This window comes from Scyliorhinus torazame, chromosome 14 (genome assembly GCF_047496885.1).
Source record: "Scyliorhinus torazame isolate Kashiwa2021f chromosome 14, sScyTor2.1, whole genome shotgun sequence".
Lineage (NCBI taxonomy): Eukaryota > Metazoa > Chordata > Chondrichthyes > Carcharhiniformes > Scyliorhinidae > Scyliorhinus > Scyliorhinus torazame.
The window spans coordinates 221,734,966-221,789,932 of NC_092720.1; the positions used below are offsets into that span (position 1 = coordinate 221,734,966).

At 49.2% G+C, this 54,967-nt stretch overlaps 1 protein-coding gene across 1 annotated transcript; it reads right to left on the reverse strand.

Moving 5' to 3' along the window:
* Positions 1-5,053: 5,053 nt before the first annotated feature.
* Positions 5,054-34,582, reverse strand: LOC140390551 (zinc-binding protein A33-like). The gene is made up of 6 exons (XM_072475727.1): positions 34,120-34,582; positions 12,377-12,472; positions 9,302-9,535; positions 7,705-7,727; positions 7,496-7,611; positions 5,054-5,679 (listed from the first exon to the last, which is right to left on the reverse strand). Exons 1-6 carry the CDS (start codon positions 34,492-34,494, stop codon positions 5,102-5,104), a joined length of 1,422 nt encoding a protein of 473 aa, XP_072331828.1. The 5' UTR covers positions 34,495-34,582; the 3' UTR covers positions 5,054-5,101.
* Between the last annotated feature and the right edge of the window lie 20,385 nt (positions 34,583-54,967).

The window sequence follows — 54,967 nt, forward strand, 5'->3', positions numbered from 1 at the left end:
GGCCTCCCCCTCCCCCACCCAGTGACCCAGTGTGTGGGGCCTTCCCCTCCCCACCCAGTGACCCAGTGTGTGGGGCCTCCCTCCCCCCCACCCAGTGACACAGTGTGTGGGGCCTCCCTCCCCCCCACCCAGTGACACAGTGTGTGGGGCCTTCCACTCTCCCACCCAGTGACCCAGTGTGTGGCCTCCCTCCCCCCCACCCAGTGACACAGTGTGTGGGGCCTTCCCTCCCCCACCCAGTGAGCCAGTGTGTGGGGCCTCCCTCCCCCCCACCCAGTGACACAGTGTGTGGGGCCTTCCCTCCCCCACCCAGTGAGCCAGTGTGTGGGGCCTCCCCCTCCCAGTGACCCAGTGTGTGGGGCCTCCCTCCCCCCCACCCAGTGACACAGTGTGTGGGGCCTTCCCTCCCCCACCCAGTGAGCCAGTGTGTGGGGCCTCCACCTCCCCCACCCTGTGACCCAGTGTGTGGGGCCTTCCCTCCCCCACCCAGTGGCCCAGTGTGTGGGGCGTCCCCCTCTCCCACACAGTGATCCAGTGTGTGGGACATTCCCCTCCCCCACCCAGTGACCCAGTGTGTGGGGCCTCCCTCTCCCCCACCCAGTGACCCAGTGTGTGGGACCTTCCTCTCCCCCACCCAGTGACCCAGTGTGTGGGGCCTTCCCCTCCCCCACCCAGTGACCCAGTGTGTGTGGCCTTCCCCTCCCCATCCAGTGACCCAGCATGTGGGGCCTTCCCCTCCCCCACCCGGTGACACAGTGTGTGGGGCCTTCCCCTCCCCCACCCAGTGTGTGGGGCCTTCCCCTCCCTCACCCAGTGACCCAGTGTGTGGGGCCTTCCCCCCCCCACCCAGTGACCCAGTATGTGGGGCATCCCCCTCCCCCACCCAGTGACCCAGTATGTGGGGCCTCCCCCTCCCCCACTCAGTGACCCAGTGTGTGGGGCCTTCTCCTCCCCCACCCAGTGACCCAGTGTGTGGGGCCTTCCCCTCCCCCACCCTGTGACCCAGTGTGTGGGGCCTCCCCCTCCCAGTGACCCAGTGTGTGGGGCCTTCCCTCCCCCACCAAGTAACCCAGTGTGTGGGGCCTTCTCCTCCCCCACCCAGTGACACAGTGTGTGGGGCCTCCCCCTCCCAGTGACCCAGTGTGTGGGGCCTTCCCTCCCCCACCAAGTGACCCAGTGTGTGGGGCCTTCCCTCCCCACCCAGTGGCCCAGTGTGTGGGGCGTCCCCCTCTCCCACACAGTGATCCAGTGTGTGGGACATTCCCCTCCCCCACCCAGTGACCCAGTGTGTGGGGCCTCCCTCTCCCCCACCCAGTGACCCAGTGTGTGGGACCTTCCCCTCCCCCACCCAGTGACCCAGTGTGTGTGGCCTTCCCCTCCCCATCCAGTGACCCAGCATGTGGGGCCTTCCCCTCCCCCACCCGGTGACACAGTGTGTGGGGCCTTCCCCTCCCCCACCCAGTGACCCAGTGTGTGGGGCCTTCCCCTCCCCACCCAGTGACCCAGTGTGTGGGGCCTTCCCCTCCCCCACCCAGTGACCCAGTGTGTGGGGCCTTCCCCTCCCCACCCAGTGACCCAGTGTGTGGGGCCTCCCCCTCCCCCACCCAGTGACCCAGTGTGTGGGGCCTTCCCCTCCCCACCCAGTGACCCAGAGTGTGGGGCCTCCCTCCCCCCCACCCAGTGACACAGTGTGTGGGGCCTCCCTCCCCCCCACCCAGTGACACAGTGTGTGGGGCCTTCCACTCTCCCACCCAGTGACCCAGTGTGTGGCCTCCCTCCCCCCCACCCAGTGACACAGTGTGTGGGGCCTTCCCTCCCCCACCCAGTGAGCCAGTGTGTGGGGCCTCCCTCCCCCCACCCAGTGACACAGTGTGTGGGGCCTTCCCTCCCCCACCCAGTGAGCCAGTGTGTGGGGCCTCCCCCTCCCAGTGACCCAGTGTGTGGGGCCTCCCTCCCCCCCACCCAGTGACACAGTGTGTGGGGCCTTCCCTCCCCCACCCAGTGAGCCAGTGTGTGGGGCCTCCACCTCCCCCACCCTGTGACCCAGTGTGTGGGGCCTTCCCTCCCCCACCCAGTGGCCCAGTGTGTGGGGCGTCCCCCTCTCCCACACAGTGATCCAGTGTGTGGGACATTCCCCTCCCCCACCCAGTGACCCAGTGTGTGGGGCCTCCCTCTCCCCCACCCAGTGACCCAGTGTGTGGGACCTTCCTCTCCCCCACCCAGTGACCCAGTGTGTGGGGCCTTCCCCTCCCCCACCCAGTGACCCAGTGTGTGTGGCCTTCCCCTCCCCATCCAGTGACCCAGCATGTGGGGCCTTCCCCTCCCCCACCCGGTGACACAGTGTGTGGGGCCTTCCCCTCCCCCACCCAGTGTGTGGGGCCTTCCCCTCCCTCACCCAGTGACCCAGTGTGTGGGGCCTTCCCCCCCCCCACCCAGTGACCCAGTATGTGGGGCATCCCCCTCCCCCACCCAGTGACCCAGTATGTGGGGCCTCCCCCTCCCCCACTCAGTGACCCAGTGTGTGGGGCCTTCTCCTCCCCCACCCAGTGACCCAGTGTGTGGGGCCTTCCCCTCCCCCACCCTGTGACCCAGTGTGTGGGGCCTCCCCCTCCCAGTGACCCAGTGTGTGGGGCCTTCCCTCCCCCACCAAGTGACCCAGTGTGTGGGGCCTTCTCCTCCCCCACCCAGTGACACAGTGTGTGGGGCCTCCCCCTCCCAGTGACCCAGTGTGTGGGGCCTTCCCTCCCCCACCAAGTGACCCAGTGTGTGGGGCCTTCCCTCCCCACCCAGTGGCCCAGTGTGTGGGGCGTCCCCCTCTCCCACACAGTGATCCAGTGTGTGGGACATTCCCCTCCCCCACCCAGTGACCCAGTGTGTGGGGCCTCCCTCTCCCCCACCCAGTGACCCAGTGTGTGGGACCTTCCCCTCCCCCACCCAGTGACCCAGTGTGTGGGGCCTTCCCCTCCCCCACCCGGTGACACAGTGTGTGGGGCCTTCCCCTCCCCCACCCAGTGACCCAGTGTGTGTGGCCTTCCCCTCCCCATCCAGTGACCCAGCATGTGGGGCCTTCCCCTCCCCCACCCGGTGACACAGTGTGTGGGGCCTTCCCCTCCCCCACCCAGTGTGTGGGGCCTTCCCCTCCCTCACCCAGTGACCCAGTGTGTGGGGCCTTCCCCCCCCCCCACCCAGTGACCCAGTATGTGGGGCATCCCCCTCCCCCACCCAGTGACCCAGTATGTGGGGCCTCCCCCTCCCCCACTCAGTGACCCAGTGTGTGGGGCCTTCTCCTCCCCCACCCAGTGACCCAGTGTGTGGGGCCTTCCCCTCCCCCACCCTGTGACCCAGTGTGTGGGGCCTCCCCCTCCCAGTGACCCAGTGTGTGGGGCCTTCCCTCCCCCACCAAGTGACCCAGTGTGTGGGGCCTTCTCCTCCCCCACCCAGTGACACAGTGTGTGGGGCCTCCCCCTCCCAGTGACCCAGTGTGTGGGGCCTTCCCTCCCCCACCAAGTGACCCAGTGTGTGGGGCCTTCCCTCCCCACCCAGTGGCCCAGTGTGTGGGGCGTCCCCCTCTCCCACACAGTGATCCAGTGTGTGGGACATTCCCCTCCCCCACCCAGTGACCCAGTGTGTGGGGCCTCCCTCTCCCCCACCCAGTGACCCAGTGTGTGGGACCTTCCCCTCCCCCACCCAGTGACCCAGTGTGTGGGGCCTTCCCCTCCCCCACCCGGTGACACAGTGTGTGGGGCCTTCCCCTCCCCCACCCAGTGACCCAGTGTGTGGGGCCTTCCCCTCCCTCACCCAGTGACCCAGTGTGTGGGGCCTTCCCCCCCCCACCCAGTGACCCAGTATGTGGGGCATCCCCCTCCCCCACCCAGTGACCCAGTATGTGGGGCCTCCCCCTCCCCCACTCAGTGACCCAGTGTGTGGGGCCTTCTCCTCCCCCACCCAGTGACCCAGTGTGTGGGGCCTTCCCCTCCCCACCCAGTGACCCAGTATGTGGGGCCTCCCCCTCCCAGTGACCCAGTATGTGGGGCCTCCCCCTCCCCCACTCAGTGACCCAGTGTGTGGGGCCTTCTCCTCCCCCACCCAGTGACCCAGTGTGTGGGGCCTTCCCCTCCCCCACCCTGTGACCCAGTGTGTGGGGCCTCCCCCTCCCAGTGACCCAGTGTGTGGGGCCTTCCCTCCCCCACCAAGTGACCCAGTGTGTGGGGCCTTCTCCTCCCCCACCCAGTGACACAGTGTGTGGGGCCTCCCCCTCCCAGTGACCCAGTGTGTGGGGCCTTCCCTCCCCCACCAAGTGACCCAGTGTGTGGGGCCTTCCCTCCCCACCCAGTGGCCCAGTGTGTGGGGCGTCCCCCTCTCCCACACAGTGATCCAGTGTGTGGGACATTCCCCTCCCCCACCCAGTGACCCAGTGTGTGGGGCCTCCCTCTCCCCCACCCAGTGACCCAGTGTGTGGGACCTTCCCCTCCCCCACCCAGTGACCCAGTGTGTGGGGCCTTCCCCCCCCCCCACCCAGTGACCCAGTATGTGGGGCATCCCCCTCCCCCACCCAGTGACCCAGTATGTGGGGCCTCCCCCTCCCCCACTCAGTGACCCAGTGTGTGGGGCCTTCTCCTCCCCCACCCAGTGACCCAGTGTGTGGGGCCTTCCCCTCCCCACCCAGTGACCCAGTATGTGGGGCCTCCCCCTCCCAGTGATCCAGTGTGTGGGACCTTCCCCTCCCCCACCCAGAGACCCAGTGTGTGGGGCCTCCCCCACCCAGTGACCCAGTGTGTGGGACCTTCCCCTCCCCCACCCAGTGACCCAGTATGTGGGGCCTCCCCCTCCCAGTGATCCAGTGTGTGGGACCTTCCCCTCCCCCACCCAGAGGCCCAGTGTGTGGGGCCTTCCCCTCCCCCACCCAGTGACCCAGTGTGTGGGGCCTCCCCCTCCCACCCAGTGACCCAGTGTGTGGCGTCTTCCCTCCCCCACCCAGTGACCCAGTGTGTGGGACCTTCCCCTCCCCCACCCAGAGGCCCAGTGTGTGGGGCCTTCCCCTCCCCCACCCAGTGACCCAGTGTGTGGGGCCTCCCCCTCCCCCACCTACAGGAAACAGTCTTTATTTGGATGAAGGGATAGAACCCTCATCCTCCTGGATTGTTACTGTCCGCGGACAGATTTTCAGGGGTTCTGGGTTTTTACCACCATCAGTGTTACATGGACTGAAATAAGGATAGAGTTTCTCAGTGAATGTCCCAGTGAAAGTGTAGATATGGGACTTGTTATCTGAGTTATAAAAGGAAACCTTCCCTCCCTCATAATCCAGACAGACTCGAATCTTTCTCGGCTTCACTCTCAGATCTAAGAGTTTTGATGGATTCTCACAAGCCCAGTATTTATTCTCCTGTCTCAGAGACAATGTCCAGAATCCGTTATCTGGATCCAGGGTGAATTCCCCCTTCCTGTTTACGGATTCCTTGGCCACACCCAAATCCCACTTTGTCTTGTTTCCCACCTCCACCTCCCAGGAATGTTTTCCTGATGTGAATCCCTCTGATCCCAGGACAATGACACAGGGAACAAATCTCTCCGGATTGTCGGGAAGCTGCTCCCGTTTCCCGGTGTCTCTCACGGTGCTCAGGTCCTCAGACAGGAGAAGGGCAGGATGGGCTGTATTCGGGTCGAAGGTGACTGGAGCTGGGGACAGATGGACACGGATAAAATGTTCGTCCCTCTCACTGTAACTTTCACAGCCGGTTAGTGATTGGCAAAATCAGCCAGGAACCAGAATTAGGAATTCATCCCCCGGGGAAGAGTTTAAACAGAGCACAGGGGGAACCGGAAGTCACGGGAAACGGGGGAAGGTTTTACCCGGAGACCACACCCTGCAGTGAGGCTGAGGAAACCCCGTGACAGAGAGAGTGAGAGTGACAGACAGAAAAGGAGAGATGGAGAGAGTGGGGTAAAGCGAAAGAAAATGTGAGGGACAGCAAGGTAAGAGAGAGCGAGCGGGAGCAAAGGAGAGAGAGAGGGAAACAAGACACAGCGGGAGAGTGAGGTACAGAGGGAGAGCGAGAGAGAGTGAGGGCAAGGGGGAAAGCTAGGAGAGCGAGGGTAGAGAGTGAGGGACCGAACGAGAGAAAGATCGAGGGAGAGTGAGGAAGAGCAAAAATGAGGAAGAGAGCGAAAGGAGAGCATGAGGGAGAGAGTGGGATCGAGGGAGAGAGCAAGAGTGAGAGAAAGGGTGAGGAAGAGAGCGAGATAAAGGGAGCAAACACATGGGAGACTGAGGGAGAGTGCAAAAGAGAGGGAAAGAACGAGGGAGAGAGTGAGATCGAGGGTGAGAGTGAGATCAAGGAAAAGAGCAAGAGCGAGGAAGAAAGCAAGAGGGAGAGAGCGAGAGTGAGGACAGAGCATGAAGGAGCGAAGGAGAGGGAGAGCCACAAGGGAGGGAGTGCTAGGGGAGAGGGATTGAGAGTGACGGGGAACGAGAGCGAGTTGGAGGAATGGTGATCAAGGGAGAGCGAGAATGAGGGGAGAGTGAGGGGGAATGTGCCAAACTGAGGGAACGAGCGAGGGCGAAGGAGAGCCAAGGGGTGGGAGTGCAAGGGGGGAGGGAGTGTGAGAAGGGGGAGAGCGAGAATGAAGGAGAATGAGAACGAGGGAGAGCTAGCAGCAGGGAAAGCAAGGTGCCTGGAGAACGAGGGAGCGGGAGAACAAAGGGGAGGGAGAGTGAGAGGGTGGAAGAATGAGGGGTCGGAAGAACGGGGTGAGGGGCAGGCAGGGTGTGTGAGAGCGAGAGGTAGGGAGAGTGAGCAGGAAGGCGGGTGCGGAGGGGGGAGGGAGAGAAAAGGGAGGAGAGCGCGGGGGGAGTGATAGCGAGGGGGACAGAGAGAGTGAGGAGGAAGGGGGAAACCATTACAGACTCAAAATGGAAATCTCGACCTGAAAGCCTCGATTGAAGAAAGCTGTGCTAGAAACAGCCATCTGTAACAAAGTCTCTTTCGTTTTACTTTCAGCATTATTTTTACACCCATCTTCCCCCCCCCCTCTGTGTTTGTCTGTCTTGTGTGAGTGAGTGTGTCAGTGAGTGTGTGTGTGTGAGAGTGTGTGTGAGAGTAGGGGGGATGGGTTAGGAATTAGTCAACCTTTTGTATTTGCTGCATATTTAACTATAGTTAGTGTCAATAATAAAATTAATTGTTTTTAAATTTACAAACCTGGACTGCAATTATTGGGTGGTGAAGGGCCAAAGACTTTGGGTGTTTTTCTCTGAATTATTTATTAATTTGTGTTGTTATTCCGGGTCAAGTGGGGCTGAATTGACGGCGCACTCGCCCAGGGGGTCGTAACAATAGCTGATCTGACAATTCTGTATTTTAACAGAAAACTGGCTGAAGTAAAATCTAATCTGTTACAAATACAATTCTATATTTAATATAAAGAGACCGGTCCCTTCTACTAATAACCGAGAGAGCTGTTTAATAGCTGGGGTCAGGAAGCTCACACCCACCTGTATTAATCACCGTCAGCATCTTTTTCCACACTCTGTACTGCAGTGAGCCAATGTACTTCCCCACATTTATTAACGGGTAAACCTTCTGTGGCTCTGGGAGAGTTCGCTTCAGTCTGAAACAGGAGATAAAGGTCAGTGTTGGATCATTCCAGGCTGGGCGAGAAATAGGTTAGAAATTAAAATCAAATCAAGGGGGTGAATTTTACCTTTTCTGTAAATCCGGAAATTTCTGTGGAACAAGAACAATTATTACCGTTTGTGTTTGGAGAACATTTTATCACAAAAAGTAAAGTAACAGACTGGATTCCACAGGAAAGTACATTTTAAATATCGAAAGTTATTGGCCGCCTCTTGCTGTCCTCACTGGACTGTGAGTTACTCCACAATATTACAAATGACTCGATCTTACTGCACAACACAACTCAGAGTTACAATCCAATTATAAAATCCTCATCAATGTCCAATTACTGGAATTAATTTATTAACGCTCACTTGGTGGAACAGAACATATTGCTGAAAATAAAGACACGTTCCTGATGGAAAATGACCAGATGAATGGGAATTCCATTGTCATGAAGTACAGGTTATTAAACAGACAGGGTCAATTATATACATGTTGTAAACGTTGAGCAGTCCACAGAGAGAAAAATGTCCGGTTTGTGGACAATTCCGGTTTGTGGACAATTCCGGTTTGGGGTCAATTCCGGTTTGGGGACAATTCCGGTTTGTGGATAATTCCAGTTTGGGGACAATTCCGGGTTTGGGACAGCCGGGTTTGGGGGGCTGTACCTGTCCAATAGAAATCACCTAGAAACTGGGGTAAATCTGTAATGTTAGTTTAACATTCAGTCTTGGGACTCATCAAACTTGTGTTTGAATCTTTGTCTGCAGTGATACTACAGACAGAGTGTCAGACCACTCTGTGTAAGCTGAAGCAGACAGAATGAATTCGAATGTCAGCTCCACTTGCAGTGAGTCACACTGAGCTCAATGAGCAACCAGCTGAGTGGGAACTCCATTGTCAGAGGCAGCGGCTTTCCGCTGAGGTCTTAAACCCAGCTCTCTTCTGTCTGCTCAGGTGAAGGTAAAAGATCCCAAGACTATATTCCAAGAAGAGCACAGGAGTTCTCTCAGTGTCCTGGTCAACATTTATCCCTCACCCAACACTGTTCAAATAGATTCATCAGCATCTCAATACACAGCAGAGAATTCACTGAAGTAAATACTCAGGGGTTCACTGAACTTCCTGGGAAATTCTGAAAATCAAATTGATCTTAATTTAAATGTTTTCAGTGTGGAGACTCTCCCCTCTCACTCTCTGAACATTGAACTATTTAACTGCTGGGAGGAAACTTGACCTATCTTGTGTATCTGACCCTGGAGAGCTCTCTCCTGGACAGAATCATTCCAGTTCTAGCCGGGGAGGAGCCAAGCATTGGAAACATGGTCCTGCCTGGCTGGATCCTGGACTGTAGTTCCCAGTCTCAGACCAACAACTGGAAATGTCCACTCGGGGGAGAATGGTCTGACCATTCGGAGGGTTTCTTTCACTGGAAGAAGCTGATTTTCTTCATTGTTTAATTTGATGACACTATCCCTCTATAATATTACAGTAAACAAGCTCCAGATTTAGTCATTTCCGTGTTAAAGAGCCGTCAGTGATCCTGGGTGTGAGACAGAGGAAACCAAATGTGACAGGTGATTGGGTTGTTTTGGTCGGTGAGTTTTATATTCTAAATTTTGATGACACAACCTGCTCATTCTTCAAGACGGTGAAGGAGAGAAAAATAAATAAACAGTTACCGTTAAAAACTTGATGTTGTCCTGTTCCCTCAGCTCTTGTTCAATCTCCTGAACAGTGACTGAAAACGATGAGATTTCCTCCGTTATCTTCTCAATCCACTCCTTCATCTCCTGACTCTTTTTCTCTTTCTCCAGTTTCAGATCTTCCAACTCAATCCTCTCTTCCTCACGGAGAAACTGGTGAAGTTTTTCAAATTGGGCTTTAATCTGTTTCTCTGTCTTTACACTTTGGTCCTTTGGGAAATATCAGTGAGATTGAAAATTAATGAGGATTTTTAAAAGATTGTTCAGCCTGAACAGTTCTGTTCAGATCAGAATATTCCAGAAAAAAACATTCCCAATCTAGTTAGTTCCCAAACTGGATAATTTATTAAGGTGAAGACATGACTTTGATACAGAAAACTATTCCCTCATGCAGTGAAATCTAGTTAATTGATTAGATATAATAGATAATCGATTCGCAGATGATAATTTATTCAGGAGAGGGAGCTCTAACTGAGGATCGAGTTACTGATTTCTCTATTTGGTTTACTGGTGATTATCTTGGATTTGAAACCCCAGGTTTTAGACTCTCTGTCCAGTAGAAACATTCTCTGTATCTACACTATCAAACCCTGAAATAATTATAAAGAACTCAGCTGACCTCACAGCTTCTCTATTCCACAGTCAGTTTAAGCTTTCCTGATAGGTTTAACCTCTTAGTTAAGACCAGAAGAAATAGGAACAGGGGAATAGGCCATTCGGCCCCTCGAGTCTGCTCCGCCATTCAATAGGATCGTGGCTGATCCGACATTCTTCATGTCCACTTTCCTGCCCTTTCCCGGTATCCCTGATCAGCAATCTATCTGCCTCAGCCTTAAATATGCACAAGGACTCTGCCCCCACAGCTCTCTGTGGTAAGGCGTTCCAAAGACCCACAACCCTCAGAGAAGGAATTCCTCCTCATCTCAGTCTGAAATTGGCTCCCCTTTATTCTGAAACTGTGCTCTCTGGTCCTAGACTCTCCCATGAGGGAAACATCCTCTCAGCATTCACCCTGTCAGCCCCTTAACAATCCAATATGTTTCAATGAGATCATCTCTCATTCTTCTTAATTCCAATGAGTAGAGTCCCAATTTGTTTCACCTTTTCTCATTAGACAATCCCTCCATACCGGGCAATCATCCTGGTGAACCTTCACTGAACCGCCTCTTGTTAGTGGGAGAGGATCTCAAATAAATCACTCAACGCCCAGGGCTCCTCCTGGTCCTCGCATCAAACTGTTTATTTCGCCGGCGGGGAGATGACGTCTGTTAAAGTCCCAGACCACCTCTCCGCCGAACAAAGGAAAACATCCATTCTTATACATTTTCAAAACAGCTACACAGCTCATTTCGGCTGGACCTTGTCCAATAATATTGGTTATAGATTACATACATTAGCTATATATACAATTAAATTTGACATTATGTAAAGTGGGTTGGCCCCTTACCAGCCCCTGACTTCATGAAGAAGCCACTCATACTAACTGTTAAAGTTAACTTCCCTGTCTGCATCTGGACACCTTGGGCTGGCGAGGATACATAATGCTCTTTGTCCTGTGGAGCTATTATCACTCGCTGGTGAAGTACTCCCATTTTTCCCATGTCTGTTTCAATCATTCTTGTCTCCCTGACTAACTCTGCTGTCTGGAATTGAATGATGTTACTTATACCAGTTTGCAACTGAACCCAGGCGAATGGTTGTTCTGGAATGTGGGTAGTTCAGCTAAAAGCCATTTTGTGTCTTTAGTATTGTTAGCTCAGCGAACCGCCATTTTGTGTCCTTTCTGATATTGGTAATTTTTAGTTTACAAAATCACATGCATTGTTTAGACACTATCTATTCCTACAAATTGCCTCTTATACACGCATCTGAGCCAATGGGTACCTTTTGTCTAAAAACCTTCTTTCTAAATCTGACTTCAACAGCCTCCATTGAAATAATATATTTCCTTAAATAAGGGACCAAAACTGCTCCCAGTGCTCCAGATGTGGTCTCACCAATACCTTATACAGTTGCAGCAAGACTTCCCGACTCTTATCCTCCAACCCCCTTGGAATGCGGGCCAACATTCCATTCCCCTTCCTGATTACCTGCTGTACCTGTCTGCGAGCTTTCTGTGTTTCGTATACAAGATCCCCAAGTCCCTCTGTGTCACAGCTTTCTGCAGCTTTTCTCCATTTAAATAATACTCTGCTCTTTTGTTCTCCTTTCCAAAATGAACAACTTCACATTTTCCCACATGACACCCCGTGTGCCAACTATTTTCCCACATACTTAACCGATCAAAATCTCTTTGCAAATGGCCTGTGTCCCTCTCGCCATTTGCCTTTCCATCTATTTTGTTTTTTTTTGCAAATTTGGCTACAAGACATTCACTTCCTCCCTCGGTGTCATTAATACATATTGTAAATAATTGCGGTCCCAGAACTGATCCATGTGGAGCCCCACTGGTTACAAACTGAAAAAGAATCCCTCATCCCATTCGCTGTTTCCTTCCTTCACCCCCAATCCACCCTCCCCATTTCTCTCCTTCACTGACAATCCCCTCCTCCTCCCATTTCCCTCATTCCCCTCCCCCTTGTCCACCCTCCAAGGATCTGTGAAACATCACCTCAGGGTGATGGGCCTGTGTCGGCACTGACAGCGAGTGGGTCACTATACAAGGCAGCAGAGTGATGATCCCTCGCTGTGAGGTTAGCTCTGGTGCTCCTCAGTTTATGCAAAAGTCTGATTCTGTCTGTCTGCTGACAGGACCCTCACACCCATCCTCTGAACAGGGTCTGCATCGGGGGCTTTTGATCTTGGATCACTGTGCCCGAGGGGGGCAGAGATGGTGGAAGCGGAGGGTAACAGGGGATGGGGGTGCGGGCAGCCTGCTGTAAATATTAACGTGACAGATTTACCACCTTATTCCCAATGCTTTGTGCATTCAGATAAGTTCTGGAACCATCCTTGTGATTTCTTTTACACCTCCTCCACTGTCTCTTTATAATTCTTATCATCGAGACCAGAATTCTGCCAGAATACAGAACAAAATAAGATCAGAAATACCTGAATGTGAATGAATGTTTTCTCATAATCACGTTTTACAGTGTTACATTCCTCCTCCTTGTCCTGGACTGGCTTCAGTGAGGTTCGCAGTTCCTCCTGAACAAAAACATAATTTGTACATCTTTCTGAAATAGGAACCCCAAATTAAATCTCATTCTGTTATTCACAGTGTGAGGTAGATGTTCAGTTCACAGTCTGTGTAAAACTGCTGTTCAGGATACTGGCTTAGACATTGTGAAACAAACTTTGAAAAGTTTCTCAATCCTAACTGTGGCTCATTATTCCTCTGAAATCTGTGACCCACAAATCATGGAAAAGCTGGTCTGACTCCATGAAAATTGTGGGAGACGAGGAGATCCCTACCCTGGAATGGAGCTGCCCAGGTTTGGAGTGCCGAGTGAGGGCTCACTACTGCAGCCACGTAAAATGGCTGCGTTCCGATTAATCTGGCCAAAACCCAGTTTGAAATGGCTAACCCGAAAGACTGCTGGGAAAAGCAGCTAAGAAGACACAAGCAGGCAGCTGCAGACAGTATTGCATATTCGGCTCTGGGAAGTTAGCCCAGATCGATACTCAGGGCTATCAACAGCCCATCAACCCAGGTATTTGCAGTTACATTCAGGACTGTTTGCAGCCCATCTATCCAGACATCTGCAGTTAAATCGGCTATCCCCGGGAACAATTGCAACATATTAGCAATTGAATTCCGGGCCAGACCTGTCGGCGCCTGCAGTGGCCGAAACAAAGACAGGTGAGCGATCACCCCCCGATCGAGGAATCGCCTCACCATTGGACACATCGACCCCAGGGATTGGGGACAAATCCAATCACTTGGGACTCAGGGTCAAGGGCCGCCCCGAGAGGCGGGAAGCCCCGGGACCCTATAAAGTGAGGGGCCAAGTTCAGATTGCTCTCTATCCCTTCTTCTCCTGCTCGAGACCTTCACAAGAACATCAACCAGAAACTGTAAGTTTGACTCCGGCGATCGCTACCCGATAAAGACTCCCAGCCACCGACCTGTATCAGCCTTTTTGAATCCCGCGGGCCAGATCCGATTGGATAAGCCTTTTGTTTCCCTGACCTGGTGGGCCCTTCCTAAAGTTAAGTATTGGCCAGTAGTGGTAGGTTTCTATATAGATAGTAGGATTATTGTGTAAGCATTACTTGTATATAATAAATGACCGTTGATTTCAATCTTACTAAGTGATGTGCTGACTTATTAATCATAACTCGAGCTTGAACCACGTGGCGGTATCAGAAAGATACCTGGCGACTCGTGAGCAAAGATGACAGAATTAGAGCTAATAAAACTAAGGCTAATAAAAGCAACATAATTGGCGACTCCGCCGGGACCCGACAAAGAAGTGGAAAACCACTCCGGGAGAACCCCAACAATTTGAATAGAATCCAATCGGAAACAAAAACAAAAAAAAACCACAAGTGTTCCAGCGGTTCTGGTTAATAATTCACAATTTGGAAGTGTGTGTATGCATGCGTAACTAACAGGGTTATAAGGTAAAACTGATAGATATTGTTGCGTCAAAACTGTCAGAAGTCTGTATTTTCGGAAATTAGCGCAAGCCGTACCCGCATCTACGACACCACCTTAGCCCCCTGTTCCAAATTTGAACGTAACGAGCAGATAAGAGAGATGGCCATGCAGGCAATGCAACGCCTCATGAACCCCGAGGAATTTGCGGTCGCAGCGACCAGCAGCAGTAGAGTGGGACAGTGTCCCATTTGGGAAGTGGAAATTCGCAAATTTCTGCAGGGCAAAGGATGGCCCGTGTGGAGCGGTTTCTGTAATAATGACGACTCAGGTCCCGGAAGTATAGGGCATACTTGGTGGGAGAACATGAGTGAAATCCATAAGAAAAGCTTAGCGAAAGCGCGCAAGCCGATGGCAATCGTGTCCTGCATGGCACAATTGCGAGGCACAGAGGAGGTCGTCAGGACGCTCCGAAAAGAAATAGAGGGCATACATCGTATGGGTAAAATCGATGTATGCGAGATGGAAAAAGAGAACCTGGAATTGAAAAGGCAGTTAGAAGCCAAGGACGAAGAGGTGGCTGACGCCAAACGGGGTCACCAGTCTTGTCTGGCGCATTTAAGCAGTTTTCAATCCCAGTATGAGAAGGCTTATCAGGACACGCAGCGTGCCATCCTGGTTAAGAAAGAGATAGAGAAGCAGGTGGAGACGCTACAGAAGCAATGTAGTGATCTCAAGGCAGCCTTGAGAGCGCTCCACGCTGCAACCACGGAACAAAGGCAGAGTACCTTAGACCATGCAAAGTGCCGAAAGCAAATTGCAGACCTGCAAGCAATGCTTTCTGTCCAAAAGGGATTCCAAGACACCTTTGGGGAAAGTTTAGACCAGGAAGACGGCCCTGATTGGGAAGAACTGCAAGAGACAGCGCAGAGATATGTTCAGGGAGCATGTGCACAGGGAAAACCCCAAAGGAGGAGAGCACCCCCACCCCCCACACAGCAGGGAATACAGGCTCTCATGAACCCTGTAACAACCCACCGCACCGCCACAGCAGACGAGGCGGAAGTCTTATATTCCACCCCCCTCACAGTGACCCAATTACGGGACGCGTGTGCTAAAATCGCACCGTTCCTTCCCGCTTCAGACCCGCACCATTTCTTTGCCACCGTCAAACACCAGGCGACCATGTACGGCCTGGATGAGAAAGAGCAGGTAAAGTTCACGGTCCTCAGCTTAGACCCATCGGTCGCAGCAGCCTTTCCCGACCCACAGAATGTAGGAGGAGGCACCCTTGCAGAAATGCATACCGCGATCCTGGGTGCGATCGGGTACAACCGGGGCGACCCCGCAGACGGTCTAAATAAGTGCAGACAGAAAAAGTCTGAACACCCCACAGCGTTCGCAGGACGCTTGTGGATTCACTTTGAAGCCGTTTTCGGAAATGTAGACCGTGCCCATTTGTCCGCAGACAATATGGCCAAATGGACCCGCACCCTTATCTCCCATGTCACGGAAGCAGGACAGAATGCCTGTAGTAATTATGACCCCTCGGAGGAGGCTCATAATGAGAAGTGGATGGTCAAAAGATTGTCCCGCGTTTGGGAACAAGCGGCTCACAGTAAACCCGCAGCTAGAACCCCTGAGGAAAACCAAGCCGCCGCAGACGTGCAGGCAGTAAGAACCACTATCCACAACCCCGCCTGGGTAAACGAGGGAAAGAGCAGCCCCCAAGCAAAACCGCAAGAATGCTACAATTACGGACAGTTGTGACATTTTGCCAAAGAATGCAATGGCCCTAAAAAGCCACAGAGAGCCCAACAGACAGGCACTCTCAATAAGAAAAAAGCAGAACCCAATCATAGCGTTAGCGCCCAGTCCGATCAGACAGATTTGACCGGAACGGACTGACGGTGTACAGGCTCCCCCAGCTGGGTCTGCGATACCCTTTGGGATAGGTCAGGACGACCCATAGTCGCAGCAAAGGTTAGGGGACAGCCGATCGAGCTTCTCTGGGACACAGGAGGGTCCCGCACAACCTTAAATTCCTCTACCCTTGGTGAGGACACGTGGCCCACCACAGCCACTATCACCCTCAGCGGTTTCACAGGCCACTCACAACAGGGACATATCACAACCCCTGTACCCATCCAAATCGGCACCATTAATACAAAACACCCCGTAGTGTTAGTCGACCTGCCCCCAACAGCAGAGCACATTTTGGGGATAGACTTCATGAATTCTCACCACCTCTCTTTCGATCCAATCAACCAGTGTGTCTGGAAGATGGCAAAATCTGCTATAGCCCCCGCAACACTCAATAGAGGGGATTATATGAACACAATTAGCGCAGTAGGCGAGTTTTGGTTCAACCCCACCACACTCAGCACGGACCGACAGGTTAGGGCAGTCCTGCAAAAGAACAGGGCATCATTCGCAACCCACAAACACGACTGTGGACGGATGACCGGTTCCGTACAAATAACAGGACCGGACCCAAGACCCCAAAACCAGTACGGATTTCCCCTAGAAGCAGAGGGAGAAATCCTAAAGGTCATAGAAAGCTTATTAGAGCAGGGCGTCCTGAGATCGGTAGCCTCAACTAATAATGCCCCGATTTGGCCAGTAAGGAAACCCGACGGATCATGACGCTTGACCATTGATTATCGGGAACTCAATAAAGTCACCCCCGTAGCAGCCCCCACCGTAGCAACAAGTCCCGAGACCATGCTCAAACAGGGACTCCATGCCCGACATTTCACGGTTTTGGACGTCAGTAATGGGTTCTGGTCCATTCCATTGGCAAAGGCGTGCCAGTACAAATTTGCCTTCACCTTTAAAGCACAGCAGTACACGTGGACATGCCTGCCACAAGGCTTCCACAACTCCCCCTCCATTTCCCACCGACAGCTGGCAAATGGATGAGCGAAATTTTCTCAGCCCGAATGCCTGGTACAGTATGTGGACGACCTACTACTGCAGACAGACACGAAGGAAGAACACATTGAGCTTCTGTGCGAACTCCTGGAATTACTACATTCCATTGGCTGTAAAGTCAACCCCAAAAAGGCCCAGATATTGGAAGAAAAAGTGATATATTTGGGTACAATTATCACACACGGCAAACGCGAGATCGAGCACAAAAGAATTTACTCGATCGCTAAACTGCCCCTTCCCCAACACGTTTCCGCCCTCCGGTCGTTTTTAGGACTGGTTGGCTACTGCCGAAACCACATTGACGGTTTCGCCAGCAAGGCCCCGCCCCTCTCAGACCTCCTAAAGAAAGGAACCCCCTGGGAATGGCTTCCGCAGCATACGGATGCTGTGGAATCACTAAAACAGGCGCTCATAGCCGCCCCCGCACTGCAAGTTCCCGACCCGCTTTCCCCTTACGCCGTAGAGGTAGCGACCACAGACCGCACCCTTTCAGCCGTGCTCCTGCAGGAACGGCACGACCAGCTAAGACCCGTAGCTTATGCCTCCCGAATTTTAGATGCTGTGGAGCAGGGATTCTCAGCCTGTGAGAGACACCTGCTCGCAGTTTTCTGGGCAGTCCAGTACTTCTCATACATTACCGGACTGAACCCCATCACCATTTTGACCGAGCACACCCCCACCCAACTTTTACTAGACTTAAAGACGGTACCGTCAGCCAAATCCGCGCTGCTAGGTGGACCCTTCTCTTACAAGGACGGGACATCACAGTAAAACGGACAAAGACTCACACATACTTAGCGGACAATCTACAATACCCCGGAACCCCCCATGAGTGTGAAATCATCTCGCCCCACCATAATACAGGCCCCTTTGTAGCTAAAACACCCCCCAGAAAACTAGCCACTCCTTCTCAGAACCCCCCTCACCCGGACACGTGTGATCCCATTAGGATTTATGTGGATGGATCATCCACAATCCTGGATGGGCAACGCATAACAGGTTGTGGGATTTATGTGGAGGATTTATGCGCCCACGAGGAAATCGCATTAAAATTACCCGGACACTTAGGCACGCAGGCAGCAGAGCTTGCGGCCATTGCTTACATTGTAGAGCACCCAGATTCCTTCCCCAGCCCAGCAGACATATATTCAGACAGTCTATACGTGTGCAACAGCCTCACTGAATTTCTGCCCCTCTGGGAAACAAGAGGATTTGTGAAAGGGAAGTTTCCAGCCTCATACGAGAGGTACAGAAATACAATAACCACACATGACGGTGTGGTGCTAAAGGACACCCTTTATGTAGTTCCTGAGCAGGATAGGAATCAAATAATCTGTTCATTCCATGATGGTCATGGACACCAGGGAATCGAACCCACCGCAGCCCACCTCAAACAGCTTTGTTGGTGGCATAATCTCAAAGAGGATGTTTCCCATTACATTGAGAATTGCCTCATCTGTGCACAGAACAACCCAGATAGATATGCCAAAAAGGCACATCTCAGCCACACCCGACCCGTTAACGGCCCCTGGACTAACCTCCAGATCGATTTTATAGGTCCATTGCCCCCTTGCAGGAATGGCTATAAATATGTTCTGGTGGTCATAGACACTTTTACAAAGTGGGTGGAAGCATTTCCAGCCCGCACCAACACTGCGAAAACCACCGCCAAAATCCTAACCCACCACATCTTCACAAGATGGGGACTCCCCCGCAGTATTGAATCGGACCAAGGTTCTCACTTTACGGGACGTGTCATGCAGAATGTCCTCACGATATTTGGCATAACCCAAAAATTTCACATTGCGTACCACCCTCAGTCGAGTGGTATAGTGGAGCGCATGAATCGGACCCTAAAAACCACCCTTAGGAAAATGGTCCAGCAGAATAACACCACTTGGGATTCGGTCCTCCCCTTTGCGCTGATGTTTTTACGTAACACTATTTCCACCTCCACAGGTTACACCCCACACACCCTCATGACCGGACGCCCCATGAAAGGGACAGAGTACTTGTTGGGTTTAGATCTGACCAGCCCTGAAGTTACGGCCCTCACCCATGAGAAAGCCGTTGAACAATTACTCGCAAATATAAAAACGGCTCAGGTAGCAGCCGCTGTTAAACTGGGCACTAAAAGAAAACAGAGCAAGGCCCGTTTTGATAAGGCAGTACATGCAACGGAGTATAATATAGGACAAGAAGTGATGTTGTCTGTGTATAACCCCAGCACATTTCTGTCTCCGAAATACTCGGGTCCGTACTCCATTACGGATAAAGTAAGCCCATCGGTATACAAAATCAAATACCAAAATGGTAAGACTGCGTGGTTTCACATAAACCAGCTAAAGGTTTATGGAGCACAGTCAAACCACGCCCACCACGTCATGCTTGACGCAGCAGACCAAACCCCGCCCACAGCCAACGTAACCACACCAACCCCTTCCACGTCCAGTCCAGACATGGACTCGCCCCCCGACTCCACCCACAAACTTTACACTCCGCCCCGGAACGCCCACAGACTGCAGCAACAGAGACAGCGACTGTGACTCGGACGACAGCCACAGCACGCCTCCCTACTATCCTGGCCCCACACCCAGCGACTCCGACTTCGACTGCAGTGATCCCTTCCTCATCACTTTCTTAAACAACCCACACCACCGACCACCGAACCACACGGACGACCCCGACTTTGTTCCCACCCAACTCGACCCAACTCATTGGCACCGCGACAACTCCTGCAGACTCGTCCGCAACGACGAGAGCGACCCCAACTCACACCACGCAGCCCTTTCCGCCCTAATTCACTCCAGAGTTTGGCACCCGGGAGAAGGTGACGACCTCGGGTCTGACTCCCAAGCCACCAACTCCTTTGCGACCCTGTTCGCAACAGAGAACTTAGGTGTCCACATGATGATTCAAAGGAGACACTTGGTGAAAAGTGTTGTCCTTCCTGATGGAGCCTGCAGGATGTTTTCCGTTGTTTGTATGTTTGTTTAATGTTGTTCGTCCGACATGAGAAATTTTCTCACACGCCCATTCTGCCAAAACCTCTGAGGACTTGCCTCAGAGACCCACCGAGACCAGACGCTTGTTCAGCGGAACTAGCTTTTCAGCTGATACTTGTTCGGGTATCAGACGCCCGATCGTAACTGCTCTTCTGATTTGACGGGAGATTCAGAACAGCAACCCCACCATGATGACTACATTTTTGCCCGTTCTTGTCGGTTGCTCAGGCAGTGGAGAAGCGGCGTGAGACCCGCCCTGCCTGGGGACCCCCCCCGTTGGTCAAAAACGCTGGGGTAGGGGACATACGGTATTGGTAGCCGTCCTACCCGGGGACTCCATCCAAATCTTACCCGTCGCGGCCCAAACACACCTCATTAGACCTTTTCCTTTCAAAAACAGGTTTATTTATTTAGGCAACCTTTGGATTGCCGCCAAATGCTATTTACATCCTAGAACATTTGGATGATAAACTTAGCACTGGTCCACCATTGGGAAGTGTGCCGTGTCCTAACATTTGTTTCGAAAAAAAATGGGGGAGAAGTCACATATTGTGACCAATTATAAGGGTTTAATTGGCCCCAAGAAGGATAGACACACTAACACACCGGATATTAAACCAAGGTAGTTACAGACACTATGCTTGTTTTACAGAACTCCAGAAGCTCCAGGACCGGAGAAAAACAGAGAACACAGAGAAAGAAAAGAAAGAGGACAACCATGAGGACTTCTTTCATCGTGCTCAACATCTTTTTGGACATTTGGTTGCGCGGGAACGCGGACCCCATTACTCCAAACCCCCCTGCCGTTAATGTTTCACTGCCCCGCAGTACCGAGGGCCCAGTCACCAGCCACGCTGCATTATCCTGGTGTGCCAAGTTCATAACTTGGTACTCCCTGTCGTACGTTATTGAGGCACTGTTAGCATTGGCCATACTCTGCTGTGCAGTACAGACTATGCGCCTCCGCAAGTGGAAAAGGAGAGCGTACCACGCTCGAACCCCGGTATATCGGATCCGATCCCCTATATTCAGTTATGACCAGACCCCAGACCCCCGCGACCTATGAAACCAGAATAATAAAACACGCACTTGCGTTTTTCCTGTCAATAAAAAGAAATGTATGATCCTGAGCTTGACTGCCAAGCCAGGAAAGAATAAATGGAATATTTTGATTGTTGTTGTATGTTTAGAGAGATAGGATTATGCAATGCTTGATGAGTGTTTTAGGTAAAATTAGAGGTTCCAAGTTTTTATTTTTTTAGATACATGCCCCTGCCTGACATAGCGCCCTCAAGAATTGTTTAGGTAAACGTTTGTGCAAAGCTAGGGTCAGAGTAGTGGCCATGTAGGAAGGGACCCCCCCCCCTCCCCTGGTCAGGGAACGGAAAGGACAAAATTTATGTGATCCTTCACGCTTCGCGTTAGGATCACAAGGAGGGTGTGTAGCCACCTAAAATGGCTGATTCCCTATTAATTTGGCCAAAACCCGATTTAAAATGGCTAACCGAAAAGGCTGATTGGAAAAGCAGCCAACAGGACACAAACGGACAGCTGCAGACAGAATAGAGTATTCAACTCTGGGGAAGTTGGCCCAGATCGATACTCAAGGCCATTAGCAGCACATCAACCCAGACATCTGCAGTTTAATCGGCTATCCCCGGGAACAATTGCAACATATTAGCAATTGAATGCTGGGCCAGACCTGTCGGCGCCTGCAGTGGCTGAAACAAAGACAGCTGAACGACCACCCCCCGATCGAGGAATCGCCCCGTTATTGGATATATCGAACCCAGTGATTGGGAACAAGTCCAATCACTTGGGGCTCAGGGTCAAGGGCCGCCCCGAGAGGCGGGATGCCCCGGGACCCTATAAAGTGAGGGGCCAAGTTCAGATCGCTCTCTCTCCCTTCTTCTCCTGCTCGAGACCTTCGCAAGAACATCAACCAGAAACTGTAAGTTTGACTCCAGCGATCGCTACCCGATAAAGATTCCCAGCCATTGACCTGTATCAGCCTTTTTGAATCCCGTGGGCCAGATCCGATTCGATAAGCCTTTCGTTTCCCTGACCTGGTGGGCCCTTCCTAAAGTTAAGTATTGGCCAGTAGTGGTAGGTTTCTATATAGATAGTAGGATTATTGTGTAAGCATTACTTGTAATACATAATAAATGACCGTTGATTTCAATCTTACTAAGTGGTGTGCTGACTTATTAATCATAACTTGAGCTTGAACCACGTGGCGGTATCAGAAAGATACCTGGCGACTCGTGAGCAAAGGTGACAGAATTAGAGCTAATAAAACTAAGGCTAATAAGAGCAACAGAGCCCCCGAGGGGGGAAGCGGTGATGAGGCGGTTCCTGGATAGGTTGGAGTTTCGAACGTGGAGGAGGGTCGGGTGCAGGGCCTGGAGGCCCCGATTGGGTTGCGTGAGGTGATGGATGGCATGGGGGCGATGCAGACAGGGAAGGCCCTGGGTATTGAATATGATAAAGACTGAGGTGTTCCCGATCAATACCAGAGGGCAGGAAACGAGGTTGGGGAGCTGCCGTTCGGTGGGGACGAGCTTTAGATACCTCAGTATCCAGGTGGTCCGAGCTGGCCTCAGCTGCATATACTGAATTTGGCTCGATTGGTGGAGTGGATGAAGGGGGATTTTAGGAGGTGGGATGTTTTGCCATTGTCGTTGGCAGGACGGGTGCAGACAGTTAAAATGACCCTGCTGCCTAGGTGTGTGCTCGTTTTCCATAAACTTCCCATCTTTGTCCCTAAGTCGTTTTTCAGGAAAGGTAACGGATTGATCTCAGAGTTTGTTTGGGTGGGGAAGGCCCCGCGCGTACGGCGGGATTTTCTGGATCGGGTGAGGGGGAGGGGTGACTGCCGTTTCCCAATTTAATTAATTATTATTGGGCTGCGAACATTGGGATGGTGAGGAAATGGGCTGTGGAGGAGAGGTCGGTTAGGGGACGGGTGGAGACGGCATCGTGTAGGGCGACGTGTTTGAGGGCTTTGTTGTTGGCGCCTCTGACGTTCTCGCCGGCCAGGTATTCCATTAGTCCAGTGGTGGTGTCGGCTCTGAGGGTGTGGGGGCGATGAAGGCAGCACTCGGGGTTGGAGGGCATGTCATTGTGGGCACCTATTTGTGATAACCATAGGTTTGTGCCAGCGAGACTGGATGTGAGGTTCCAGGGTGTGGTGGCAGGCGAGGATGGAATATGTCGGGGACCTGTTTATTTGGGGAAAATTTGCGGGGCTGGAGGAGTTGGAGGAATTGTTTGAGTTGCCTAAGAGTCAAGACTTAGGTTCCTGCAGGTTTGGGATTTTGTGAGGAGAGAGGTGCCGTCTTTCCCGGGGTTGCTGCCTCCGGTGCTGCAAGATAAACCTCTGTCGGGGGCTGAAATAGGGGAGGGGAAGGTTTCGGGTATTTACAAGGAACTGATGGAGTGGGAGGGTGCCTGGGTGGAGGATGGTAAATGCAAGTGAGAGGAGGAGTTGGGAGAGGAGCTGGGGGCTGGGACATGGGCTGAGTTTTGCAGAGGGTGAATGCGACCTCGTTGTCTGCAAAGTTAAGCCTCACCCAGTTTAAAGTGGTGCACAGGGCCCACATGATGGTGGCGAGGATGAGCAGGTTTTCAGAGGGGGTGGAGGATAGGTGTGGGCGGTGGGTGCAAGGGGGGGGCGTGGGCCGCGAACCATGTCCACATATTCTGGGTATGTCCAAGATTGAGGGGGCTCTGACAGGCGTTCTCGAATGTGATGCTGAGGTTCTGGGGGTGAGGGTGGCCCCGAGTCCGGAGGTGGCAATATTTGGGCTGTCAGGAGATCCGGGAGTGCAGGGGGGGCGAAGAGAGGCCGGTGTATTGGCCTTTGCCTCCCTGATAGCCCGGAGATGGATTTTGTTCTGTTGGAGGGACCCGGAGCCACCAAAGGCAGGGGTGTGGGTGAGCGACTCAAGGAAACTATAATTTAATGATCTTAACCTGTCGAACTACGCCAGGTTTGGGGGAAGCTTAGTTGATGAATCAAGTCCTGGCGCAATACGACAAGTTGTAAGATTTGTAATATTTGTAGACTGTGTTAAGTTGTTTGATTCCTTGTATTATTCGACTGTGTAAAGTTGAAGGAATTTATATCATCTCTGCTATTCGGTTATCAGTAGCACTTTGCGAATACTGGAACTCAGCAGAAATTTGCAGTATAAACTCCTCAGGTGCCAAAAAGAATTGTTTTATTTGTAGTCGCTTGATTACAATTTGAAAGTCATTTAAAAGGCAATTCGTAGACAATTCGAAGCTTTCAGAGAATTACAGACATTATCTTTCTTTGCTTAGGCAGACAGCTCGAAAGTAACTTTTTAAAGGTCAAAGTCTGGCAATGAAACATGAAGAGAGAGAGAAAGCTAATCTTCAGCTAAACTCAAACTCAAAGTCAAAAGTGGACTAACATCACTGACACAGACTGTTAGACTGACAACCCCCAAAAGACATAAACTAAAATGGAGACTAGAATCAAAGGCAAAAACTGACTAAACTAACAGAAAGACAAAACTTAAGCACAACACACCTTCAAAGACAATAAAAACACAGACAACACACGAAAAACTAAACACTAAAACAAAACTTACAAAGACAATACTCACAAAGACAACAAAACCCCAACCTAACCTAACCTAAAATGGCCGGGAGAAACTTTTTAGTTATACACTTTCATATCTGTCTTAAGTCGTCTAATTACACCCCAATATAATCCTAATTGGTTTGGGTTAGACTCAAACACATTTGATTTGATGGCAAGCCGTCCATCTTCAATGTGCAACATCAGCTTTTCTGACCCAGCTGTTATCTGCATTGTGAACAATGTTGCTGTGTATCCAGTCCCTGTCCTTGACAATTAGCACAAGACAGTGTCAAATTATCTTGCAACTGTGCTTTTTTTAATGTCACACTGTTTTTTTGAAAATATGCATTTGCTAGAACAATGGACTTCAGTAAAAGTGAATTATGCTGTATAAATGGGTATTAAAAACTGGGGCTCAACATTTATGCTTAAACAACTATCTTTTACCTATACTAGTTGTATTTGAAATACTTGGCTTCTACAGTCGGCCCTTTGATAAATCGAAAAATTGAGATATATCAGGAAAGATTAAAATACATCATTAATGCGATAGGATAGGTAAAAGCGCAAAGAATCATTGCAGTTTTAAACAATAAAATGGAATTAACATTGCAACAGGCATTTCAAAATAATTATTATAATTAATAAATTAATCAAATTTGATCACATTGGTAATTAATAATAACTTCATGTAAAATTATTATACAATAAAAGTTGAACATATGATCTAGTAATAAATGGTAAAATTATTATCAAAATTGATGTCAAGTCTTTGACATCTTCTGGATAATACACAAAAGCTTGTTGAAAGGGTTAATTTTCTTACAGAGACAAAAAGAGGCGTATAGCTTGGAATGATGCCATTCGCATCTTTAAACTTTTTTTTGTCACTCAAATGGACTGGGAGTAAAAGTTGGATTGCTGCCAAATTCCCGTTATCAAATTTCTTTGAACGATATGTTCTTTTGACTTTTAATCAAAGATTGTTGGGTTTTTTTTTAAACCAGCTTCCACATTGTTTGAAGTTTTAATTTCCAGGCTAATTTTAAACATTTATTTTAAAATATCAAATACAATAACTTATTAAATATATAACTGAACCAATCTTGTGCTGTATCTTGATTTTCTGTAGATGAATTTGCCGATTCTGTTAAAGGAAACACAGCTAACAAGATATGTTAATTTCTTTAAATTAAGAAAGCAACGTTCAGAATGACAGTTTTCTTAAGTTGACAGTTCTTGGCAACTTTTTAGCGATACATTGAGGGTTCTTTAGCTGCTTTGATGGCAGCCGTTCTCTTCTGCGTAAGTTCCCTTTTTCGTTTGGAAATTTTCTGTCCCAAGTAAACATCTTTCTGGGCAATTTGTGCTTTGTGAAAGCTAGCTTTGCGACTGTTAGTACTGAGGTGGTTCAAGACCATCCGTAAATCTTTGTCATGATCATCTTTATTGATAGAGGTTATCAGAACATCATCTTCATATTGGATAATGGTGGAAGGCCGAACAGGCAGTTGCCTGAGATGATTCTGTAAAGCCATGTGGTAAACAGTTGGGCTATTATGATACTGTTGTTGATTAACTGTAAAAGCAAACCATGGTTGTAGTTGCTTAGCCAGTGTTGCTGACCAGAAGCCAAACTGGGTGTGTCTTGTTGGTACGTGTTACATGGTTGACCATGAGGTGGAAATGTATTGTAGTGAACATTGTCTACTTCATTATCATCTCTCGAATCCATCCGTTGTTTTTGATAGCATTTTGCCATCCAGTGTCCTACTCTACCACAGGAAAGACATTGTGGTATTTTCTTACGTGATTTTAATGGAGCAAGGGTACAAAGAACAACAAAGAACAAAGAAATGTACAGCACAGGAACAGGCCCTTCGGCCCTCCAAGCCCGTGCCGACCATACTGCCCGACTAAACTACAATCTTCTACACTTCCTGGGTCCGTATCCTTCTATTCCCATCCTATTCATATATTTGTCAAGATGCCCCTTAAATGTCCCTATCGTCCCTGCCTCCACTACCTCCTCCGGTAGTGAGTTCCAGGCACCCACTACCCTCTGCGTAAAAAACTTGCCTCGTACATCTACTCTAAACTTTGCCCCTCTCACCTTAAACCTATGCCCCCTAGTAATTGACCCCTCTACCCTGGGGAAAAGCCTCTGACTATCCACTCTGTCTATGCCCCTCATAATTTTGTATACCTCTATCAGGTCGCCCCTCAACCTCCTTCGTTCCAGTGAGAACAAACCGAGTTTATTCAATCGCTCCTCATAGCTTATGCCCTCCATACCAGGCAACATTCTGGTAAATCTCTTCTGCACCCTCTCTAAAGCCTCCACATCCTTCTGGTAGTGTGGCGACCAGAATTGAACACTATACTCCAAGTGTGGCCTAACTAAGGTTCTATACAGCTGCAACATGACTTGCCAATTCTTATACTCAATGCCCCGGCCAATGAAGGCAAGCATGCCGTATGCCTTCTTGACTACCTTCTCCACCTGTGTAGCCCCTTTCAGTGATCTGTGGACCTGTACTCCTAGATCTCTTTGACTTTCAATACTCTTGAGGGTTCTACCATTCACTGTATATTCCCTACCTGCATTAGCCCTTCCAAAATGCATTACCTCACATTTGTCCAGGTTAAACTCCATCTGCCATCTCTCCGCCCAAGTCTCCAGACAATCTAAATCCTGCTGTATCCTCAGACAGTCCTCATCGCTATCCGCAATTCCACCAACCTTTGTGTCGTCTGCAAACTTACTAATCAGACCAGTTACATTTTCCTCCAAATCATTTATATATACTACAAAGAGCAAAGGTCCCAGCACTGATCCCTGTGGAACACCACTGGTCACAGCCCTCCAATTAGAAAAGCATCCCTCCATTGCTACCCTCTGCCTTCTATGGCCTAGCCAGTTCTGTATCCACCTTGCCAGTTCACCCCTGATCCCGTGTGACTTCACCTTTTGTACTAGTCTACCATGAGGGACCTTGTCAAAGGCCTTACTGAAGTCCATATAGACAACATCTACTGCCCTACCTGCATCAATCATCTTAGTGACCTCCTCGAAAAACTCTATCAAGTTAGTGAGACACGACCTCCCCTTCACAAAACCGTGCTGCCTCTCACTAATACGTCCATTTGCTTCCAAATGGGAGTAGATCCTGTCTCGAAGAATTCTCTCCAGTAATTTCCCTACCACTGAAGTAAGGCTCACCGGCCTGTAGTTCCCGGGATTATCCCTGCCACCCTTCTTAAACAGAGGAACAACATTGGCTATTCTCCAGTCCTCCGGGACATCCCCTGAAGACAGCGAGGATCCAAAGATTTCTGTCAAGGCCTCAGCAATTTCCTCTCCAGCCTCCTTCAGTATTCTGGGGTAGATCCCATCCGGCCCTGGGGACTTATCTACCTTAATATTTTTTAAGACACCCAACACCTCGTCTTTTTGGATCACAATGTGACCCAGGCTATCTACACCCCCTTCTCCAGACTCAACATCTACCAATTCCTTCTCTTTGGTGAATACTGATGCAAAGTATTCATTTAGTACCTCGCCCATTTCCTCTGGCTCCACACATAGATTCCCTTGCCTATCCTTCAGTGGGCCAACCCTTTCCCTGGCTACCCTCTTACTTTTTATGTAAGTGTAAAAAGCCTTGGGATTTTCCTTAACCCTATTTGCCAATGCCTTTTCATGACCCCTTCTAGCCCTCCTGACTCCTTGCTTAAGTTCCTTCCTACTTTCCTTATATGCCACACAGGCTTCGTCTGTTCCCAGCCTTTTAGCCCTGACAAATGCCTCCTTTTTCTTTTTGACGAGGCCTACAATATCACTCGTCATCCAAGGTTCCCGAAAATTGCCGTATTTATCTTTCTTCCTCACAGGAACATGCCTGTCCTGTATTCCTTTCAACTGACACTTGAAAGCCTCCCACATGTCAGATGTTGATTTGCCCTCAAACATCCGCCCCCAATCTATGTTCTTCAGTTCCCGCCTAATATTGTTATAATTAGCCTTCCCCCAATTTAGCACATTCATCCTCGGACCACTCTTATCCTTGTCCACCAGTACTTTAAAACTTACTGAATTGTGGTCACTGTTACCGAAATGCTCCCCTACTGAAACATCTACCACCTGGCCGGGCTCATTCCCCAATACCAGGTCCAGTACCGCCCCTTCCCTAGTTGGACTGTTTACATATTGTTTTAAGAAGCCCTCCTGGATGCTCCTTACAAACTCTGCCCCGTCTAAGCCCCTGGCACTAAGTGAGTCCCAGTCAATATTGGGGAATGTTTGTTCTAGCGCTGGTGGTGAAATTGTAGTTACTGCTGATATTCCTGCAGGTGCTGCAACAGCCGCCGCTGGAGCAGCAGGTAACATGGGCTGGATTTGAGCAATAGGCTGCATTTGAGCAGCTGCAGTGTTAAAAGTTGCCTGATTGTGCAAACCGCGATCTATCTGAATGCATCGGTCAACTATGTCTCGGTATGTGCCAACTGTGGCCCAAGCTGGTAAAACCAAATTCAAGGCAGCAGAAACTCCAGGTTTAACACCGGCTATAAAAGCCGTTTTTAATGGACTTAAAGTGCTTGCATCCCATGTGTCATTTTCCTGGTCGAGTGTCATCCCTGAATATTCCATCCAAGTACGTAAAAATCTTTCCTCAAAATCCTGAATATCTTCATTCTTTTTTCGAAAGCAAGCTGTGATCTTAGACCAATTGGTCCTCGGGGGGCGAAATTGTAATAGCCAATTCTTGATTGTTAGCCAACCAGCTTCTAAATTTTGCAAATCGTCTCCAAGGGCAACTTGTACTTCATTTCTAAGGGTTGAACTTATACGAGTACCTAGCATGATAGTCAGAATTTGTACTCCATCAAATGGGTGGAGACTGTAAATGGCTTGTAATCTGTGAATTCCATCCCATGTGATCTTACCACCCTTTTTAGGGTGTGGAAGACCCTTGGACCATTCGTCAATTTTAGAAGGATCAATTTGTTCATGAACCCATTGGTGGTCAAATATGTTTCTAGTGATAGTTTCACCATCTTCTTCTATTTTTTTGCTTCCAACTCTAACCTGTTTGCGTTTTAAAGGGGCTAGTCGAATTGCTTTAGTATTTTGTATTGTAGGAACACTATCTTCGTCTGATTCATCCGACAGAGAAAATGATTTATTTTTAACAATTGATCTCGGCTGTGCAATTGCCGATTGTGCCACTAGGTGGGTGGCTTGGACTGCTTTCTGAGTTTGTTCAATCTTTTGTACAGAAAGCATGTTTGTCAAAGATTTACAATGTTCAGTCACGCTGGTTATATTTCTTTCTAAAACACATCTTTCTTTCACTAACTTGCAATTTTCAAGTTCAATTCGCTCAGTTTTTAATTGCAATTGTCGGTATTTTGACTCCACTTCAAAGACTTGATTTTGGAATTCTGTTATTTGAAAAGATAACTGCTGGAGTTCAGAGGTTTTGTTTTGCAAATCTGTTTTAATTTCATCATGATGCTCAAGTTTGGATTTTGCAACTCGTAAATCTGTTTTAATTTCATCATAATGCTCAAGTTTGGATTTTGCAACTTGCAAACCTGTTTTAATTTCATCAGAATGCTCAAGTTTGGATTTTGCATCTTGCAGTTCTATTTCAAGTTTGGATTTTGCATCTTGCAATTCTGTTTTAATTTCATCATAATGCTCAAGTTTGGATTTTGCAACTTGCAAATCTATTTTAATTTCATCATAATGCTCAAGTTTGGACTTTGCAGCTTGCAATTCTGTTTTAATTTCATCATAATGCTCAAGTTTGGATTTTGCAACTTGCAAACCTGTTTTAATTTCATCAGAATGCTCAAGTTTGGCTTTTGCATCTTGCAAATCTGTTTCAAGTTTGGATTTTGCATCTTGCAATTCTTCAACTGTAATTAATTGCCTTTTAGTAGACCTATACTCATCATCACTTCGTTCAGTATTTAATTGCAGCTGTTGGTATTTTGACTCCATTTTAAAAACTTGATTTTGGAATTCTGACTCCACTTTAAAAACTTGATTTTGAAATTCTGCGATTTGAGCATTTAACTGCTGGAGTTCAGAGGTTTTATTTTGCAAATCTGTTCTAATTTCATCATAATGCTCAAGTTTGGATTTTGCATCTTGCAAATCTTCAAGAACTGCACTTAGTTGGTCTTTAGTGGACTGAAGCTGATGATCACTTTTATTTTTAACAATGATCTCTTGCTGACTGTGTATCTGTCCCGTAATTACCAGGGACCATTTTACACGTTCTGCACCGTGTAATCGTGTGCATTTTCCCCATGCTCTCTTGATATTATTGAAGGACCACTGTCCTCTGGGGATATCATACTTTGATTCAATTTTCTTTGAGGTTTCACATAGGTTAAAATGTCTACGAGTGAAAGATCTACAATCCCCCAACATATCTTCAACAGAAACATCTGGTATTCCAGCACCCCCCTTGGATGTAGTGGGGAGTAATTTTCTGTCTGCTAAAGGCTCTGAATATACACTTTGATTAGGATCAGCCATAACTTTTCTTGATCGCTGACTGACGTTTTTTTATTTTAGTTACTGCAGTGACTCATCTTCCAGTCACGTCTGATAGTCTGACCGACCGACTGGCACTTGATTTATTTAACACAGTCTATAAAAAATGTTCTTTTCAAGGGTCGAAGTACTGATTGATGCGGCTTTAAGACTTTTAATGGGGGAAAAAGATATTTCTTACCCCAGTCTAGCCGTGGGTTCCGGCTGTCTTCTGGGCCTCCTCCGATTATCTCCGAAGCTTCCCGAAGGTTCCCGACCTCCTCCGATTATCTTCGAAGCTTTCCGTCGTCACCTGGGCCTCCGAAGGTCGTCCTCAGTACTCCCCCCCCGACTGCCTGACTACGCCAATTATAGGAAACTATAATTTATAGGATCTTAACCTGTCGAACTACGCCAAGTTTGGGGGAAACTTAGTTGATGAATCAAGTCCTGGCGCAATACGACAAGTTGTAAGATTTGTACTATTTGTAGACTGTGTTAAGTTGTTTGATTCCTTGTATTATTCGACTGTGTAAAGTTGAAGGAATTTATATAATCTCTGCTATTCGGTTATCAGTAGCATTTGCGAATACTGGAACTCAGCAGAAATTTGCAGTATAAACTCCTCAGGTGCCAAAAAGAATTGTTTTATTTGTAGTCGCTTGATTACAATTTGAAAGTCATTTAAAAGGCAATTCGTAGACAATTCGAAGCTTTCAGAGAATTACAGACATTATCTTTCTTTGCTTAGGCAGACAGCTCGAAAGTAACTTTTTAAAGGTCAAAGTCTGGCAATGAAACATGAAGAGAGAGAGAAAGCTAATCTTCAGCTAAACTCAAACTCAAAGTCAAAAGTGGACTAACATCACTGACACAGACTGTTAGACTGACAACCCCCAAAAGACATAAACTAAAATGGAGACTAGAATCAAAGGCAAAAACTGACTAAACTAACAGAAAGACAAAACTTAAGCACAACACACCTTCAAAGACAATAAAAACACAGACAACACACGAAAAACTAAACACTAAAACAAAACTTACAAAGACAATACTCACAAAGACAACAAAACCCCAACCTAACCTAACCTAAAATGGCCGGGAGAAACTTTTTAGTTATACACTTTCATATCTGTCTTAAGTCGTCTAATTACACCCCAATATAATCCTAATTGGTTTGGGTTAGACTCAAACACATTTGATTTGATGGCAAGCCGTCCATCTTCAATGTGCAACATCAGCTTTTCTGACCCAGCTGTTATCTGCATTGTGAACAATGTTGCTGTGTATCCAGTCCCTGTCCTTGACAATTAGCACAAGACAGTGTCAAATTATCTTGCAACTGTGCTTTTTTTAATGTCACACTGTTTTTTTGAAAATATGCATTTGCCAGAACAATGGACTTCAGTAAAAGTGAATTATGCTGTATAAATGGGTATTAAAAACTGGGGCTCAACATTTATGCTTAAACAGCTATCTTTTACCTATACTAGTTGTATTTGAAATACTTGGCTTCTACAGCGACCTTTCAGAATTCCTGCGGCTGGAGAAAGTCAGGTTCAATCTGCGGGGGTCGTGAGATGGAAACGGTTCATCGATTTCTTCAAGGAGGATTGAGTGGTCAGCGATGCTGGGGAGGGCTTTCGGGGGAGGGGTAAGGGGGGTTAAAAGGGGGGAAGGCGGGACATGGTGGGGGGTCGGTGTCGGAGTGGCTGGAGGGTTGGGGTTGTTGACTGGGTTGTGATGGTCGTTTGTTGCTCTGCGGTTGTCCTTTTGATATTTTGTATGTTTATACTTTGTTGGAAAGCCTTGAATAAAAATATTTGAAAAAAAGCCAAACGGTATTCACCGCACTCGAACAGCCCCTTACCCCAAGGCCTCAAACGGATTGGCAGAGAGAACAGTTCAGATGTTCAAGTCAGCAATGAAGAAACAATCCCACAGACCAGGACGCCTCAAGTTGTCCAACTTCCTTCTCTTGTATAACACCACCCCCGATGCCAGTCCTGGAGTCACACTGGCGGAGCTACTGATAGGTCGTCGCCTCCAGACTCGATTAGATTTTGTTTTGCCCAATTTGTCAGGGAGGGTGGATGCTGGGCCGGCCTCCCGAAACAAGCAGCAACGTTATATAAAAGGAGACGGGTCATTTAAAGTTGGCGACCTGGTCTTCGTAAGAAACTTTGCTTCAGGTTCACTGTGGTTACCCAGCGGGATTGTGGTAAAGTCTGACAGGACCGACGGGTGTGGAAGCAGATAGACCATGTCACGAGAGAGAGGCCACAACCCCAGTGGCTGAGCAGGTGGAACCAGCAGCATCGCCAGTGTCCCCACAGTGGAACCAGAACCGAGGGAACTGGGGAGTTCCACAAAGGCCCCGCCAAATACCCCTGGAGGTGCTGGAGGGGGGGGGGGGGGGGCACCCCCGAAGGAATGGTCGAATCCTCGAGGCGAACACCTGCTGTTGACAACAAAACTGCCTCATTGGTGGAGGAGCTTGTTGGGGGCTGAGGCGGTCCATTAGGCCTAAGAAGTACCCTGACAGATTAACCCTAAGAAAGACTGCTGTGGACTCCCTCCTTTTTTGTCTTAGCCTTTTCTTGTACATATTTAACTGTACATGGCCCATGTTGTAATGATGTTGCTGAGGGACCTCAGGGGGAGGGATGTGGTAGTACGGCCTCTTTCAGGAACGATCCTCACAATCCACGTGACCAGCTCGGGGTCTATCGTGCGAGAGCGGGCGAACCCCGACCAATGGGGGAAAAGCGCGAGGCCCTGGGAACGGGGGACTGGGCAGTGTGAACCCAGGAGTCGTAGAGTAAAGTCCTATTTCAGAGACCTGTGTGCCTGTGTATAGTTAACCTTCACCTTGTTATCAATAAACCCCTTCTGGTTAAACAAGAAGCCTCCGCAGCCCTGATAAATATAAGTTGTTGATTAACTTCTATTAAAGTGGTGTTCAGACTAAAGTGAAATTCCTTCACTTTCTGTTCCTGGTTTCTGAAGCAGTGACACAAATAACAGTTCATCTAAAGACCGAGTAATTAAATAATAAACATTGAGAGACACTCAAACCCAAATCTATGAATGTTCCCTGTTCAGGATTCCGGTATCTGTTTCTGTATTTTGTTTCAAACAAGATCTCCTCACCTTAAACTCCTCAGCAGCTTCTTCCACTGGCAGGAACTCGTGGTTTTGATGATTTTTTGAACTCTGACAAACTAGACAGATGGGCTGATTGTCAGTTTTACAAAATAATTTCAGCTTCTCCTTGTGACGGCTGCATTCCTGCTGAATTTTATCACCTTTATCACTTTTTACAAATGTGCTCACAATGTTGGAGAGGGTGCGGTTTGGTCTCAGGTCTCTGGATGAATTCTCCTTTCTACAGATGGGACAGGAGGTGGTGTCAGCTTTCTCCCAGTACTGGGTTATACAGGATCGACAGAAGCTGTGATCACAGTCGAGTAAGACAGGATCTTTATACACATCATGGCAAACAGCACAGGAAAGATCATCTTCCATCTCGAAGGGCTAGTCACCTTGTTCTGTGCTCCAAGTAAAATGGTGATCAGAGTTCAGTGAAAACCTTTCAGTTTCATTTCCTGATTCCAGCAGCAACTTTATAAACCACAGCCCAGAAAGGGACGGAGCAAATAAGTAATATAAATAGACTGCAGATAAACAGTTTTGTTCATTGATATTGTTCAGTGAGTCACCACCCTGACAGGCCTGACTCTGTCTCTGATCCTGTAAAAAGGTAGATGTGATTTTACATTATTCGAATACAGAACAAACAGAACAGTGCATCTGGACAGAGTTAATTTTGACTGTTGTCACAGGAAGGAGTGAGTGTTAATTATTGCACAGTCAACAAGACAACAGATTCCTTTCACTATTAAAAAAATGTTCACAGTTTAAAAACAAAGACAATGGGTGTTGGATTGGGAAGTGAAGAGGTCACTTTCTAGGTGTTGTGTGGAGGTCACTTTCTAGGTGTTGCGTAGAGGTCACTTTCTAGGTGTGTGGGGGTCACTTTCTAGGTGTGTGGGGGTCACATTCTAGGTGTTGTGTAGAGGTCACTTTCTAGGTGTGTAGAGGTCACTTTCTAGGTGTTGTGTAGAGGTCACTTTCTAGGTGTGTGGGGGTCACTTTCTAGGTGTGTGGGGGTCACTTTCTAGGTGTTGTGTAGAGGTCACTTTCTAGGTGTGTAGAGGTCACTTTCTAGGTGATGTGTGGAGGTCACTTTCTTGGTGTGTAGAGGTCACTTTCTAGGTGTTGTGTAGAGGTCACATTCTAGGTGTGTAGAGGTCACTTTCTAGGTGTGTAGAGGTCACTTTCTCGGTGTGTGGGGTCACTTTCTAGGTGTTGTGTAGAGGTCACTTTCTAGGTGTGTGGGGGTAACTTTCTAGGTGTTGTGTAGAGGTCACTTTCTAGGTGTGTGGGGTCACTTTCTAGGTGTGTGGGGGTCACTTTCTAGGTGTTGTGTCGAGGTCACTTTCTAGGTGTTGTGTGGGGGTCACTTTCGAGGTGTTGTGTGGGGGTCACTTTCTAGGTGTTGTTTGGGGGTCACTTTCTAGGTGTTGTGTGGGGGTCACTTTCTAGGTGTTGTGTGGGGGTCACTTTCTAGGTGTGTGGAGGTCACTTTCTAGGTGTTGTGTTGAGGTCACTTTCTAGGTGTGTGTAGATGTCACTTTCTCGGTGTTGTGTGGGGGTCACTTTCTAGGTGTTGTGTGGGGGTCACTTTCTAGGTGTTGTTTGGGCGTCACTTTCTAGGTGTTGTGTAGATGTCACTTTCTAGGTGTGTGGGGGTCACTTTCTAGGTGTGTGGGGGCCACTTTCTAGGTGTTGTTTGGGGGTCACTTTCTAGGTGTTGTGTGAGGGTCACTTTCTAGATGTTGTATAGAGGTCACTTTCTAGGTTTTGTGTAGAGGTCACTTACTAGGTGTTGTGTGGGGGTCACTTTCTAGGTGCTGTGTGGAGGTCAATTTCTAGGTGTTGTGTTGTCACTTTCTGGGTGTCGTGTGGTGGTCACTTTCTAGATGTTGTGTAGAGGTCACGTTCTAGGCGTTGTGTAGGGGTCACTTTCTAGATGTTGTGTAGAGGTCACTTTCTAGGTGTTGTGTTGTGGTCACTTTCTGGGTGTCGTGTGGAGGTCACTTTCTAGGTGTTGTTTGGGGGTCACTTTCTAGGTGTTGTGTAGAGGTCACTTTCTAGGTGTTGTTTGGGGGTCACTTACTCGGTGTTGTTTGGGGGTCACTTTCTAGGTGTTGTGTAGAGGTCACTTTCTAGGTGTTGTGTGGGGGTCACTTTCTAGGTGTTGTGTGAGGGTCAATTTCTAGATGTTGTATAGAGGTCACTTTCTCGGTGTGTGGAAGTCACATTCTAGGTGTTGTGTAGGGGTCACTTTCTAGGTGTTGTGTGGAGGTCAATTTCTAGGTGTTGTGTTGTCACTTTCTGGGTGTTGTGTGGTGGTGACTTTCTAGGTGTTGTGTAGAGGTCACTTTCTAGGTGTTGTGTGGGGGTCACTTTCTAGGCGTTGTGTAGAGGTCACTTTCTAGGTGTTGTGTAGAGGTCACTTTCTAGGTGTTGTGTGGAGGTCACTTTCTAGGCATTGTTTGGGGGTCACTTTCTAGGTGTTGTGTGGGGGTCACTTACTCGGTGTTGTGTAGAGGTCACTTTCTAGGTGTTGTGTGGAGGTCACTTTCTAGGCATTGTTTGGGGGTCACTTTCTAGGTGTTGTGTGGAGGTCACTTTCTAGGTGTTGTTTGGGGGCCACTTTCTAGGTGTTGTGTTGAGGTCACTTTCTAGGTGTGTGGGGGTCACTTTCTAGGTGTTGTGTGGGGGTCACTTTCTAGGTGTTGTGTGGGGGTCACTTTCTAGGTGTTGTGTGGAGGTCACTTTCTAGGTGTTGCGTGGAGGTCACTTTCTAGGTGTTGTGTGGGGGTCACTTTCTAGGTGTTGTGTGGAGGTCACTTTCTAGTTGTTGTGTGGGGATCACTTTCTAGGTGTTGTGTGGGGGTCACTTGCTAGGTGTTGTGTACGGGTCACTTTCTAGGTGTTGTGTGGGGGTCACTTGCTAGGTGTTGTGTACGGGTCACTTTCTAGGTGTTGTGTGGGCGTCACTTTCTAGGTGTTGTGTGGGGGTCACTTTCTAGGTGTTGTGTGGGGGTCACTTTCTAGGTATTGTGTGGGGGTCACTTTCTAGGTGTTGTGTGGGGGTCACTTTCTAGGTGTTGTGTGGAGGTCACTTTCTAGGTGTTGTGTGGAGGTCACTTTCTAGGTGTTGTGTGGGGGTCACTTTCTAGGTGTGTGGAGGTCACTTTCTAGGTGTTGTGTGGGGGTCACTTTCTCGGCGTTGTGTGGGGGTCACTTTCGAGGTGTTGCGTTGTCTCTGACTCTCTCGGTCGGCCGAAGCTCCTCGCCTCATGGGTCCGCCGGTTCGTCTGCTCGTTGCTCGTGGCCCTTTCCGCCACTTCTGTCATCTCGTCAGCCTCCTGAGCTCCCCTTCGCTGGCATTTTTCCCCATTGTTCCTTTTCTTTCCCTGGGATTGTTTTATTGTTGATTTTTCAGGCATAATTCGGCTAATAGTGTCTTCTGTGGTTGTGGTTGGGAGGGGAGCCACCTGATGTGCGTCCGCTCAGCACATCACCGTCACCGGATGTCCCACCTCTCATTCTTCTAAACTCCAATGTGTATAGGTCCATCTGCTCAACCTGTCCACGTGAGAAATCCCAGAAATCAGCCGAGTGAACCTTTTCCCTGCTTCCAATCCAGCTATATTCCCTCCTTAAGTCAGCAATTAGCGAGCAGGAACCAAAGGTAGCAGTAACCGCTGGATTGCTCTCAATCTCATGAGCACGGAAATAAGAGTACAGTGTTAATTAATGTGTGGCTGGAGAGAGAGAGCAGGAAGGAGGGCTTTACATTCCTGGCACACTGGGACCAGCTGTGTACAGACTGGGCGAGCCGTATCAGAACAGAACCGGGTTCAATTTCTTTGCAAGTTGATTTGCTGGTGTTACTGCGGAGAAAATAAACTAACTTGGCAGCTGTGTGGGAATTCGGAGGCAATAAGAGAGAAGAACACCAAGATGAGAGAGTGTGGGGCGAGACACACGGCACTGCAGTAGGAAATAAGAGAGGGGCAGAGAACGAGGGAGGGTTCCAAAGGCCACAGGGCGGGCATCCTCTGGTTGGGCTGAGCTCTGCTGACCCCCTGCTTCCTCTGCCAACACCTGGCGGGCTCCTGATTGAGCTTGGTCCTTGAGGAAACAGCTGGGTTATGAAGGGTGTCCTGAAAGATGGCCTGGATGGACCCCAGATGACGAGAGGCCTTCTGAGTATTTGAAGGACACATGAACAGTCAGCAGTGTGAGCAGCCAGGAGCCTGCAAGTAGCAACTAAGGGGTTTTGATGTCCCTTCAATTCACCGAGAGGCAGAGAGAGCGAGTGAACATTAGGCTTTATTAATCATGAACTTGCCGAGCCAGAGTCGGTTGTACAGATGAGTGGCAATTGCACTGAGAGCTTCTAGGGGCTGGAAAGGGCTGGTCCGGGGGGGGGAGTGGAACATAGAGTCTCGTTATACGCGGATGATCTGCTGTTATATGTATCGGATCCAATGGTGGGGATAGACGGAATTATAGACGGGAGGTGAGTTTTTGATTTAAAAACACTTACCTAACAGGAGCAGTCCTCAGAATTTCGGCGGGAGCAGAGTGCAGGGGCCTGTCGGGAGGTGAGTTTTTGATTTATAAACACTTACCTTACAGGAGCAGTCCTCAGAATTTTGGCGGGAGCAGAGTGCAGGGGCCTGTCGGGAGGTGAGTTTTTGATTTAAAAACACTTACCTGACAGGAGCAGTCCTCAGAATTTCGGCGGGAGCAGAGTTCAGGGGCCTGTCGGGAGGTGAGTTTTTGATTTAAAAACACTTACCTTACAGGAGCAGTCCTCAGAATGTCGGCGGGAGCAGAGTGCAGGGGCCTGTCGGGAGGTGAGTTTTTGATTTAAAAACACTTACCTGGTCCCGATTCTGTTCTTTTCTGTGTTATTTATTATTTTTTTAATATAAGGCAGGAACCGGAAGTTCGACCCGCGGACTTCTGGGACGGTTCCCATCCCCCCACCCCCCCCACCCCCAAACCAATAGATCCTGGTGGAGAGGAAACCCGAGACACTACACGTGTAGTGTCTCCCAGCCGCCCTCCTCCTCTACCCGAATAATAAGCCCCATTGGTGTGAGGTAAGTGCCATATTATATTATTTTTTATTTATTTATTAACCAGAACTTGGTAGAAAGTTAGAGGGATGGCAGGGAAGGGAGTGCAATGTTCCTCCTGCAGGATGTTTGAGGTGAGGGATGCCGTTGGTGTCCCTGCTGATTTTACCTGCAGGAAGTGCTGCCATCTCCAGCTCCTCCAAGACCGAGTTAGGGAACTGGAGCTGGAGTTGGATGAACTTCGGATCATTCGGGAGGCAGAGGGGGTCATAAATAGCAGCTTCAGGGAATTAGTTATACCAAAGATTGGAGATAGATGGGTAACTGTCAGAGGGACTGGGAAGAAACAGTCAGTGCAGGGATCCCCTGCGGTCGTTCCCCTGAGAAACAAGTATACCGCTTTGGATACTTGTGGGGGGGGGGACTTACCAGGGGTAAGGCATGGGGTACGGGCCTCTGGCACGGAGTCTGTCCCTGTTGCTCAGAAGGGAAGGGGTAGAGGAGCAGAGCATTAGTAATTGGGGACTCGATAGTCAGGGGCACAGATAGGAGATTTTGTGGGAGCAAGAGAGACTCACATTTGGTATGTTGCTTCCCAGGTGCAAGGGTACGTGATGTCTCGGATCGTGTTTTCCAGGTCCTTAAGGGGGAGGGGGAGCAGCCCCAAGTCGTGGTCCACATTGGCACTAACGACATAGGTAGGAAAGGTGACAAGGATGTCAGGCAGGCTTTCAGGGAGCTAGGATGGAAGCTCAGAACTAGAACAAACAGAGTTGTTATCTCTGGGTTGTTGCCCGTGCCACGTGATAATGAGATGAGGAATAGGGAGAGAGAGCAAGTAAACACGTGGCTACAGGGATGGTGCAGGCGGGAGGGATTCAGATTTCTGGATAACTGGGGCTCTTTCTGGGGAAGGTGGGACCTCTACAGACAGGATGGTCTACATCTGAACCTGAGGGGCACAAATATCCTGGGGGGGGAGATTTGTTAGTGCTCTTTGGGGGGTTTTAAACTAATGCAGCAGGGGCATGGGAACCTGGATTGTAGTTTTAGGGTACGGGAGAAAGAGAGTATAGAGGTCAGGAGCACAGATTTGACGTCGCAGGAGGGGGCCAGTGTTCAGGTAGGTGGTTTGAAGTGTGTCTACTTCAATGCCAGGAGTATACGAAATAAGGTAGGGGAACTGGCAGCATGGGTTGGTACCTGGGACTTCGATGTTGTGGCCATTTCGGAGACATGGATAGAGCAGGGGCAGGAATGGATATTGCAGGCTCCGGGGTTTAGGTGTTTTAGTAAGCTCAGAGAAGGAGGCAAAAGAGGGGGAGGTGTGGCGCTGCTAGTCAAGAGCAGTATTACGGTGGCGGAGAGGATGCTGGATGGGGACTCTTCTTCCGAGGTAGTATGGGCTGAGGTTAGAAACAGGAAAGGAGAGGTCACCCTGTTGGGAGTTTTCTATAGGCCTCCTAATAGTTCTAGGGATGTAGAGGAAAGGATGGCGAAGATGATTCTGGATAAGAGCGAAAGTAACAGGGTAGTTATTATGGGAGACTTTAACTTTCCAAATATTGACTGGAAAAGATATAGTTCGAGTACATTAGATGGGTCGTTTTTTGTACAATGTGTGCAGGAGGGTTTCCTGACAAAATATGTTGACAGGCCAACAAGAGGAGAGGCCACGTTGGATTTGGTTTTGGGTAATGAACCAGGCCAGGTGTTAGATTTGGAGGTAGGTGAGCACTTTGGGGACAGTGACCACAGTTCGGTGACGTTTACGTTAGTGATGGAAAGGGATAAGTATACCCCGCAGGGCAAGAGTTATAGCTGGGGGAAGGGCAATTATGATTGCCATTAGACATGACTTGGGAGGGGTAGGTTGGAGAAGTAGGCTCTTGTTAAGAGGAAGAAGGAGGCTTATGTGAAGATGAGGTGTGAAGTTTCAGTTGGGGCGCTTGATAGTTACAAGGTAGCGAGGAAGGATCTAAGGAGAGAGTTAAGACGAGCAAGGAGGGGACATGAGAAGTATTTGGCAGGTCGGATCAAGGAAAACCCAAAAGCTTTCTATAGGTATGTCAGGAATAAAAGAATGACTAGGGTAAGAGTAGGGCCAGTCAAGGACAGGGATGGGAAGTTGTGTGTGGAGTCTGAAGAGATAGGCGAGATACTAAATGAATATTTTTCGTCAGTATTCTCTCAGGAAAAAGATAATGTTGTGGAGGAGAATGCTGAGATCCAGGCTATTAGAATAGATGGCATTGAGGTACGTAGGGAAGAGGTGTTGGCAATTCTGGACAGGCTGCAAATAGATAAGTCCCCGGGGCCTGATGGGATTTATCCTAGGATTCTCTGGGACGCCAGGGAAGAGATTGCTGGGCCTTTGGCGTTGATTTTTATGTCATCATTGGCTACAGGAATAGTGCCAGAGGACTGGAGGATAGCAAATGTGGTCCCTTTGTTCAAGAAGGGGAGTAGAGACAACCCCGGCAACTATAGACCGGTGAGCCTCACGTCTGTTGTGGGTAAAGTCTCGGAGGGGATTATAAGAGACAAGATTTATAATCATCTAGATAGGAATAATATGATTAGGGATAGTCAGCATGGCTTTGTGAAGGGTAGGTCATGCCTCACAAACCTTATCGAGTTCTTTGAGAGGGTGACTGAACAGGTAGACGAGGGTAGAGCAGTTGATGTGGTGTATATGGATTTCAGTAAAGCGTTTGATAAGGTTCCCCACGGTAGGCTATTGCAGAAAATACGGAGGCTGGGGATTGAGGGTGATTTAGAGATGTGGATCAGAAATTGGCTTGCTGAAAGAAGACAGAGGGTGGTGGTTGATGGGAAATGTTCAGAATGGAGTTCAGTTACAAGTGGAGTACCACAAGGATCTGTTCTGGGGCCGTTGCTGTTTGTCATTTTTATCAATGACCTAGAGGAGGACGCAGAAGGGTGGGTGAGTAAATTTGCAGACGACACGAAAGTCGGTGGTGTTGTCGACAGTGCGGAAGGATGTAGCAGGTTACAGAGGGACATAGATAAGCTGCAGAGCTGGGCTGAGAGGTGGCAAATGGAGTTTAATGTAGAGAAGTGTGAGGTGATTCACTTTGGAAGGAATAACAGGAATGCGGAATATTTGGCTAATGGTAAAGTTCTTGGAAGTGTGGACGAGCAGAGGGATCTAGGTGTCCATGTACATAGATCCCTGAAAGTTGCCACACAGGTTGATCGGTTTGTGAAGAAGGCCTATGGAGTTTCGGCCTTTATTGGTAGAGGGATTGAGTTCCGGAGTCATGAGGTCATGTTGCAGCTGTACAAAACTCTGGTACGGCCGCATTTGGAGTATTGCGTACAGTTCTGGTCACCGCATTATAGAAAGGACGTGGAAGCTTTGGAGCGGGTGCAGAGGAGATTTACCAGGATGTTGCCTGGTATGGAGGGAAAATCTGATGAGGAAAGGCTGATGGACTTGAGGTTGTTTTCGTTAGAGAGAAGAAGGTTAAGAGGAGACTTAATAGAGGCATACAAAATGATCAGAGGGTTAGATAGGGTGGACAGTGAGAGCCTTCTCCCGCAGATGGAAATGGCTGGCACGAGGGGACATAGCTTTAAACTGAGGGGTAATAGATATAGGACAGAGGTCAGAGATAGGTTCTTTACGTAGAGTGGTGAGGCCGTGGAATGCCCTACCTGCAACAGTAGTGAACTCGCCAACATTGAGGGCATTTAAAAGTTTATTGGATAAACATATGGATGATAATGGCATAGTGTAGGTTAGATGGCTTTTGTTTCGGTGCAACATCGTGGGCCGAAGGGCCTGTACTGCGCTGTATTGTTCTATGTTCTATGTTCTATACTGTGTCCAATCCGCTGATTAGATTTAACTCTATGTAAATGAGGGTGTTACATGGGCCCGCTGCAGGGCACAAACTTTGATTTCACCGCCAGGGAGGGACTGGAGCCTGGCGTCGGAATCAGTGCCGGGCACAAACCTCGATTTGTGCATTACGCCCGATTCTCCGCCCGATCGCACTTCCGGTGCCGTGAAGCCGAGAATCCGCCATATTTGTTTCCACGGAGCAGAACGGAAATATCTCGGTGTTGAGATCTTCATCTAAATTTGAGAAGAGATTCGTTTATTTTGATGATGTCACCCACCCCCCACAGTTTTACACACACACACAGTTACACACACACACACACACAGCACACACAGTTACACACACACACAGTTACACACACACACGCAGTTACACACACACACATACACACACACACAGTTACACACACAGTTACACACACGCAGTTACACACACACACATACACACACACACACACACACAGTTACACACACACACAGTTACACACACACACATACACACACACACAGAGTTATACACACAGTTACACACACACACACACAGTTACACACACAGTTACACACACACAGTTATACACACAGTTACACACACACACATACACACACACACAGTTACACACACAGTTACACACACACACAGTTACACACACGCAGTTACACACACACACAGTTACACACACACACATACACACACACACAGTTACACACACACAGTTATACACACAGTTACACACACACACATACACACACACACAGTTACACACACACACAGTTACACACACGCAGTTACACACACACACATACACACAGTTACACACACACACATACACACACAGTTACACACACACAGTTATACACACACACACACACAGTTACACACACACAGTTACACACACACCCACACACACACAGTTACACACACACAGTTACACACACACAGTAACACACACACAGTTACACACACACAGTTACACACACACACAGTTACACACACACACACAGTTACATGCACACACACAGTTACACACACACACACAGTTACACACACACAGTTACACACACAGTTACACACACACACAGTTACACACACAGTTACACACACACAGTTACACACACACACAGTTACACACACACCCACACCCACAGTTACACACACACAGTTACACACACACAGTTACACACACACACATACACCAACACACACACACAGTTACACACACACAGTTACACACACACACACAGTTACATGCACACACACAGTTACACACACACAGTTACACACACACACACAGTTACACACACACACAGTTACACACACACCCACACACAGTTTCACACATCCACACCCACCTAGTTCCATACACACACACAGTTACACACACACAGTTACACACACACAGTTTCACACACACACCCACACAGGTACACACACACAGTTACACACAAACACACACACAGTTACACACACACAATTACACACACAGTTACACACACACACAATTACACACACACACAGTTTCACACACACACACACACAGTTACACACACATACACACTGTTGCACACACACACAGTTTCACACACAGTTACACACACACACAGTTACACACACACACAGTTACACACACGCACATAGAGTCTCTCCCCGATCCCCAGTGACTCTCCCCCGATCCCCAGTGAGTCTCTCCCCCGATCCCCAGTGAGTCTCCCCCCGATCCCCAGTGAGTCTCTCCCCGATCCCCAGTGAGTCTCCCCCTGATTCCCAGTGAGTCTCTCCCCGATCCCCAGTGAGTACCCCCCCGATCCCCAGTGAGTCTCTCCACGATCCCCAGTGAGTACCCCCCCGATCCCTAGTGAGTCTCTCCCCCGATCCCCAGTGAGTCTCCCCCCGATCCCCAGTGAGTCTCTCTCTGATCCCCAGTGAGTCTCTCCCCCCGATCCCCAGTGAGTCTCTCCCCCCGATCCCGTGAGTCTCTCCCCCCGAAACCCAGTGAGTCTCCCCCCGATCCACAGTGAGTCTCTCTCTGATCCCCAGTGAGTCTCTCCCCCCGATCCCGTGAGTCTCTCCCCCCGAAACCCAGTGAGTCTCTCCCCACCAAAACCCAGTGAGTCTCTCCCCCCCGAAACCCAGTGAGTCTCTCCCGCCCAATTCCAGGTGAGTCTCTCCCCCGATCCCCAGTGAGTCTCTCCCCCCGATCCCCAGTGTGTCTCTCCCCCCAATCCCCAGTGAGTCTCTCCCCCGATCCCCAGTGAGTCTCTCTCCCCGATCCCCAGTGAGTCTCTCCCGATCCCCAGTGAGTCTCCCCCCCGATTCCCAGTGAGTCTTTCCCCCGATCCCCAGTGAGTCTTTCCCCAATCCCCAGTGAGCCTATTACCCTGCTCCCCAGTGAGTTTCTCCCCCGATCCCCAGTGAGTCTCCCCCCGATCCCCAGTGAGTCTCTCCCCGATCCCCAGTCTCTCTCCCGATCCCCAGTGAGTCTCCCCCCGATCCCCAGTGAGTCTCTCCCCGATCCCCAGTGAGTACCCCCCCGATCCCCAGTGAGTCTCCCCCTGATCCCCAGTGAGTCTCTCCCCGATCCCCAGTGAGTCTCCCCCCGATCCCCAGTGAGTCTCTCTCTGATCCCCAGTGAGTCTCTCCCCCCGATCCCCAGTGAGTCTCCCCCAATCCACAGTGAGTCTCTCTCTGATCCCCAGTGAGTCTCTCCCCCGATCCCCAGTGAGTCTCTCCCCCGATCCCGTGAGTCTCTCCCCCGGAAACCCAGTGAGTCTCTCCCCACCAAAACCCAGTGAGTCTCTCCCCCCCGAAACCCAGTGAGTCTCTCCCGCCCAATTCCAGGTGAGTCTCTCCCCCGATCCCCAGTGTGTCTCTCCCCCCAATCCCCAGTGAGTCTCTCCCCCGATCCCCAGTGAGTCTCTCTCCCCGATCCCCAGTGAGTCTCTCCCGATCCCCAGTGAGTCTCCCCCCCGATTCCCAGTGAGTCTTTCCCCCGATCCCCAGTGAGTCTTTCCCCAATCCCCAGTGAGCCTATTACCCTGCTCCCCAGTGAGTTTCTCCCCCGATCCCGTGAGTCTCCCCCCGATCCCCAGTGAGTCTCTCCCCGATCCCCAGTCTCTCTCCCGATCCCCAGTGAGTCTCCCCCCGATCCCCAGTGAGTCTCTCCCCGATCCCCAGTGAGTCTCCCCTGATCACCAGTGATTCTCTCCCCCCGATCCCCAGTGAGTCTCCCCTGATCCCCAGTGGGTCTCTCCCCCCCGATCCCCAGTGAGTCTCTCCCCGATCCCCAGTGAGTCTCTCCCCGATCCCCAGTGAGTCTCCCCGATCCCCAGTGAGTCTCTCCCCGATCCCCAGTGAGTCTCTCCCCGATCCCCAGTGAGTCTCCCCCGATCCCCAGTAAGTCTCTCTCCCCCGATCCCCAGTGAGTCTCCCCCTGATCCCCAGTGAGTCTCTCCCCGATCCCCAGTGAGTCTCTCCCCCGATCCCCAGTGAGTCTCTCCCCCCGATCCCCAGTGAGTCTCTCCCCGATCCCCAGTGAGTCTCCCCCGATCCCCAGTGAGTCTCTAATTTTCTGTTTTTTCTCCCAGTCTCTGGGACCCTGGATGTGGAAACAGCGAATCCCCGGCTCGAGGTGCCTGAGGATCTGAAGAGTTTGAGATGGACCCGGACCCGGAGGAGTCTCCCTGACACCAGGAAGAGGTTTACACACTGGCTCTGTGTGCTGGGATCAGAGGGATTCACGTCGGGGAGACATTACTGGGAGGTGGAGGTGACGGGGAATCGGGACTGGAGTCTGGGAGTAGCCGCAGAGTCTGTGGAGAGGAAGGACTGGGTCAGTCTGAGCCCAGAGACTGGATTCTGGACCATTGGGCGGGATGTTGATCAGTTTTATATAAATTCCTCTCCTGGATCCCGTCTCCGTGTCGGTCAGATCCCCGGGAAGGTGGGAGTTTATCTCAGTTATGAGTCTGGGACAGTTTCATTTTACAACGTGGACACCAAGTCCCATCTCCACACCTTCACCGGGAATAAATTCACTGAGAAACTTTATCCTTTCTTCGGGACTCGGGATGTAAACCAGTTTCTGAGAATCTGCTCCGGTTCTGATCCGGATTGGGAAAGGGGCGGGGCCTCGGGGTGGTGACATCATCCCTGACATCACAATGACTTGAGGGTCAGGGGCAGAGGTCAGGGGTTGGGGTTCAGAAACTGCCGTCGACAACAGTTTGTCACTAAATGTGTTTGTTAATTTGCAAATTGTAAAATCCCAATCAGACTGTAAATAAAAACAACACAAATAAAAACGTCAGAGGATTAAAATAAAAAGGAAATTAAATATCTTGAACTTTCCCTTGCAGTTCATTGTAGTGCCGATTTCAGCCACACGATGGTGATGTCGAGCTGTACAAAGGTCAGTAAAGTTTTACAGCGCAGTATCGCCACCTGCTGCTGGATACCTGGTACTGGCAGGAATAACAACAACTCAAAATGCTTAATCGCTGATCAGACAATTCAGGCAGGACCTTTCTTCACAACTGAAAGAGAATTGGTTCAGAAGCAGAGGAGAAATAAACATCAGCCTGAACTTCCCACTTCCAGAGCAACACCACCTCCCCCTGGCTGAGAATGGTATTACAGCAATAAAATTAGATTTTTAAAAACCATTGCAGCAGCTCCTGATGAGACTGGAACAACATGTTTCCCTGTTCAATTAACCAGCAGATCAAATTAATAATAAAAACAGAAAGTTCTGGAAAAATGTTCAGCAGGTCCGGTCTGTGGAGAGAGAAACAGAGTTGACATTACTTGTCAGCAAAACAGTAAACCTGAAACCACAGACTGTCTGTGGATTTATTTTTAACCCAGTCATTTCTCAGAATCTTTGTTATTCAGCCCCCCAAATTTATTTCACATTTCAATTAGTTCACAAAACTTCATTTCAGTCACTAATATCTGATGATATCTCTCCAGGGTTCCTCTGTTTTGATCTTTATTCAGGTAAATGATTAAAAACATTTTAAACATCACAATCCTGTTTTGCATGGAGCAGCACTGCCACCCACTGGCAGAGATCGGGACTCCACAGATTTATTGGTCCTGCATTACTGACTATGGCCACATGGTGGTGGTAGAACACAGCTGTTTCTTTTTGGGGAGACGATTCTGTTGACTGTTCACCAAACTTAACAATAACTAGCGAAGGGAGCTTTGTGTCAGTGAATGGGTCCATTAGTCTGTGTAGATATTCGGGATGGACAACAAATGCTGGCTTTGCCATTGACACCCGCCTGTTCTGAGCTGCCACCATGTTCTGAGATTGGGTTCTTTGGCTCGGACTCTGGGTCTGGGACGTGGTTCTCAGACAGACTGGAGACAGACTTTAGTATCCGCTTCAACACTTGTTTATCAGGATTACTTCTGAACCGGTTACAGAATAGGCACGTAGCTCTTAGGCATGATTCCAAACTCTCCCTTGTGATCCAACTCATGACTGGCTAGTGTCAGTGGCAGATCATCAACGTCACACAATAGCATATCACACCTGTTAAACTTTTAAAGAACACGTGAATGTTTTATACATGTTAACCCTTTATACAACATGCGACACGGTAGCACAGTGGTTAGCACTGTTGCTTCACCACACCAGGGTCCCAACCTGCGTCACTGTCTGTGCAGTAGTCTGTGTAAACTAGAAAGAGTGCAGAAAAGATTTACTAGGATGTTGCCGGGACTTGATGGTTTGAGTTATAAGGAGAGGCTGGATAGACTGGGACTTTTTTCCCTGGAGCGTAGGAGGCTTAGGGGTGATCTTTTCGAGGTCTATAAAATAATGAGGGGCATAGATAAGGTAGATAGTCAACATCTTTTCCCAAAGGTAGGGGAGTCTAAAACTAGAGGGCATAGGTTTAAGGTGAGAGGGGAGAGATTCAGAAGGGCCCAGAGGGGCAATTTCTTCACTCAGAGGGTAGTGAGTGTCTGGAATGGGCTGCCAGAGGTAGTAGTAGAGGCGGGTACAATTGTGTCTTTCAAAAAGCATTTAGATGGTTACATGGGTAAGATGGGTATAGAGGGTTATGGGCCAAGTGCGGGCAACTGGGACTAGCTTAATGGTAAAAACTGGGCGGCATGGACTGGTTGGGCCGAAGGGCCTGTTTCCATGCTGTAAACTTCTATGATTCTATGATTCTAGGTGCTCCGGTTTCCTCCCACAAGTCCCGAATTCTCCCTCTGTGTACCTGAACAGGTGCTGGAATGTGGCGACCAGGAGATTTTCACAGTAGCTTCATTGCAGTGTTAATGTAAATCTACTTGTGACACTAATAAAGATTATTACAATATCAAGAAACGGCTGAAGGCACTGGATACTGCAAAGGCTCTGGGCCCTGACAATATTCCGGCAATAGTACTGAAGACTTGTGCTCCAGAACTGGCCGCACCCCTAGCCAAGCTGATCCAGAACAGATACAACACTGGCATCTACCCGGCAATGTGGAAAATTGTCCTGGACACAAGAAACAGGACAAATCTAACCTATCAGTCTACTCTCCATCATCAGCAAAGTGATGGAAGGAGTCATCAACAGAGCTATCAAGCAGCACTTACTCAGCAATAACCTGCTCACGGACGCTCAGTTTGGGTTCCGCCAGGGTCACTCAGCTCCTGACCTCATTACAGCCTTGGTTCAAACATGGACAAAAGAGCTGAATGCCGGAGGTGAGGTGGGAGTGACTGCCCTCGACATCAAGGCAGCTTTTGACCGAGTGGGAACAAGGAGCCCCAACTAAACTGGAGTCAATGGGAATCAGAGGGAAAACTCGCCGCTGGTTGGAGTCATACCCGGCACAAAGGAAGGTGCTTTTAGTGCTTGGAAGTCAATCATCTCAGCTCCAGAACATCACTGCAGGAGTTCCTCAGGGTCGTGTCCTGGGCCCAACTATTTTCAGCTGCTTCATCAATGACCTGCCTTCCATCAAAGGGTCAGAAGTGGGGATGTTCGCGGATGACTGCACAACAAGGGGCTGGTTTAGCACACTGGACTAAATCGCTAGCTTTGCAAGCAGGCCAGCAGCACGGTTCAATTCCCGTACCAGCCTCCCCGAACAGGCGCCGGAATGTGGCGACTAGGGGCTTTTCACAGTGACTTCATTTGAAGCCTACTTGTGACAATAAGGGATTTTCATTTCATTTCAATGTTCAGACCATTCGCGACTCCTCTGATAATGAAGCAGTCCGTGTCCAAATGCAGCAAGACCTGGACAATATCCAGGCTGAGCTGACAAGTGGCAGTGTCAGGCAATGACCATCTCCTACAAGAGAGGATCTAACCATTGCCCCTTGACATTCAATGGCATTACCATCGCTGAATCCCCACAATCAACATCCTGGGGGTTACCATTGGTCAGAAGCTGAACTGGACTAGCCACATTCATACTGTGGCTACCAGGGCAGGTCAAAGGTTAGGAATCCTATGGCGAGTAACAAAACCGTTGACCCCCCAAAGCCTGTCCAGCATCTACAAAACACAAGTCAGGAGTGTAATGGAATACTCTGGATGAGTGCAGCTCCAACAACACTCAAGGAGCTCGACACCATCCAGGACAAAGTAGCCCCGCTTGTTTGCTCCTCCTTCCACAAACGTTCAAACCCTCCACCACCGATGTACAGCGGCAGCCGTGTGTACCATCTACAAGATTCACTGCAGTAACTCACCAAGGTTCCTTAGACAACAGCTTCCAAACACATGACCACTACCATCTAGAAGGACAAGAGCAGCAGATATTTGGGAACCCACCACCTGGACGTTCCTCTCCAAGCCACACACAACCCTGACTTGGAAATATATCGCTGATCCTTCGCTGTTGCTGGGACAAAATCCTACAGCTCCCTCCCTAACAGCATGGTGGGTGTACCTACCGCTAAAGGACTGCAGCAGATCAAGAAGGTAACTCACCACCACCTTGTCAAGGGGCAACTAGAGATGGGCAACATATGCTGGCAGAACCAGCATCACCCACATCCCGTAAACAAATTTTTAAAAATCTTTAAGTTTACGCTAAAATTGTCTTTGTGGGTTAAGGGTTGAGACTTCAGTTTTGTTTCATGTTGAAAGATACAAGTCTGTAGGTTTAGTTTCACTTTAAACATTGCCTGCATTGCAATGAGGGTTTTACTACTCTAAAAGCAAACACAGGATATAAACAAAACTAAGCTATTGCTTAGAAACCAGAGGGTCACACTGAAAAGCAGAAGTACTTGAGTTTCAGTTTGGAAACAGGCAACCCAGAGTAAGAAGCATTTCCCAGAAACTGCTCGAACAGACAGGACAATGCAGAGGGACAGAGAGCCAGTCGCAAACTAAAGAACAGGAAGTTCCAGAATGGGACACAGGAAAGTCTCTGACGTGTGAAGTCCACAAAAGTTAAATTAATGAGTGGAGAAAGGTAGACCTGGAAATGTGGACCTGGAGGTGCAGACCTGGAGATATTGGCTCGCGAGAAGCCAGGTATCCGGGATAATCAAATGTTTGGTGACACCTTAATCCAGCCTGTGAGGCAGTGGTGGTCCATTGGAGTAGCTGGGCCTGAGAGATGGTGTGGAAGCTTGAATGTACGTGGTGATCCAGGGTAGAGGAATACCAAATGGAGAGGTTGAAGTCCTGGAGGTGGATTCTTGGTGAAGCTGTCCGAGCGAGAGTAAGTGGGGGATGATTCCAATATGTATTCTTTGGAAGGGGAGTTTGGAAATTCTCGTGTGAAAGTCAGAGTTTCAGTCAGTCCAATTGGCTCACAGTGACAAGAATCTGGGAGAATTGGGAAACCCATAGAAGTTGTCACTTGGATTCAGAGTGTGGTGTGTCTGACCACATTTCACCTGGTGCTTTACATGGACTGTGTACTTACTGAGAACATTAGAGTAAAAGTCTGTAACTTGTGTTATCCTTACAAATCTGTAAAATCTGTAAAGGTACAGCTGGGATGAAGGAATTGTGAATAATAGGGGGCAGCACGGTGGCATAGTATTTAGCACTGCTGCTTCACCTCTGGGTGCTCTGGTTGCCTCACACAGTCCGAAGATGAGCAGGTTCGGTGGGATTGTGGGTTTTGGGTGGGGGAGTGGGACTCGGTTGGGTGTTCTTTCAGAGGATCAGTGCAGACTCGAAGGGCCGAATGGCCTCCTCCTGCACTGCAGGGATTCTATGGATAGTTAATATTTTCTTGTTTAATAATTGTTTTGTTCAAAGTTCATCATCCTGTGACTCTGTTCAGCCACGTCTCTAAACTTAACCAAGGGACACAAAATACTTTCCATCCGCAAAATATCCTTTATTCATTACATATCTGAAAGAACATTTCAAACATTTCAAAGTGGCCGTCACACAAAGTGCAATAATATTCAGCTTCTCTACATACATCATGTTGCTCTCTGAGGTGCTTCAATACAGTCAAAGAAACATTACAGACATTTCAAAATGGTTGTTACAAATGGTGTAAAACTATTTCAGTGTCGACAGAGATCATGTTGGACTCTGAGGAGCTTCAATACTATTGTGACCCATGGAATTGTTCTATTTCTCTAGTTGCTGCAAAGGGAAAAGAATTTGAGGTTCCTCGCTCTCAGTTCATCACAAACACAGAGCAGGGTTTATTTGGCGATGTTGCTCTTACAGAACAAGATGGTGAACTGAAAACCCACGTAAACACTCTGCTGACGTCACTACAGATCACGTGACGTTCCACCAGCAGCTGGATTACTGAATACAGAACATAACTATTGATAATGAATCATCTCCAATTGTAGAATTATTGTTGTGGTGGGGGAGGAGGGAAAGGTGCGGGAGGCTTCTCAGCCAGCTGAGCCTTTCCCTATCTGCTCACCTCTTCCAATGTCCCTCCAAACAGTCAGCCTCCAGAGGGCACGGCCATCGGTAACTGTCTCCCAGTTGTCAGAGTTAATGCCCATCATCTTCATATCTCACTGGCGGTGTCCTTGTAGCGGGGATATGGACTTCCAGCAGTGACTCAGTGTCCAGCTCACTGTACTGAAGATCTTTGGGGAAATGGCCGTCATCCACCTGATGAATGTGACTGAGCAGCAAAGACGTCACTGACTGAGTAATGTGTGTCTGTTCATAGAGCTCATCGAATTTCACACATTTTAATCAATGCCTTGTCAAAAAATATGTGTTGCTCTGTTTGCTAATTGTTTTCTCTTTGTCTGTATGTATTTAAATAGTAATTTATTAATGCAGAACTTGAGTATTTGTGAAAAGAGAGACATGCTGTCAAAGCTTTTCATTTCGCACTTATCAGGTCAGACACAAGAATGCCAAGAATACGCGCCTTTTTGAAATGAAATAAAACCTTTGGGGAAACTGTTACCTGGTATATTCTCCATGACAACGTCTCAATCAATCAATGTCCCCCTGCCAACCAATCAGCACTCTTTTTCTCATGTGGTATTATTTGTTGTTCCCTTTGAAATTTGGAATTTTTGCCTCTGTCCTGATGAGTCAAGATGAAAAGCTTTGACAGCCTGTCTCTTTTTCAGCAATACTCATGTTTGTGTTTCTTGCATTCATGGCCTGGGAATGTCAAATAAAAATTGGCACTTGGAGTTCCTGACACAATGGAAATGTGGGGCGTCATTCTCCGACCCCCCGCCGGGTCGGAGAATCGCCGGGGGCTGCCGTGAATCCCGCCCCCGCCATTTGCCGAACTCTCCGGCACTGGAGATTCGGCGGGGGCGGGAATCATGCCACGCCGGTTGGCGGGCCCCCCCGCTCGATTCTCCGGCCCGGATGGGCCGAAGTCCCGCCGATAAATTGCCTGTCCTGCCAGCGTAAATTAAAGCACCTATTTACCGGCAGGACAAGGCGGCGTGGGCGGGCTCGGGGGTCCTGGGGGGGGCGCGGGGCGATCTGACCCTGGGGGGTGCCCCCACGGTGGCCTGGCCCGCGATCGGGGCACACTGATCCGCAGGCAGACCTGTGCCGTGGAGGCACTCTTTCCCTTCCGCCTCCGCCACGGTCTCCACCATGGTGGAGGCGGAAGAGACTCCCTCCACTGCGCATGCGCGGGAAACTTTCAGCGGCCGCTGACGCTCCCGCGCATGCGTCGCCCCGACATGTCATTTCCGCGCCAGCTGGCAGGGCAACAAAGGCCGTTTCCGCCAGCTGGCGGGGCGGAAATTCCTCCGGCATCGGCCTAGCCCCTCAATGTTGAGGCTCGGCCCCCAAAGATGCGGAGCATTCCGCACCTTTGGGGCGGTGCGATGCCCGTCTGATTGGCGCCGTTTTGGGCGCCAGTCGGCGGACAATGCGCCGTTTCGGGAGAATTTCGCCCGTGACCAGAGTGAGTTTATTCATTTCCATTTAGGATTTGGAAATAATTTTGAATGACATTCAAGTGAAAGATTTGGAGTGAATTTATTCCAACCAAAGTTCTCCTGTGTAAAGGTGAAAAGCTGTGTCTTTGGCCAATCTAAACACTTCAAATTATTTTTTCCGGGTTTATTCTAAAATAATCCCAGGTCAGTGACAGTAACAAGACAGAGCAGCGAGTTAAAGTTTGGGAATGGAATGGAAGTGTAGGCGAGATAAATGATGTCAAAGTGAAACATCCCCTTTTAATCATTCAGTGATGCCGGGTCAGACTCTGTCCTGGGAACAACACCGAGCAAAGCTTCTTCTGTGGAGGATTCACTGTCACTCTCCCCCAAAGTGTGATATTCCAGAAAGACAATGGTGAAGGATAGAACTGGAGCCAATCTTTACACACTTTTAAATCATTTATTTACAGAATTAGACAATACAAGCATGTGCCTCCTAACCCAACAAGGACAGTTTCAGTCTATCTATTTTTTTCTTTTGTAGAAATCCTAAACAAGAAGTTCCCCATCTGAAAGGGGCAG

Coding starts and splice junctions, on each gene's coding strand:
- LOC140390551 (XM_072475727.1), bottom strand. CDS start 34,494: ATGGAAGATGATCTTTCCTGTGCTGTTTGCCATGATGTGTATAAAGAT. Junction 12,473..34,119: donor AAGCTGCTGAGGAGTTTAAG/GTGAGGAGATCT, acceptor GTTTTTGTTCAG/GAGGAACTGCGAACCTCACT. Junction 9,536..12,376: donor AAACATTCATTCACATTCAG/GTATTTCTGATC, acceptor TATTTCCCAAAG/GACCAAAGTGTAAAGACAGA.